This window comes from Mercenaria mercenaria, chromosome 1, assembly GCF_021730395.1.
Source record: "Mercenaria mercenaria strain notata chromosome 1, MADL_Memer_1, whole genome shotgun sequence".
NCBI lineage: Eukaryota > Metazoa > Mollusca > Bivalvia > Venerida > Veneridae > Mercenaria > Mercenaria mercenaria.
In genome coordinates, this window is record NC_069361.1 from 119,512,561 (window position 1) to 119,584,649 (window position 72,089).

General features: G+C 33.5%; 2 protein-coding genes and 1 long non-coding RNA gene across 3 annotated transcripts; 2 read left to right on the plus strand and 1 right to left on the minus strand.

Moving 5' to 3' along the window:
- Window positions 1-5,699: 5,699 nt before the first annotated feature.
- LOC123545213 (uncharacterized) lies at window positions 5,700-7,462 on the plus strand. Its single transcript, XM_045331559.1, has 2 exons — window positions 5,700-5,754; window positions 6,285-7,462. The coding sequence occupies exons 1-2, from the start codon at window positions 5,700-5,702 to the stop codon at window positions 7,460-7,462; spliced, it is 1,233 nt and encodes a 410-aa protein (XP_045187494.1).
- Window positions 7,463-7,760: 298 nt separating this feature from the next.
- LOC123545262 (alpha-(1,3)-fucosyltransferase C-like) lies at window positions 7,761-18,997 on the plus strand. Its single transcript, XM_045331604.2, has 2 exons — window positions 7,761-15,531; window positions 15,923-18,997. Exons 1-2 carry the CDS (start codon window positions 15,509-15,511, stop codon window positions 17,106-17,108), a joined length of 1,209 nt encoding a protein of 402 aa, XP_045187539.1. The 5' UTR covers window positions 7,761-15,508; the 3' UTR covers window positions 17,109-18,997.
- An 8,912-nt stretch (window positions 18,998-27,909) lies between these two features.
- LOC123545261 (uncharacterized) lies at window positions 27,910-32,487 on the minus strand. Its single transcript, XR_006685296.2, has 3 exons — window positions 30,864-32,487; window positions 30,289-30,429; window positions 27,910-28,003 (listed from the first exon to the last, which is right to left on the minus strand). It is a non-coding gene; the product is annotated as an uncharacterized LOC123545261 (long non-coding RNA).
- Window positions 32,488-72,089: the final 39,602 nt, after the last annotated feature.

The window sequence follows — 72,089 nt, forward strand, 5'->3', positions numbered from 1 at the left end:
CACCGACCTTCCGTAGGTTAGCTGGATGAGTCCTCACATTATATACAGTTCATCGCGACAAGTGAGGCTCGAATCAACATCGGTGAGAGGCAAGTGATTTAAAGTCAATGATCCTAACAACTCGGACATTGAGGCCTTTTCAATGTTTGGTTCTTATCTTACTTCTCTATCTATTCAATGTGAGTGTTTCATATTTATTACCGGCACTAAATTAGCAGTTATGCTGCTGTGACCGCTCTACTGTTAACTTCACGCCCTATGTTAATTTCAAACTGTCAATATATTCAACTAAGTGCAAAAAATAGAGCTGTTGCTCTTTTCATTGTATTTTTGCACGTTGGAGAGCATCTCGCGAAATCCAGGAAACTTCCTTAATTATTTGCACAAATTCTTCTATACGCCCCCAATTTTGAGTTTACAATTTTGAAGTATAAACAAGTAAGCGTAAATTAATAAACTCCCACATCATATATGTCTTGTTGATAAGCAACACGTTGGGAATACCGGAGCCTCATCATTCTATAATGATTCTTATATTTGCAAATGCGTCCAGATCCCGTTGAATGAAAGGCAGAAAATAATATATCAGACATTTAATGTGAACAGGACCGTCATCATGTAGCATTCCAGAATCGGAACGATTTTGCCAAAATATGGTTCAGTTCGTAGATCTACCACTAAAAAAGCTATTCATACCAGATGTTTTATCAGTGTTCTCATGTCTTAGCACTAATTAAAACATTTTCTGTTCTATAATCTCGCCGAACTAATCTTGGAACGTGTCTGTTTCAAATAGTTCATGTTATAATTTGCAACAATTTGGGGGTCATTATTTGTGTACGAAGCCTTTACCAATGAAACTTTTCTCGAGAATCCATAAATGTTACCATAAATTGCTATTCCAAATGGCCGCAACTTGTCATAACCATCTATGTGTATCACAAAGTTTGGTCGTTTATTGGAATATGTTTGGCATCGTAAGCGATGTCTAGACCTGAGTGCTACACATTCGGCATCAATGGCTTTGAGAATACATCATATCATTTGCTGTGTTGCTCGAACATTTGTTATAATCACTTACAAAATAGCTCTGTATCCAGAATTTGAATACTCCTTTGATACGTGTCGATAGAGCATGTCTGGAAAGGGGTGGGGGTGAAACATTGTATTTTCTCAAGTTTAAATGTTTAAACGTTTGGTAATTATTTTAATGTGGCTTAACGTAATATCTTTATTGTTAGCATGTCAGCATACAGCAAGAAGCGACATATTTCTTTCCATGAATCTCGTTGCTGATTAGCTCTGACACTCGGTAGCATAGACAGACCTGATGTAGAAACCGACCACAGTAAACACATGGAGATCTGAAAAGACAGAACTTTTTTTTATTACCGCATTTTATCACTTGATGAAAAACGTGCTCTGTTCTAAGCATTCCGTCATTGCAATATTTCTGTTTATAGCGATATACAGGACTCATAACTGTATGTTTTCTTTCAGCCAAACACTAACCATTATCGATGCGTATCTTTGCTGTTGTGTTCGTGCTTCGTTTCATATTCTATTGTTGACGTTTTAGAAGCCCAAGGCGAAGAACACATTAAATGTCAAAAGCTTGGTTGTTATATATACGACAAATATGCCTAAATGTCTTGAGATTAGCCATGAAATTACGCTCCGAAATATAATGTACAAGTGAATGAAGTATTGCCATGCAATACATAGTCCCATACTGGAAAGCACTTAATTTTTTCAACTGCAGTATAACATAATGAAATGATATCTGTCAATAATGTATTAATAATATTGTCATTTTATCATGGGAAACATTTGTGCCAAGTAATATTTAAATCCCTTCACGGATGACAGAGTTATGGACCGGACAGGGACAGGGAAAAGAAGTCCTGTTGATATTTGACCTCTACTTGTAACCTTGACCTTTGAGCCAGGGGTTTGGGTTTGACACGTCGTCTTATCATGAGAAACAATTGTGCCATTTAAGCCCTGTTGACAATGGACCTCAAATTGTGACCTGGACATTTAAGCTAGGGGCCCGGGTTTTACGTTTGACAGGTTTTCTTGCCATTAGGAACATTTGTACCAAGTAATACGGAAGTAATAAAGCCACGATCTGAAATAAATATTAATTTTTGCCACAAACGTACAAGCCTAGTTAAAACAAGAGGCACGGTGTTTGACAAAATGACGACCGTTTGAAAAGATAAATTCTTATAAACATATTTTCTGAGGGGACCTAATTATTTGAATTCATTTTTGACAATAATCAGAAATAATATACTTACTAGCATTCCGAAAGTCCACCTGGTGCTAAGAGCAGTAAGTCCATGTATGGCTATATTTGTGTCCGAACAGTAAATAACAGCATAGCGTCTTCCCGCATGTCGCAATACCTTACTTAACATGATATATTGTAGTTATCTAAATTGAAAATATTCCTTCATCTTCGAAAACTTTCTTGTTACGTCGTTTTTAATACATCGTTGAAACATTATTTCAATAAATCGTCATAAATTAAGTAATTATAGACAAATAAATGTGACTATTAGTTTTAAAATCATGATGTCATAATCTCATAATTTCACATAATGTTTCTTTCTTTTTTATCGCTTTATGGGGCTATCATTAAGTCGTCAATTAAAATGGTGTTAAGAGCAGAACATGTGATTATGTCAACACATTTATGTCGTCATATGTGTTGTTATTCATGTTAAGTCGCATATATATGTGGTGCCAAATAGAAGCTTCCATAATATACTTATCAACAGTTTGCAATAAAAACACCTACTGCGGAAAAATTTTCATAAAATTTCGACATTTTTTTTTCTCACACTGTAGAGATAATTACACTATTGTCGAACAGAAATTGCGACATAATTTAATTGACATGCGAATCGTAATATGAGTTTATTTTATTACTTGCGGTAGAAAAAAAAGGAAAGAAAAAAACGAAAAAAACAAAACAAAAAAAAAAAACGCGTGCTTCTAGAACATTAATCAAACATTTTGCCAATTTTTCACGCAACGTAGAGATAATTTCACAAATGTCGAGAAAAATAGAACGTTTTGCAAAATTGGCCACTTTATTTAGAATAAATAAGGAATAATGTATTGTATCAAGTACACTTGTTCCCGTTTTAGTCGTTTCGCCATCCAAATTTGGTCATTTCTAAGCAAAGAAATGTATAGTTTTTTTTTCAAACAAATTTTGTGTAGACATAAAATTCATGTAGTTAATAAAAGCATATTCGTAATATTTATATTAATCATATTCTAGCAAGTTTAAAAAAAGGAAATGAAGGGGGCGCATTCTAACTTTTAACATAAAATCATGTATTTATAAAACACAATAATGCAGTTTTATGAACATTTTTTTCAATACATTTTTAGGGGGGTTGGGGAGACCGGGACTCTGGGAGAGGTGGGGGGTGGGGGGTCTCCGTGGCCGAGTGGTTAATGTAGCTTACTTCAAATCACTTTCCCTTCACCGATGTTTGTTCGAGACTCTCACGGGTTGTTGAATTATTCATGTGACAAAACCATCCTGCTGACTTACGGAAGGTTGTTGGTTCTACCCAGGTGCCCATCCGTGATGAAATAATGCACGGAGAGGTACCTGTGGTCTTCCTCCATCGTAAAAATCTTGAAAGTCGCAATATGACCTATAATTGGGGCGGTGTTACATTCTTTACATGTTTAGGATTTAGATACATATATTGTACAAAGTCGTAATTATATTTATGATATTCTTGCAAAGTGTCGTAAACGATATATATTTGTTAACCTTATAGCCGACGGCACCTTGATATCATGGTTTGCCAATATTACATAATGTACCGCCAACATATCTTTATATTCATATTCCGCCTGTTCCTAATAATTGGCTCGTTTTCCACGTGTTTTTCCTGAGCTGTTTTAAACTTGCTATAGTATATAAGGACTTGATTCTGTAAAATAAAAAGGCTACTTGATGGTTAGAAAATTGCTGTTTGTGACTAAAATGGAAATATTAAATGTTGTTAGAAATGTTGACGTGTTGCTGATTTATTTTGTAGTTATTAAAACATACGAATTCTGGTTAATATGGATTGTTTGCTACATTTTTGGCGCCGGAACCGGGAACATAAAAACAGTGAAACTCAAATTCAAAAGTGTCAAAGGATAAAGGATTAAAAGGATTTGAAAAAAAATGGCAAACATACCATATTTGAAAGGTGTTCGTACAAGATATGTCAACCTATTTAAAACGGAAGTTGAAATTGCAGAGGGAATACTACAAAAAGATTTAGAGTATTGTGATAAGGCTGAATATGTGGAATGTGTAATGGAATGTGTTGAAAAAATGCAGGTATATCGTGAAAAGCTCGAGAATCAAACGGATAAACTTGCAAGTGCATTAAGCAAAGAGGAGGAAACATATATTCAAACAATTCTTGAGGAGGATTGTTCACTTTTTGAAAAGGCAATGGACATGCGTATGGATCTAAAGAATAGCAAGGAGAACTTATTGTTTCTTAAAAATAAGGAAGAAGAGCTTGAAGAGAAAAAACAAATAGTGAGTGCCTCTGATATCTTTAAATTACAATATGAAATGAAAAATATTGTGGCTACACACATGGAACAGCAAAGCAAAATGTTAGCCATGAATATGAAACAAGACAAATTCAAATCATCCGTGAAGCTCATAAAATTAGACCTATTTACCTTACAGCGGTGACAAGCTCAAATGGTTAGAATTTTGGGATTCCTTTGAGTGTACTATACATATTAACAAAAAATTGTGAAAAATTTACTTCTCTTAGAAACAAGTTGTATGGGGAAGCCAAACGCTCTATAGCGGGTCTTGCACAATCAGACGAAAATTACACGGTAGCAACTGAAATCCTGAAAGACCGATTCGGGAATATTCAAGAGGTTTACATTACAATCAAATGATCAATCTGTTTCCCACGAGCAATAAAACAGAAAGTTTAAGAGGATTATTGAATAAAGTGGACCGACATATACGAAGTCTAGAAGTACCTCATCAAAACACGGAACAAGACGTGTTTGTATCAATGATACGAGCAAAACTTCCAGAAGAAGTATTGCTTCAATTGGAAATTCAGAAAGGAAAGACAGATAAATGGACTGTTTCCAAGCTGCGTGAAAAACTTGATATCTATGTGACAGCACGTGAAAAGGCAGAGCAAAAGGCTGTGTCTCAGTCAAAATCGCGGAAAGAAAAACGCGATATGATTTATTCAAGTAACACGGGACAACAACGACAGAAATACCTAAGTGATCAACATATGTCCGATTACTCTAAGCGACCAATCAAAAAAGGCTCTGCTGAAGCTCTTGTTACACATGAACAACAGAAAACTGCAACATGTGAAACACCAAATACAGCGAACAAGTTTAGCAAGTCTCGGTACTGCGATAATAAACACTGGAGCGATGAGTGTCCAATATTTCGTACTATTGATGAAAGGAAGAAAAAATTAAAAGGGAGTTGCTTCAAGTGTTTGAAGCCCGGTCATTCTTCATTCATCTGAGTGCAAAGTAAATAAACATCGTGTGTATTGCAGAGGATTCAATGTGCATCATAGAAGTTTATGTTCGCAGAGATTCAGACCATCGGAGTGTCATCTGACGTCAATGAAGTTTTAAATGAAAATGTGCTTATTTCTTCTAGCGAAATGGTGTTAATGCAGATAGTTAGAACAGAAGTGAAAGGTCCAATGCAAAATCAATGTAAAAATATGCGAGTTCTGCTTAATTCGGGTTCACAAAGAACTTATATTACACAGGCATTGGCAGAGAAACTTGGGATTAAGCAAGGAAAAGAAGAGCAGATAAAGTTAGTAACTTTTGGAAGCGTCAAACCCAAAACGATAAAAACGTTTTCTACACAAGTGAGCTTGAAGTTGAAGAATAGCGAATACATAGAAATCAGTGCAAATATAGTGCCTGTAATAAGCGGAAGCATACAGAAAAGGCAGTTAAACATATTTTCGAATGAAAATCTGAAACATCTTGTAACAAGTCTAGATATGGCTGACACACAAATTTCTACTGAAGGATCTTCAATTATTGACATGTTAGTGGGAAACGATTACTATCTTGACGTAGTCATGTTGCAAAAGATTGAAGTGCAACCTGGACTTTACTTATTGGCATCAAAGCTTGGCTAGATCCTTACGGGTGGGAAGAATGAAACAAATGAAGGTGATAGTGAATCCAATATGCTTATTCTTACACATGGAACATGTCAAACACCTAAGTGTTCTCAAAAGTTGATTCAGTCGTACAGACAAAACCTGATTTGGAAGAATTTTGGAAAATAGAATCACTTGGCATTTCCGAAGAACAAGATGGAATAAGTGACAAAATTACACTGACAAAATTCAAAGAAACTGTGAGATATGACAATCGAATGTATCACGTTACATTGCCGTGGAAAGAGACTGCACCAGAGTTACCAGACACCAGAGATCTTGCATTGGCTAGATTAAGATCAAATGTTGCTAGAATGAGAAATAAACCAGATATACTAGACAAAAACAACAATGTGATTAAAGAACAACTCAGCAAAGGAATGAGTGAACCAGTAGAAACTAATTCGACGGGTGATTTGGTGCATTACATTCCCAATCATGCCGTTATCACAACACAGAAATCTACAACTAAGTTGCGTGTGGTATATGATGCTTCGGCAAAAACGAAAGCTGAAAATAGAACTTTAAATGATAGTCTCTATAGAGGTCCTGTAATGCTGCATGATTTATGTGGATTACTCATGCGTTTCAGACTCAATAGGATCGCTCTTGTTTCCGATATAGAGAAGGCGTTTCTACAGATAGGATTACAACCTAGCCAACGAGATGTCACGAGATTTCTTTGGATTAAAAATATTAAACAGCCCGTTGTGTTTACTGAAAATATTCAAGAGTACAGATTTTGCCGTGTACCAGTTGGCGTAATATCTAGTCCTTTTCTTTTAGGTGCAACAATTGAGAGTCATCTAGAAAGATATGATAACAGCACTGCCGAAAAGATCAAAGATAATATTTACGTAGATAACGTTATTATGGGCACAAATACTTGGCCAGAAGCGTTTGAACTGTACACTGACAGCAAAAAGATGTTTAATGACGCATCAATGAATTTAAGAGAATGGGCATCCAACAGTAAGGAACTTATGGAAATGATACTATCAAAGGTCAAGACAGATGATCAAGTAATAAAGGTATTAGGACACACTTGGATTACATCGAATGATACTCTTGCATTGTGTGTGACAGATATCACCTGTGAAACCAGAAGATTGACCAAAAGGATTATGTTAAAACAGATTTCATCTGTGTTTGATCCGTTAGGATTATTGTGTCCAGTTGTGTTAAAGGGAAAAATACTTTTGCAATCAATATGGAAGAAGCAAATAGGCTGGGATGATAGATGATTGCGATAGTGAAATTGTAAATTCATGGGGAAATGTGAAAGAAGACTTGAAAAATATTTCAAGCTTTACATTTCCAAGGTGTATTGCAATTAACAAGAATGTGGATAAAACGAATATTCACTTGTATGCTTTTGTGATGCATCGGCAATGGCTTACGCAACTGCAATATACCTTCATCAAAGAAGTGAAAAAGAAACAACAGTGAATTTAGTATTCGCTAAAAGTAGGCTCACGCCTGTGAAAGGGATGACTATTCCACGATTAGAATTGATGGCGGTGCTGATAGGTGTTCGTTGTTTGAAATTTGTTACAGACCAATTAAAGTTGGATTTGAAACAACTGTATCTATGGACAGATTCACAGTGCGCTTTACACTGGATAAAGTCTACAAAGGTATTGCCTGTTTTCATTCAAAACAGAGTGAAAGAGATAATCAAACCACAACATCAACTTTAAACATGTTTCGGGAGGTGAATATCCTGCAGATACTGCCTCAAGGAATTCTTACTTAAAGGAAGTCAGTAATTGTGAATTGTGGTGGCATGGCCCACAATGGTTACTACAGGCTCCGAACACATGAGCAGATCACGATCATAATACAAGTGGAAACTGCCCACAAGACGAACAGGAAGCACATGATACAGAAAATATGGTGCTACAAGTTTCTGATGGAGACATGAATGATACAAATCGTGTGCCATTTGAAATAAACATTGAGAAGTATTCCTCATTAACAAAGTTACTTCGAGTTTCAGCCCTTATACTCAGATTCGTTAAGAAAATACGACAACAATCCTGTGAGAATGGGTACTTAAAATCCTCCGAATTTAAGGATGTAGAGCGAAAAAAAATGGTTTTTACATGTTCAGAACAAATACTTTGAAAGTGAATTAGACGCAGTTTCAAATGGCAAAAGAAACAACCTGCAAGAACAGTTAGGCCTTTACATAGATGAAAATGGATTATTGAGATGCCAAGGGAGATTAGAAAATGTCGGATTGTGTGAAAACGCTAGACATCCTATCTTGTTACACAAAAGGGATACGTTTACACATCTTGTAATAGAGAAAATGCACAAGGAAACACAGAGTGGTGTTTCACAGACCTTAGCTAGAGTAATACAAAGATTTTGGATTCTACATGGCCGAGCTGCTGTGAAGTATGTCATAAACAAGTGTACAATTTGTCGCCGGTTTGAAGGTGCACCTTACGAGATGCCACCGATGCCTCCTCTACCAGAATCACGAGTTACGTAAGCAAAACCCTTCAGACGCACAGGATTAGATTACTTAGGCCCACTCTTTGTGAAGAACAAAACACCTAAAAAAGTTTGGATTTGTTTATTTACCTTCCTAGTAATTCGAGCAGTACATTTAGCAGTTGTCCTAGATATGACCACTGAAGAGTTTTTATTGTGTTTTAGACGGTTTGTGTCACAAAAAGGCACATGAACACAGATTATTAGTGACAATGGCTCCCAATTTAAAGCTGCGAGCTCAACCGTAGATAGGATATGGAGAAAACCGATTGGCAGTGAAGAAGTACAAACATATTCTGTCAAACGCAAGAATAACGAGGATTTTCATAGTTGAATTATCTCCCTGGATGGGTGGTTTCTATGAACGTCTCGTTGGTCTTGTGAAAAGAGTATTTCGAAAAGCATTAGGAAGACCTCTTCTGACACTTATTCAGTTACAAACACTAGTTAAAGAAGCCGAAGCTGTTATAAATTCAAGACCACTGGTGTATGTAGGCGATGACGTCAACTCAAGCATTACGATAACGCCCAATCACTTTTTAATGTTAAACCCAACTATTGGTATACCAGAGTCAGAAAAAAATGACAAAGATACTGATTTCAGGACAAAGGAAAGTACAAAAGATCGGCTGCTTGAAATATGGAAAAAAGGTCAAAAACTACTTAATATGTTTTGGACCATTTAGCGCAATGACTACCTCTTAAGCCTCCGAGAGCGAACGCAAACGCGCTTAAAAACTGACGGACCACAAGAAGGTGATATAGTATTAGTGAAAGATGATCTCCCCAGAGGAAGTTGGAAATGTGGCAAAATAGTAAAATTGGTGCAGAGCAGTACAATCAGATACGTTCGGCAAAAATCAAGATGCCATCTGGAAAATTGCTTGGACGTCCATTATGCTTGCTTTAACCGATTGAAACGTCAGCCTGTGTTAGTGATACAGTTTCGCAACATGTTGATACGTCTAGTGTTAAAGTTAGTGAACCAATGAAAGTTGTCCGTGTAACGCGGCGCGGCTGCGCAGGATGCTAAGCGCGAAATCCGTGAGCAACTATCTCAATAATACAGCAGGTATGTGTTACAGGATTTGTTTAGTACAAATTGGTACTGTACGGACTATAAGAAATTCTTGTTTTAGTGTAAATGGAATGTTTGATATATATTGTAACTAATTGTGTTGAATGAAAATTTATGTATGCCTTTTCCTATACACTTATACACCGCCATGTACTTTAAGAGAGGTGCATAGTCAAGTAAAATACTTAAACTCCTCGAGGTGCACGTGAATGTTGTGTATTGGCTGTGCAAAGTGATCTAGTAATGTTTAACCATGAAATGCACGTGAGTTTCGTGTAGCGGTGTATACCTATACGGTAGTGTAAACTTTTATAAGTGAATTGATTTTGTAAATTTGTCACACAGGAGTAATCATAATGACAGTGTATTGTGATGCGTGTAACAAGAGTTACAGAAGTATGAGAAGTTTAAAGCGCCACATAAAAGAAAAACATTCCGGAATAGAATATTTTGCGTGTACAGAATATAATTGTTCATCACGTTTTATAAGAAGTAGTTATCTTAGTAAGAATCTAATTTTAAAACATATATTCCAGTCAAGTAAAGCCACAGAAACAGCAATTAATGTTCCAAGAGGAGATAAAGAGAAACAGCATAGTGGTGCTTACTATGAGGACATAAGTGAGGACGAAAGCATATTTAGCCTTATACAGGAAATGGAAGGAAATGAAGACAATGCTATGTCAGCCTAGAATATGTAGGTGCTATATCAAATTTCGACATTTCGTTACTTCAAGAGCCGGTCAACAAGGACGACGACACAATCACGTACGAGAGTACGACGAGTAAAGAAATAAATGAGAATGTCGTGGATAGTGTAGGAAATTAATGTGAAAATAAAAGTGTGAATGATGCAAGTGATAGAAATGAAGTAAAGTGTGGTGAAAAGGGAAATTGTGTCGAAAATGAAAAAGGTGTGCTTTCTAGCATGTTACAAAATGATTTAGAATTGGAGCTGGATTATAATGATGTTAGTGATTGTGCTAATGATGACGTCATGGGATATGTTGATGACGTCACGAGTGCATCTATTTTGAAATCAGCTGATAATAATCAGGATAAAAATGATGGCGTCAGTGAAAAAGATAATGACGTCATGAAAAATTATGGTGACGTCACGAATGATGTTTATTCAAAATATGACGAAAACAATAACCAGACCAATACGATTTTCATATATGAGGATATAAGCGATACCCAAGTTGATCGTTGGGATGAAATTAGTAAAGAACAATCTATTGTGCCTTCCAACCTGATAACAAGAGTGCAAACATTAACCCTAACTTTCAGCAAAATATCTACCTTTAGCAATGAAATAGAAATAGATTCATATATTTCTGCTAGCCATGATTACTCAGAAGACTGGTGTTAAATTTCTATACCATTAGAACGTTGTTAAAAGAATAGCGATAAACTGAATTGATAGTGATACATTATAAACAGAAATTTATTTCATGATGATGTTGATATTACGATGATTATTTGACGTTTGCTGATTTATTTTGTAGTTATTAAAACATACAAATTCTGGTAAATATGGATTGTTTGCTACACAAAGTTGACGAAAAAAAAAGGAAAAATAGAGGGACTGAATAGGGGAACAAAATGACCAATTCGAAATCGTCAAGGTGGCGAAATGACCAAACACTGGGAGAAAAGTTGACTAGGGGACGAGCTGATTGTAATTCTAATATTTTAGTCCGTACAACCTAATTGGCAGTCTGTCCGACTTTTGTCAAAAACCCCTAATAATTTTTTCACGAATATTTGTTGGTTGTATCAGTGTGCAAGAACACTTACTCTACTTGCCTACTTTTGAATTCTCTTTCAACTATAACGCAAAAAGTACGGAAAACAGTGGATCCCGGTCTCATTGTTACTTACGAAACTATATCACCGAAAACATATTCGGAAGCTGTCACAGACTGACATGCGGGACTCAATGTATCTGTAGTTTAAAGACCCTGATTCTGGTATGGAAGGTATGTGGCCTATGGTCTGCGTATTGGCGGTAAGAGCCAATATACAAGACTGGACGATTGATATATTTGCTTCTGTTTATCATATTAAGCTACAGTATAGCTACTGTGTAGTACATAGATTGCATGTGATATTTTTCACCTTTATAGCAAACCAATTCTCACTTTTATAACGAGTTTAAAATCCAGCAATATTCAATATTTCTGTTTTTGTTACATAGATAAATAATTAGTAAATAATTGAAAAATGCTTGTCATTTCTCTTATTGAGCTTTAAATAATTTTTTCATTATTCATTAATTAAAGGTGTGTGTTTTTTTTAAAAAAAATGGTGAGAATTGTCTTGATGCAAGAATTATAATTTAATTGGTCAGGACATTACTCAACAAGAATGGGCAATAAAAATTAGTATATTATCAATTCAAAAAATGTTATTCTATTAAATATATTGGAGGGTTTATACTATTTTTTTATTTTCAAATAAATATAAGAAGTATGAAAACAGATAAAATGAGGTAACTCATCATCCTTAAATAAATTGAAATGTGGGTAGAAGTGCGTGTCCGCAATGCCCCCGTCTAACTCCCTCAACAGAAGGAAAATAACAGTTATCTTAAATTCATATTGTTTACAATTCTACGCATATATAGATCTAAGGCTATCCAAAATTTTGAAGTCAAATGATTAATTCGAAAAAAACAACAACAAATATTGAGGCAAAATAAGTTATTATATACTGTAATTTCATTTTAAGAATTGAACTGCACATAACATATATATGAATACTTTCTTATCGACATCGATATCGGTACAGAATTCACCGTCCTGTTATGCTTTTAATACTGTTCAATGCATTTTTTAAAACTTTGAGTCAATAGGGTGGTAACTTTTCAGTGACACTGAATATGCATTCAATTGCCCATCTAATGCATCAGCTACTTTCGCAGATACCATAGATTTAATTATACATTTATGTCTGACACACAGGCTAGGCATCCGGTAACCGGACGGCTTCAAACTTCATTTTTTAGGCGTTTGCATTTTAGGCGACATCATGTAGAACGATGAGTTTTAATTCTTGTATTGTGATATATGTTTCTACGTTACTAGAAAATAATAAATTTAAAGCATATGTAATAGGACGCCATTTTAACAGTACACCCATTTAACTGATATTTTCAGCGATCTATATCAACGTATAACCATCAATGATAAACCAATATTAACACAGATTATATGGAATTATTTGCTTGATTACATTTATTGATCGCGGCCGCGATCATATTGAATAGGTCAAGTATTTGCACGCTGGGGAAAATATTTCATGATGGACCTGTCAATTCTTTACTTTATGGGTGAAACGGGTCTCATAAGCGTAAATACGACTAGCTTCTACTGATTATAAAAACATACCGTACGATTTGTTGTGAATTAACTGTTGTTGTACTTTTAGTAGTTCAACCGCCACCCTTGTTTAAGAGCAACATTTAAAAACACGTTTTTTTCATCCTTAAGTAATAAGTAAGTAGACTTGCCCAGTTTAATCAATCTAGACGCATAATTTAACTATACGAGCGTCTATTTCACCCGATTTACATTCGGAACATTTTCACGCGTTTCGGGCTTTATCGTATGTTTAACATGGGATTTTTGAACCGTTCAAAGATGTTGGAAATGTTTGTCTCATTGTTTATTTTTTTTAATAAAACTGTTACTGCTTTCATTGTTTACCACTTTTTTCCACCCTTGCCCGAAAAAACAGTAATGAGTTTGTACACTGTTCAGACAACTGTGCTCTGTTGAAATTTAACCAAACACAAGTTTACCTGCATAAATAGAAAGCATGATATGTCACCATGCTCGGATCCAGAGTGGGGGAACCGGGGGTCCGGACACCCTCTGGAAAATCTTTTAAAAAGGAAAGAAGACAAGAAGGAAAGAAAATGTTTTTCGAAAAAGGCAACATTAGGACTGCATGTAAAGTATATGCGGCTGCTGCTACATATGACCCCGACATAATTCATATTATTTATCTAAAAGAAACTAAGAATTTTACCTTCAAGAAAGCTTGATTTTATCATTTTCCCAAATTTAACAGGTTAGTCCATAAAACTGCCCCAGAATGCAAAAAATGAACTGCTAAATTTCAAAATGTCCAGGGGCGGGGTGGGGGGGGGGGGGGGGAAGGGGATCGGCCCCCCTCTGAGAAAATTGGCTGTGTCCGTGCATGGTCACTATACCTGTCCAGTACTGGACATTACGGTAAACGCTTCTTTCCTGCACAAATGACAATTTCGCAACTTCTGTCAGGTTTGTACAAATTTCTGGCCGCGATAAACCATTTGACTTGTATCAATATTATGAAAATGATTAAAAATGCATTATTGTCGGATATGCAGCGCACTCATGCAAAAAATATCGTATGTACTGACAGTATAGGTCGTGCATATTTTACCTTTAAAAGTGATGGTGTTTTATTGGAGGAGTAGTCGTAGGAAGTGCTCGAATCGAATACATTGCGGACAGCCAAAGTAAACTATTTCGTCCAGTAATGATGCAGCCGACTCCAAGTCACATAAAATTCCAGAAAATCTTAACGTAGATCTATCTCCTTCAAGTTTAAATGTGACTTGCTAAAAATGTTGTTATACTTTTTGTGCTCCATCCCGAATTTCACGTAGTAAGACCAGAGTTATGGCCCTTGGCAATCAAAATGTACATAAGGGTCTAAACATTTGAGGCGCGTGTACCTCAAAAGTATTTGCGCCAAGAGTCATGAAACTATACAAGAATTAAACTCAGCAGGCGAAGTTGTGCACCAGTGCTTTTATTTGAGGTTTCACTCGGTAAAAACAGATTTATGTCCCTTGACGTGGTCAAATATATACGTAAATGGCATTGGAAAGCTTGTATAGTACGTATCTCAAAAAGTATTTGACCTAGAGGCATGTAACCTTAAAGGAGCATTATTCCGCATGTGAGTAAGAAAACTGGTTATGAAACTGATTATAACATTGTGCAATTTGTTGTGTAAGAAAAAAATGTTCATAAATTTTAGGTGGGTGGGGTAATGAAAAAATACTTTTGTGGGTGGAGTGAATATTTTTTAATTTTTCTTGAAAATAAGCACGGGTTGATATTATTTTTTTGGTTTAGAATTTTATGTCTTAGTTCTAGCTTACATAATATAAAAGTTGGTAAAATTCTGTCCGCTAGATTTTTCATATCATTAAGAAATACTTCTTGTTTTTCTCAGTTTCAGATACTTTCGACATCTGTCAAGAGTAATTTTTCTGAGTTAATATATCTATATGTTGACATTTTATGCATCTTATAGTGGGTTCATTAATTGTGACGCATAAACAGTAACATCTGAGTGAAATTTTAAGTAAATAGTTGTTTGCAGTAGTTTTATTATGACATGTATGTATTGTTTCTTCAGACAAAAATACCGATTTGGTGTTCTTGATAAACTTTGAATATTAAAAAAAAAAAGCACGGGTACCTATCATTTTTATTTTTTATTTTAACTTGTCATACATCATTCTATAAATATGCAAAGTTATAGACAATTCTGTCCGCTAGAAATAATTGTGAAAAACATCTTTAATTCAATCAGAATCTTATATATATATTTCAGAATCAAAATGCAAAAAAAAAATATATATATATATATATAATCCCGTACTTATTTGTTTCAGGATTGACAGGATATACCCACTCGTTACTTAATGGTGCAAATGTTTGTCAAACGGTAAGTATCCTATATACTTGGTGTTCGATATGGTTATGTTTAGATATTTCTCATGAATATACTGCTATTATTAAGGAATCCGAGAGTTGAAAAATTCGTTGTTGAGATGTTGCAGTTAACTTATCTGTAACATTACAAGTCAGATTTTATTAGCCTGACGTTTAGTTTACACTTCAATATTTTCTTGTGCTATATTAACAGAATGTTTACATTCTCTTTAATGATATCAAGCGTTTACTTAAATACGTTACCAATGCAATATATAAAAGACATCAACAATATTTCAAAACAGTATATGAATTCAGACATTGTATTAAATGGGCATCAGTTTCATCAAATGTAATCATAAATTCAAAATATACTACTATCTGCCTGTTTGATATAATTGCAGAACCCGATTGCTATTGCTTCTTATTGCCAGTACTATATTTGGAATGTCCGTCATGTATTCTTCAAAGCGATTGCCAATTTCGTTAAATAAACACAAATATGCAGTCGACAGAACTACGTTACCCTTCAACTATAACAACAATCTAGAATGGAATAGACTAGTGGATATGATTGAAATTAAAGGAAAATCTCAGAACAGTTTCCAAAGCAAACGTTTTCTGCAGATACTATTCATAAACAAACCATTTTGGATCGACATTGCAAGAGGAAATGAGTACATAAGAAACAATTGTCATTTAAAAAACTGTGTTTTGACAAACAAAATCACAAATATATCTCAGATGTCAGCAGTCGTCTTCAGTACGACAAACAAAGTCAGATATGATAGCTCATATTTGAAAGGCAAACGTCCTTATTCACAAGTCTGGGTCTTTATTACTATGGAGCCTCCGGAAGCTGTACCATCGTCACGTCGGTGGTACAGAGACCCAATTTGGAAAAAAACCATGAACTGGTCGTGGGGATATAGACTAGACTCGGACATATTTCGGCCTATTCAGGTATTAACTACAAGACATGTTTTACCTATCCGTGGTTACGATGCTATTTTTAAACGAAAAAATAAATTTGCAGCTTGGGTTGTGAGTCACTGTCATGCTATGAGCCTTCGAGATGAATATGTGAATGCACTTATTCGGGAAGGTGTACAGGTTGATATATTTGGTAAATGTTCAAAGAACAAAACGATTGTTAGTCGGAAAGTGGCCCATCAACAAATAAATGATGACTATAAATTTTATTTGTCCTTCGAAAACAATTTTTGTAAAGATTACGTTACAGAAAAATTTTATACTTATTTAGGTTTGGACACCATTTTAGTAGTTAGAGGTGGACTTAATTATTCGGAGCATTTTGATCAGGACGCGTTTATTGATACTTCGTCATTTTCAACAGTTAAAGCATTAGCAAGCTACATGTTAAGGGTCAGTCAGGACATAAAACTATACACCAGGTATTTACAAAAAAAAGACATGTATAAAATTGCAGACTCATATTACAGCATGTATGAATCTGAATGTAGACTGTGTGACATGATATATAACCAAGAACGGTATCAAAAGACATATGAAGACATTACAACATACATACATAACGGAACATGTTTTAATCCAGATAAAATAGTCTAATTCATGCAGTATTGTTCACTTATGAAACTCCCTTCAGAAACAACGAAAACATGTACAGTTTATACATATATGTATTTTTTATCTGCAGATGACTTTAAACCTCGCTCTTAGTTACTTTATTTACATTTACCCTAAAAACTACTCTTTTCGTTACTTTTATATATACTCTGTTGCAAAAGAAAGTGTGCACTTAGGTTTCGTCAATTTATGTATATTGTTTTGTCCAAAAGCATTTTATTTTTGGTACCAAAATTTAGGGCAGTTTATGACCAATTTGATATGCATTGGTTGTTCTCAAAATTTCTTCATTTAAGAGGAATCTTAGCTATTCAAAGACAACAAGGGTTAAAAACAAAAGTTGCAAATCTCTCTCTTATCAGATTTTCTAAAAATTACTGCCGAATTTGTTTTCACTTCTCAGAGACATTTTTGTTTCAATATCGTGTGTGACCACCTCTACTATTGAAGTATTAATGCAGTCGCGCATGGACCTAACGTAACGTCGAATGACGTCATGGGGAAGGTTATTCCATTCTTGGGTAAAAGCGATTTGAAGATTATTCAGGTTGTCTATACCGCCTCTCGACCTGTCCCTTCGACCAATCTCGTCCCGAATATGCTCAATAGGATTCATATCTGATGAGAGGGCAGGCCGGGACAACATGTTGACGTAAGTGACGGTGTCACCACGAGGAAGCATTGTCAATGCTTCGATTAGCCGATCTTCACTTTGTCGTGACATTTTATTACAGCACAGAACTGAAATCTAATGTGTTTTTCCTTTGAACCAAAGGCATAAGGAAAGTGACAAAACACGTTTTTATACACATGTACACTTTCCATGGACAGCACACGCAAATTTTGCAAAAGGACGCTATCGCTGGTAACCTTAAATATACCATGTTTTTATCGTATTATTTTCAAAAAATTGCTTCTAGCTTTGAGAATAGTATGTTAAAACTGGAGATATTCAAATTTAAAAAATGCACACTTTTTTTTTGCAACAGAGAATATTTTCCTAATATTTTCGAAACGTTCCACACACTTGCCTTTGAAATTTCCTTATTTCTGGCACACAGTTATGAATATTATCGCATTCCTACACCTAACGTGGTTCATTTCTAAATGAACATCGTTAGAAAGTAAGAAGCTCCTACATATGCCTCTTGAATGGTTAGTGTTTAAACATAACACTTGCTTTCGTACAATGTTGTTTCGTTTCCTTTTGCATCGTGCCATGTTTGAGGCTGGACATACTAACTTTATTTTTTCCTGATATGCATGTCGCATATTGTGTTTGCGCAACTAATGTACCAAAATATATTGATCTTCTATAATATTGATATTACAGATGATGTTACAAGTTATAAGTGGCATAATGTATACTCAAGAATAACAAGAAACTAAAAACAAACTGACTTCTGTGAACAGAGAACATATTTTACCAAGTGCAATATTTTTGGCATAAACTGCTGTCTCTCAGGAAGCGAGAACGTGCCGTCTTTTAATCCTGAAAAAAAAAATGAATTGAATAACAGCCTATTAAATCATACATTAAAATGACTTCAAATTCAGTATCCTTCCATTAAAGGATTCGCTTTTCTTAACATCCTAGTATGATGCCTGTAAGGATTTACACAACATAAAACAACAAGAATCAGCAGATATATACCCATAAAAACTTTTCTGAACACCGTTTCTTTAATAGTTTATATATACTAATTCTCGACAACTCAACAGATAAAAAAAAACATGTGTTTGGGTTTAATTTTCAACCCTCTTAAATGTTTAACATGTCATTATATTAATTAATATGAAACAACAAAGAAATTTAAATAGAAAGCGTTAACAAGCATAACTAATTATGATGCCTTGTTCTCATTATTTGATAGTTGAATAATATCTGCTTACTTTTCATAACTCATTCATGACAAAAATATGAAAAAAATGTGAAGAAAACAATGTCTAATCTTTTAAATGACATCAAACTCTTTAAGAAACTACAAAATCTTCCTGTGATGTTTGACAAATATGGTGACGTTTGTCATGTTCGGTATTATAGTGATTTTAATTACATATAAAAGATAAGAAATAAATAAAATACTGGAATTTCTTTATTCCGAATATTGTGGCGAGACATCTTTCGCCAACAGAGTAATTTCTCTCACAATCAGGCAGCTTTTAGCTGGCGGATGCAACCGGAAACAACCCTTCTTCATACTGTACTAATGCTGCTCCAATCCCAGTACTTGAATCGTCACACTATAAAATGAACTGTTTAGAAAAATCTGGTAGTCGAAGAATTGGCGATTTGTACAGAAGCGTTGGGCTGTAATATCGTGTTTTAATTTGAAAAGGCAAATAACTTGTTTTTTTTCTTTTTTTTTCCAAAAAACTTGCCTAACTTTATTATTAATAGTTTAAGCCTCAAGGAACTAAAATAATAGCACTTTATTATGCCATTTAGGCGACCTTTTTGTGTTTATTTTCAATATAATTAGATAATGATTATCATTATGAAACAAGGAATAAATTTAATTAACCCTTTCCCTGCTAAATTTCTAAAATGTACTTTGCAATCTTTCAGTTTTGGACAGTGCCATTAACTGTTTAAAGGGTTGCTTATCAAAACGATACTGACTTGATTAGACTTCAGGGATGTGCATGCTGATCATGATCTACCCTGGCACAAAACGCAGAATCTATCTTGTCCAGCAAGATAAGGGCTAATTCTCTTTAATCTGTAACATATATTTAACAATAGCATTTTTAAAAGGTATATACTAATCGTATATATTTTTTTTTCTTTATTAATATTTTTCAAACATTACACAACACTTTTCTTATAGATGCACTCATTATATCTTTAAGGAATTTATATTCCTAAATTATTCATGACGGAGGTGTATGGGTTATGGTGTATGCCGCTCTCTCCCGGGGTTGCAGGTTCGAACCTCAGTTGGATCACAGATGTATCTTCCTATGTGACAATGCTACTGTTTTATTCAGGACGCGGTCTCCAAAGTGATAAGCTTCAACCTTCCGTCACTAACGAACCAAAATAAATTGTTTCTTTGTTAGTTTTTCAGTTAGGCGCTGTTTTCAGCAGTATATAATTTATGTAACGGTTGACAATTGTTTAGCAGTGCTCCTAGCTCTTGTATCGGTAAAAACCTGCTGCTTTATTTCCCACATGAATCAGATGCAGATGACGAGTGATTTTAGATCAAATCGCCACGGAAAACTGTAGATCCGCGCTCTCCCTTGATAAATAATTTATGCTTTAGATGGACTAAGGTTATAGCTTATTGTAACAGTAATCCATTTTTTTCCTGTATTTGGCTGTATTTGGCTGTGAAAATACATCTTTCTCGATAATGATATTTATATCTAGAAAGAGACATAAAGATACGTCTCTGTCTTTAATTTGTTATCCTGGTAAATTTTCAGTTTAAATTCTGGTAACCTATCTATTATACAAATATGAAAATATAATAAGTGATTATGCACATTACATCGAACACAAAACCTGAAAAATAAGTGACCTTTTAGGAATTTAAAAGGCGTTATCTATTACAACGTTCTCTTCCCATTCTTTAGATTCACAGTTGGTCTATGATAAATGTGATATTTTTATTAAGGTGAAGATTTTCATGTTCAGTATTTTAATAACATATAAAACAAAAATGAATAATTGGCGTTATATCTAACAATTCAACTAACCGCAGATCCTCTTTCTAAATTCTAGTTTGTTTATTTTTGCCCATTGTTTTCTCGTTAGGGCGAACCCATTATTTTATCTGGGGACCATACGCTACTTTTCATGAAATACAAGCCAGAACATCATTGACTGTGCACCGCCGTATGGTAACATCTGCAGATGTCTGTTAATTGTTTTTGTACTTTTAGCATGTATAATTGTTGAGTTCTGATCAACCCGGGGCTAGAGGGTGTGGACGGAATCATGCATATCCACTACCGTCCATGAACAGGCTCAGTCAAACCGAGCCTGCAACATTTTCGTTATTGTCGTGTTGAGCGACTTGTGGCGTTTCCACGTTTTCTATTTTAGAATATTAATTACTCAGCTTATGCTCTGTCGCCGGTGCTATTATCTCTAAACGTTTGTTGTCCAAAGTTTGTTTTTGAATACCGTGCATATTTTTACAATATAAATGGTTTATATAACTTACTACCGCAATTGATTGATTGATTTTTTTCAGTATATGAAGCACATTGTATGGTACAACACAAATTAAAATAAATTTTAAATACGACATATACAATACGTAGGAATTAAAACATATTGAAAGACAATAAAGAATCATTACTAACATAAAATACCCATAACTACAGAAAAAAAGTACCAGGACATGTATTCATATACCCAGGATGACATAAAAATGGGGAATGTGAAACCCCTTATTTCCATTGTGGTCCTGGATGAATGATAATATGTCCTAGCAAGGCACAACAAGTTTGTAATAAATGGTGGTAACTTGAGCAAGTTTTCAGCAGTTGAAATGTATCACAGTAAAGGAATAATGGTATAAATAGAAAAGACAAATTGTAACTACAAGCTATGTAGAAGATGATTTTTTACTGAAACCTTGAACTGATGCATGATTGCACACTTTTTTATATTATATGGCAAATTATTTCAAATGAACAACCATGACCCTTTACTAAACCTGGTATTGAGACTATGTACAGAACTGACTTGAGTGAAATACTCATACATGTAAGAGGGGGCAGAACCTAAATATATGTTAAAAACGTGCTATAGAGTTATTTTTTCCACTATTCTTGTGACATGTAACCAGCCCAATTGTAAGAAGTGTTTTGTATCTGTCTGACTTCTTTGGTCAAGTCTTAGGACAAACCTAATGATCTTGTTTTGAGTATCCTGAAGCCTATTCTTCAGACTCTGAGAAATATCAAAGTACCATACAGAGCAGGCATAGTCAAAGTGACATTAGATCAATGACATGACTAACATTTTCTTAGTGATAAAAGCTTTTGCTTTCTGTGCATAAACCTAACTCTTGCATTCGCTTTTTTAATGATTGATTGTAACCATGGTCTCATAACTCAAACATTGATTCAATATAGCGCCCATTTATTTAACAGAGTTGGTGTGCTTAATCACCGTACCATTACATAGTATATGAATGTTAGCACTCTTTTTTAACCTTGGCTTTGAGCCAAATAAAATTAATTTTGTTTTCCGTAGGTGCAATGACAATTTTCTTGTCAACTAACTAGTTACTAACTCGTTCCAGATCCTGGGTTAACAAACGCTCAATTCTATTTTACATTTGCCAGACACATAAATGGCAGAATCATCTGCATACAATAAAATTATGTTATTTACAACACCTGCCATGTCATTTAAGTAAATTTAAAACAGCAGAGGCCCAAGTATGGAACCTTGGGGCACACCACATGCGATATTTGCAGATGACGATAGAATGCCAGATATGTCTATACATTGTTGTCGACCAGATAGATATGATTCAAACCATCTGATAACATCCGGACTAAAACATAACATTTTCAGTTTGTCTAAAAGAATAGCATGGTCAACTGTATCAAAAGCTTTTTGCAAATCAAGCTCAATTATGCCAACATAATTTCCTTTATTCAAATTAATCCTTATATAGTCAGACAGATGTATGAAATATGTATCCGTTGAATAAATTCTGTTTACTCAAAAAATGTTCAAGTAGGTCATACACAATTCTTTCAAATATTTTAGAAATTATACATAAAAGTGATACAGGTCTGTAGTTTCCTACTTCAGTTTTAACATTCTTTTTATATAAAAGAACAACCCATTCAACCTTTTGGGAGGAGGCGTCTGATGTTAAGGTTCATTCTATCGGAAAAATAGTGGGTCTAAATAATTAAGATTGGGCGGGTTTGTTACTGAACAAAAGTTATAAAAAGTATACACCAATGGATTCGTCTTGGAACGAAGTATACGACCAGATAATCAAGCTACGACTACGACTCTTTCATAACTCGTACGATGACGAATTTAATGACAAAATTGGTCACGTTTTTTGGCGGTGCGCCCCCATCCGCTATAAATCCGCTAGTGGTAATCCTTCAGTCTGTACGTAGAATTGATTACTTTACAAAATTCGACCATTTGAACCATTCAAACCTGATGGAACTCTATTGTATAAAATAATTGTTAATATGCCCCAAAACGGCAGTCGTTTTGGAGTTTAAGTATGCCTGCATCTTAAGCCTGACAACAGGACAACTTCATGATCTCAGCATGAACTCTGCTGGCGTCGTTGATAAGCTTAAGTGTTGTAAAACTTTGCTAGATCCTTCGTCCGACATCGACCGTAAAGGCCTTAATCATATTTAATGGCAGGTCTTCACCTAGCCTTGGAATCCAGGCTGACAATTTGTTTTTCTTCCTGCAAATTGACAATATCAGAAACTCGATGAATGCCAATTAACACTTATTTGTGCAAATTAAGTGGAATCTTAAATGAAGGTAAGATTTCTTCTGACAAAGCACAATTATTATCAATGGTTTCCCAGGCAAGTTCGGATCTAGAAATACCTTTATTTGATGCAGCGAGGCAACACTTTAGAAAGTCACCAGCGAGACGCATAGCTCCCAGCGTGAGTATGAGTCAGGGTGTTCTTGCCTACCTAGCGGGGAAAGTATACATTTGTCCGATTACGCGCCAGGGATAGATATTCCTGTATTTCCCTAGGGAAAAACCTTGTCTAAAATATCGTGCACTCCGGTGACGTCATATAGTACTGGCACTATAATGACATCATAAACTATATAAATAATGCCAGGAAATACCCAAATCTATTCGTCATCACAATCTATTTTGAACGTTATAGGCAAGAAAAATGATCCAACATTTCTGCCTGTGTAAGATAGCTATTTTCCCGACCCTCGGGACAGCTTTGGATAAAAAACCTCGCTGACGCTCGGTTTTTCATTCCACACTGTCCCTCGGGTCGGGAAAAATCCTGCCTTACACAGGCAGGCATGTAAGATCCTTATATTCTTCCCTTGCAAAAGTTTGAAATAGAGGTAGATCTATTAAATGGTGGATTATAAATTGATTTTTTGGTCTGAATTTTGACAAAATTATTGCCAAATTAGTTGGACGCAACCTTGATGGAAAATAAGACACTCGGTGGCTTAAACTTATGCATTACTTTGGACGAGTTTTCAAAGCCTTCGGATTTATCTGAGTTTTTTTGAAAAACATATCAGGATAAGTCTGTGGAACCAATATCATTTATCGTTCAGCTCTTCCTCTACATAATGTACATGTTTATCGAGTGCTTTAATAAACAAGTACTGTCAAGAATTCACGAAATCGTAACAGTTACAAAAATACTAACAACTGAAACTAATGTATATTTTGTGTGAATGCCTAGCTGTGTTCCTCTTTGTGAACTTGTAATACTTTGCATTTTTGTATAAGACTGATGATAGACAAAGGAATGAATGATTTCTTTTCACACAAGTTCCAAGATAAACTTTTTTTATATTAAATAATTAAGTAGAACATATTCACAACAAAATGTGTCAGTAAACTGCATCTTCTGTAAATGACTGAGCAATTAACGGTAAAAAGGATGAAATGGACATCAAGTAAAGTAGTTAATAATGACTGTTTTATTTTGCAGTATAACAAAGTTATGCATGGTCACACAAATAAACGTATAAATATTCAATACACAATTATGCTTAGAAAGTTGTGCTACAAAAGGAAGCAAACTCTTCCCTTTATCGGTACAGTTTGACAAATTAGTTCGAGGTCAAACAGGGTAACGACTCCAGAAAAAAAAAAAAGAATTTGTAACAGATTTAGCAACATCCCGCTTCTAAGGACATTTTCATTATACATACTGTATGCCAATACAGATCTTAGCATAAACAAAATATAACAAGAGTGCCAGGATGTTAGATATATGCCCCTCATGTAGATGTTACAATAAAACATTTTCTGTACAAAACTGTAAGTTTAGTAGACAGTAAGCCAAAACAATGACATATCCAATTCTAACAAGAAGGATAAAAAATTTCAAGAATAACTGTTTTATAGTAGCTACAAAGGGAAGTAAGTTTTGTTTTTTTAACTCCACAGAAATCTCCTTACCAGGAAGAGGTACCTTAAAATACACCTAGGATTTAAAAGTGACACAGCAGAAATGGTCTTGATTTTTCCCTACGGTCAATTGTAAAAAGTTACCATATATATGTTATTAATAGTGACAACAAAGAGAAGTTAATCTAAAAAAATATCTAATTCCACATGAAAGTTCTTACCAGGTAGCCATAGGTCGGAATACATATAAAATTGGATGTAACATGCGTCTTCTACTTCAGAAAAGTGGTCCCAATTTTTCCCTATGGCTAATTCTAAATTTGTAACAATAATAGCTATTTATATTAACAGAAAAGGAAAATAATTCTAAATTAGAGGCCAGGTTCTTGTGCATGACACTCCTTCTCATGATGATGAACATTTTTGCCATTTTACATCAAATGCATGAAGAAATGCTCCGGACAAAGTCATTTTTGTACCCGACTTTTGGCCTTTGTGACCTTGACCTTAGGGGTCTTGGTCTTGCGCATGTCAAGTTGTTTCATTATGGTGAAGGTGAACATGTATGCCAAGTTATCTAAAAATCCCTTATTGGGTCGCAGACTTATGAACCGGACACGAAAAAAGACTCTATTAACTTTTGACCTCTAAGTGACCTTGACCTTAGAGCAAGGTATCTAGGTCTTGCGCATGACACGTTGACTCTTTATGGTGAACATTTATGCCATGTTATTTCAAAATCCCTATATGGATGGCAGAGTTATGGACTAGACACGAAACAGACCCTTTTAACCTTTGACTTCTAAGTGTAACCTTGACCTTGGAGCTAGGGGTCTGTGTCTAGCAAATTTACATTGAAACATCACAAGTATGAAAGACTTACACTTTTTCTACAAGACAATATAATACAGTTACAACTTTTATGTAGAACTATGCTCAGAGAATTGAAAACAATATTGTCTGTTGTGACTGTAGATGATTTATCAAATTGCACGCTTCTAAACTTCCATATTCATAATGTCATTAACAATTGAGAGGCTTTAAAGTATTTTCTAAATTAAAATAAAGCAAAATTTGCATGCATGACAAATATTTCTTTTTCCCTTATTCTTGATATTTCTTTTCTGATTCCTCCAATTTGTGTCTTGAAGTAAGATTACACATCTTGTATTATTCGTGTAGCCATGTCACAATTTTTATGTAGAATAATGTAGAATTATGCTCTCAAAATAAAAAAAAAAACAATATCGTTGCACTGGACACATATTTTCCAGAAGAGTACACCTTTCTTAACTTCCATATGCATTATGCAATTAGCAATTGTGAGATTTCAATGTATTTTGCACACTACTTGATATTTTTATTCTCTGATTCTGGCAATATGATAGTACATTCTGTACGATCCATCAAACAGTTCAGTTTTTGTTGACCAATGCTTTGAACACTTGGGGCCCAACAGATGATCATCTGAAATGAGAAAATTTAGTATAAATCTTACATGTTTTATAGGTTAATAAAACCCCCAAATTTTAGAATGTAAACTCTTAGAATTATAACATATATTATATGACAGACATTATAATGAAAATGTCATTAAGAAGTGGAAAACAGTACCCTACACCAGTAATAAAGAATAAGTGACCTAGCTATGAATTCTAACTGATGATATATATGTGTCTGTTGTCTTCATGTATCTTCATTTTCAACTAATACTATGCACATGATCAATTCATGTCCATAATGTATACTAAATTTCTTTTGAATTGTTTGAATCTGTGAGTAGGCCAACACAATGTACAAGTGTATAAATATGATATTTTAAAGGCAATAACTCAAAAAGTAACCTGAAATATAATCATGCCTAATTCATGTTGATAATTTCAAATCAATTTATTTTTTTATTGTGGCACAGTATGCAAACTGTAGGAAAAAGAAATATAATAGTTTAAAAGGGGGCATAACACCCCTTATTTAGATTTTAGGCTAAAATAGATAAAGGCCATTACATTTATGGTAATAGTGTATTACAAGTTTCAAGGGTATTGGATACAAAGTGTGGGAGGTGCTGAGTACAATGAAGGACAAAAGAAACTGTAATATTTAATTAAAAATTCTAAAAGGGCCATAATTTGAGGAAAGGGTCATCAGATGTAAAATTTACTATAGTATGTGTATTTCTGCTGCTTGATCATGAAGTATACAATGATCCGTTTGGATATGATGGAATCTGCAGACAAAGTTTTAATGCACATGGTATGAAGGAAGCTGTGAAAGGATAATTTGAAAAAAATGACATAATCACTGAAGAAACAAATAATTAAATTTGATAGTCCTGACAATATGTGCATGTCCACTTCATGCTAATGTTGTATAACAAGTTTCATTTGAACTGATAAATAGCAATTACAGGAAAGAATTTAATAAATGCAGCTCTAAACTATCCTGTACCTTTTTGATGTCTTCTGTTCATGGTCCAACCAAAGCTCCATAAGGCTTCATTGATGGTTTTTTATTAACCATATCATACTGTAACTTAAATAAAGGACAAACTGTATTTATATATACATAACTTTTTTAATTGCTGACACATAATATTAAGAACAATTTAGAAGTACATAATTCTTAAATCAATTTTTACAGTTTGTAAAACAAGTGCTGAATGCCACATCTATTTTTCAAAATACTTTATAAACACCTACCTGTATACAATGGTGTGTAAATATGGCAGTCTTCTTCTTGCCAATTATAGCATTCATTGTCCCATTATTTCTTTGGTTTATCTTATATCTTCATCTGAAATATGTACAGTGTCAAAAAACTATGCGGAAACATATGGGTGGTTTTCAAAATAATGAAGTAAAAGTGTGACATTTGGGGTTGAAAATTCAAACCTATTTTTTATGGTGGTCACCTATTTTTTATGATACCAAATACTTCAAATTTCAAGGAAATAACTTTGGGAAAGAGCTGAGAAATACCAATCCTGAAGATAATATGTCAGCCTCTAGTGAATTTCCAGTAAGATGGGTGAGAAATGTTGCAGTGTTAATATGACAAGGAAATATGTATAACAGTTTTTCTTTTCAATATATATGATAAGTAATAGGTGTATGTGTATGGTTTGAAACTTATTTAATCAAATGTTTGTGGACATTGGATTTTAAATCGCCCTTTCTGCACAAATCTGACATGAAAATAAAATTTTACCAAGAAAAGATGTTGCTGAATGAAATATAATTAACATATTATTATAAAACCTGTTTTGTTTTCTCACATTTTGCAGGTTTAAGAAACACATGCCAAATTTCAAGAATGTCAAGTGATTTTAATTTCTAAAATTGTCAACTCAAAATTGTGTTGTTTTGTTTACAGATGCACATTGGACACATACTGACATCAAAGAAATACATGTATTCATTAATTATTAGTTTTCTGTTCAGATATTCAGAAAAAGACTAATGGTGATCATAAAAGCCTATGAACATTTTGTTTACTCCACAAAAAAACTACAAAACTGAAATTTTCACAACAAAAACATGAAAATTCAAAAGGATGTAATGCTTTAAATAAAAATAAGTGACTTTAAACATAACTTATACATTGAAATCATTTGGTTTACATGCACTGCTTATTCAGAGTAGAAAAATGACAAAATGCCATGCAGGGTAAAATGAAATAGTGAAGTTCATACATACTTTTTGTTACCAAGAAGATGATTGCAGAAAAAAAAATATAGAATATGTTCATAGTAAGTAAATTCTTTCAACTACATAATATTTACTAGTGAACATTTAATACATATTTAGGTAAACGTAGAAGCTTTAGAAGCAATAAAATTGATGTTTCTACTAGTCTTTTAAAACTAAAAACTAGTAACTTGGGAGAAAATGCAATGACATTTTAATTGTCCCTGGTTTCTTATATAATGCTTAATTATCAAGTAATGCCTAAATTTATCTTAAACACTGCAAAGAATTATAGAACTGCCTCCACATATAACAGTGTTGCTATGATAATTGATGAATATCAAAAAAGGGTGTACAAGGGACATCAGTTTTGGCTAAAAGTTTGTGGAAGTTTAGAAGTATTTAACATGTGAATTTGAAAGCTGCTTTTGTATCCAATAAAACTCCCTTTCAAGGGAAATTAAGTAAAAAAATAAAATATATTTAAAGAATAAAAGAAATCTGATTCTTAAAAACTGAAAAGGTGCACAGGTGAAATTGTTGGGTGTATAGACATAATTATATAAAGATTCTGAGAAAGCTGATCTATAAAACAAACAAAAAAGTCATAGGTGTTTTCACAGCTGTAAAGATAAAGATCATCTTAGAAAAACATTAGGACTTAAAAAAGTTATTGGGTTATGAAATTGTAGTGTTTGATATTTAAATTTAGTATTTTTTCACTATTTCTTTGTGAAGAGGGTTCTATCACAAGACATGAAATAATGGTAAGAATAAGATGTAGTGAATAAAAAAAAAGAATTTACTTTAAATGTGCAGAGTTTAGTTTACATAAAACGTCAAAGCTGTTACAATAAAGCTCAGTTTGACAAAGGTAAAACACAGTTGAAAACTATCCTTCATGCAAAATGTCACACTTTTTTTGGGTGCACATGGGACAAAATTAGCTATATAATTTAATTACTGCTTGAGCCATTCAGCTGAAATTGCACACATTTCTTGATTACATTGATACTGATATAAGGAACTTTAGCATTATATGGAATCTTGACAAGTGTGGATTTATGTACATGTAACTTCACTTCTCTAAGCTTATTCTGTAGGTCTGTAGCACAGTTGAAATACAAATGTAGTTGAACAATTCATGCATGCCATGAAAGAATCATTAATATATATATACATCTATTAATTAAATCTTGGTGTAATATAGATACTGTATGTTATTTCATTCAACTTGTATAAGTTTGTTGATATTTTAGTGCATGACAATGTTTCATTCAGACCCTTGACCTTGTCATCTATGCAGAGGTGTCCTTTCTTTGGCTTACTAACAGACATTGTTCATTTGTTTACAAAGTTATGGTAGATTTTACATAGAATATTGACATTTACCTGTCAGTGTCAGTACTGTTGTTGGTCACCATCATGTAGGCTATTCCTGTTGAAAAAGAAATGTTGACCAATGTGCACGCCTTGCGCAGGTTCAGACAGTTAACAAATGACATTATTTCCATGGTGCAGGTATTCTTTCTTCTGAAACAAACGCAAGTCGAATAAAATGCACGGTCGGCCTTATTAATGTTACTTTAGAAATCTTGATGGTTTTTACCAGATGTTCAGCACTTACAATCAAGCATGTTTTAAGGCATACTGAGGGTTTCTGGCCGTCTGAAGTTAAACTAAAGTCAATTCGACAATGCTCTATTCTGATCGATTCACTGTCTATGAAACAATGCGTTAATTCTGCATCTACCAGTAGATCTAATGATAAACTCTGGTGACAGTGATACATGCATATGCTACTGTGCACAGTTTGTTTTCCGCCACATGTCTACAGGATACATTTAAATGGTTATGACTAGGCAAATCTTCCCAGATCTTGAGACAGAGTTGACTGATTATCAACCTTGTCTTGAACTCGTTGCAAAAATAATTTATTTATATAAATCTATATAATTTTCACTTACCATGATATCGTTCCTGCCAGATCAACTCGACCTGTCAAATTATGTAAACACACGGGACGCCGTTTGACAGCACAGTCATGTAAACTTCCGAAGGAAATAGTCCAAATTTATTCCAGTTACTTCCATAAGCGATATTATCGTGAATTATAATCATATGCATAATGTATCGAATATAGGTTTAAGCATAAATTTAATGTGTGTGAATCATGTTCTTCAACTGTTTTCACGTTAAGCGCCTAAAATCATGTAATCCATAAGGCCATGTGCTCAGCCTGATCACATTTCTACGCACTATCACATTTTTGTGTGAAAAAATATGCTGAAATTTACATTTATTTTTCTGTCAATTACTTTGTGACTGCAACCGCTTCTAAAAATAAAATTGACACATCCGAGTTTTGTGTGTATTGCCCTTGTAATGATATTATGGATTTTTGTCATAAATACGTAGATTTATGTCAAATTAGTAGTGAAACGATGATGTCAGCATGAAAAAAAAAAAGAGAAAATAAAAACTATCTGAAATGATCGGCTCTGACAGGCGTTTTCATTGAATTTGTTTAAAAATTTATTGCTCGCAGGAAGTAGATAAATTATCTAGGTAGGTTTTGGTCACAATTTTAGACAGAATAATGCTTGTGTGTAGCAGTTCTCGATTTTGAAAAAAACATGACCTCCTAAAAATATTTTTTCTTTCTTCTGTCCAGAATTTCGGGTACAAGTTGACATTTATTTTTCAAGATATATACTTCAAAAGAGAGCTTAGTCATTTTCAACAGGTGTTTCATTCATCAAATTGTGTAACTTTTCAGTAATAATTCGCAAAATGGTTGTAAAGACGAACACTAAAATGTCGATATTTTGGCTATAGAATGTAGCTTAAGATGAAAAAATGAAGTCCCCGCTTTTCAGAAAAACGGAATTTATTTGTAGATTCTTCTGGGTCACTAGCCATGGAACCACGGCACGGATGTATATCACCATATAACAACAAATAAACAGAAAGAAACGCTGTTGCTACTTTTAGAATTATAAACATATGTATTTTTCTGTTTCTTCTGAATATGTTTAAAGCTTTTAACAAAATTATCATAGACTGTAAGTTGACTGTATGTAATCACATTCCTGGTCTTTTCAACACAGTAAGACAAACCTATCAAGTCACAATTGTTTATACAGTTTGCAATTATGCTAGCAGTTAAGAATAATATCTGAAGTCCAAAAACATCCATTTTAGCTTCACAGATTGTTCCAGAGAACATTTGATAAATTTAGTGGTATATTACCTTCCAATATCTGGCCCTAGTTATTGCTGAAAACACTTTGAATAATATATTGAACTTGCACAATATGCAGCGTAAACACCATATAAGCTGAAACTATTTATTGACTGAGTAAACCTCATCTTAGTGGACGATAATCTGATATTGTCTAATAGCGTCTCCCCATCGTGTACCGAAGTGGATGGGGTGCTGGTTACCAGGTATCATATACATCTGTAATCGGTTAAATGTCTGTACACATTTTAACCGTTTCTTTGATTATAAAAAAAGATATAAGTCTGTTTAAAATACTGTGTAAAATACTTGTAAAACAACAAAGTAGGATTTTTCAGAACAGGAAGTAAACAACGTTGTGCCTCGCTGGGCTATACTTCAAACTTGACTCTCCCTCGATCACTTTGAAGTTGTACTAGAAGCTGAAAATTACCGATATAGAAATAACGAGGCAATAACATTTAATTTTTGCTACAATGTTGCATTGTTGTAAATGTATCGTAGACTTAAAACTGAATGGCATTAATCAAATACGGGTAGTTAAAACTGTCTTAATAGCTATATATACATTTGTTTATAAACCTTACATGGTAATTAAGTGATATTAGATTGATTTACTGTCCTAGTTATTATTTATAAGAAATAATGTGTAGAAAATCTTGTTTTAACGTTTACACAGAAAGAGGTTAAACGTCCACATGTAGCCCAAGTAAATTATTCTCGCGACGTTAAATTGATTTTGAGTAAAATGCGATTTTCTATATGTTCTTTCGATTTTTATTGCCCTTAATCTAAAACAGTAAATGAAACGTAATAACGTTTTTTCTTTTCCTTGTAACAAACATATTGACGTCATCACACTTACGCATGACGAAATTTAGCGAAAGCGTGTTTTAACAGCAACAAGCATATTGAAATCAACTTTTCAATATAATATTAATTAAGCGTGTCCTTTCTTATTACAGCATATTTGATTCCTTCTTATTTGGTAAGTATTCATTACTGGTATCCATGCTGTATTTAGACATTCATGTTTCTGACTATTAAAGATATCATAACAAAATTAACATCGCAGAAATAAGCAAATTTAGCAACGATCGATATATTGGTACACGAATCATTTGTAAATAAGAATTTTCATTTTTCAAAATTTTCCCTTTCCCGACCTAATCTGAAGCAGGAATTATAGCATTCAAACTTCTACGCCAAATAGTATAAATGCAAGTCAATTATATAGTTATACTTTACATTTTATACGAAAATAAAAAACAGAACCAAACCGCCAAAAATAAACGACATTACTGCAAACTGCGTTTGACTACTTATTCAAAATTCTAAAACAGATGTAATCTTTGTAAAATCTTGATTAATTTAAAGGCAACAGTTTCAGAGCGATGTTTAAAATAGCCAAGATAATGAGCTGACAAATATTATGAATAAGGTACTGTCATTTTTCGTAGTAACTGAAGGGCCATTACTCAAGTGACTGGAAATATCCAGCTAGTTATAGAACTGTTCTGAGATATGATATCTATTAGCATAGTCGTCAAGTTTGGTGAACAATTGATAAGATCTGCTCAATTTAAGGACCGGTCACTATTAATTTTCGAAATTATAGTAATTCAAGCCACTGAAACAGCACAGAAGGATTATCAAACTCAGCGGACATACTATTCACATAAAAATAGTGAAAAAAGTTTGGTGAGCATTCAAAAAGAACTGCTGAAGATTGAGTCTGGACACTTGTCAACTTAAGCATATTTGAGAAATGCAATGGCAATAACTTCAGAGAAACTTCGCCTAGGCATTGTGCTTATCAACACCGTGATAATATATAAGGGTGGAAATAATTAGAGCTGTCTGAAAAACAGCGCGCTCCACTATTGGCGATTTGACAGTAAAATGAATAAGTTTTATGTCTCAGTTCCAAAGGTATGTCTATAAAATACGCTTTCGAAAAAAGGAGAAAAAAAAAACATAAAAATAATTCCAAGTATAACAACTTGGTGACCTTGACCTTGGGCAGAGGGCCGAGTCAATGCACATACAACGTATTTTGTTTGTACGTAGGACAATGTTTATGTAATGTTACAGTAAGATATAAGCAAAAGTAACAAATATATGACAGAAAGACATAGTCTGCCGAACAACTTTAACCTTAAAAATAGCCCAAGTATAACACCTTAGAGATCTTGCTTTTTAGTATAATGGGCCCAGCCCCTGCACATTATTTGTTTGTATGCTGGACAATGTGTATGTGAAGTTACAGTAAAATATAAGAAATAGTAACAAAAATATGACAGAAAAACAAAGGTAGCAGAAAAACTTACCCTTAAAAATAACTTAAATAATACACCTTGGTAACCTTAACCTTAGCTGTGATGGGCCCAACCCCTACACATATTTTGTTTGTATGCTGGACAATGTTTACGTGAAGTTGCAATAGGATATAAGCATTAGTAGCAAAGGTATTACAGAAAATATTTAACCGTAATAGTAACGCAAATACAACACTTTGGTGAACTTTATCTTAGGCATAATGGGCCAAGCACCTGCAATACTTAACTGTAAAGAGTAGGATATAAGCAAAAGTAACAAAGAAAATCAAAAGTTTCCGAAAAACTTTGACCGAGAAAGCTCATGCGAACGCCGGGGCGAGTAGAATAGCTCCCTTTCTCCGAATAGTAGAGCTAAAAATGAAGCATGAGCGTGATTAAAGAGTAAATTTCAAACGATGTGCTAACAATAAGTTATAAATTGAATTAGATAGCAAGAAGGCTGTAGTTAGATTTATCGAAAGGGCATTTTTAAGGTGCATTGGAAAACAAGAAAAAATTGCAAATTAATATTTGAAAAATTATTGATTTTTTATTGTAAAATTGGAATAATATTTTGTTACACGAGCAATTAAAATATAGCTGGTATAAAGCTGTTTTAACTCAATATAATTATAAATACAATATAGAAACAACATTTAAACAGTCAACAATCAAAGTTATACAAAAAATGTGTCAAAATCAAACGTTTTTAATTTTTAAGTGTCATGGTTCAGGTCTTTACATTTGATTAGCTAAGTTACAGTGTCATTCTAGTGGTAAATTACTAAATTTCTATATCTACCAACTCTCGGGATGCATGCATGAACTGTGCAAAGTTTCATTACAACGTTATAACATTTGTCAAATATATGGAAGTTGTCATAAGAACATATTTGAAACCTTCCTTCCATCACAATTTTCCACAAAAACAACAGTTTGCTAAAGGTAAAACTTGGCAATGTGGGTTTTCCACGGCGATAGTTTAGGTAGTGACTTATTAAGGAACCGTACACTTCTGAGGTGAAGTTAATGTGTGTGAGCTACCAACTACAGAGAAAAAAAAGCATGAACCATTTGTTTTGTGAAAATGTCATTTTATTTTAAATGACGAAAAAAAAAAACTATATCTTTTTGATATAGCGAAAGAATCAAAAGCAAAAGTTTAATACTGTTACAAAAATCGATAAACCAATAAGAGCTCCATCCATAGGTGGGTAATACTAAATCACCACAAGCAACTTAAGCAATATGTCTAAGTTGCGTACCTACCCTAACCTCAGAAGTGAAAGATGAACTGGACAGTTTAATACAAAGTATGTCAAATGTAAATTGGGTTAATGACTAGATTCTTAATGTCCTAATTTATTGCAATACCAATAACACCTTCAAAAAATAAAAAATGCTGTGAACACTGGCAGTTACGAATAAAACGTGCGCACTTGAATGTGTTCACCAAGTTACTGTATGTGTATCTACATGTCCTATTACTATAAAAATGCTTGCGCTTACATTTAGTCTTATCCGAACAAACTTATTGATAAATACTCAATTAACTTACTGAAATGCTACACCCATCACAATCAGTCTTATACTGGCATTGTGAGAATGCACACTGGTGTTATTATAGTGCCTATGCAATCAGTCTTATACTGACACTGCATGGTTTTCTTATTACATAGTATCATTATTATTATCCTTGCAAAAATGTCTTTTACTTAAACTAAAATCAGAGCATGATTATAATACATTTTCAATCAGTCTTGTACTGGCATTGCAGATTCTGCTACATTTCTATGATCTTAACAATTCGAATCAGTCTTTTTGTGACATTGTAGCGTATAAAAAGTGATTTTTACTGCTGTACAAGTTTACGGATTTTGGGTAAAAACACAATGAATTTAATTTATACAATTTCAAAAATTTACGAAATCACAAGGTCTGCCGGTTTATTTGACCTTACACAGCAAATTGATACGAGACAAATGTTTACGAATCTGATTTGTTCGTCAAGAATAGTAAAATTTAGCAGCAGCAAAATATACCCGTTCAAATGTGTATGATCAACACAGTTCTTGGCATAACATATAACATTTTGCAATGATTTGACATTAAGTACAATCATCCTTTCACTGACATTGTATATGATCAACACAATTCTTAGCATAAGCATACTATGTTACTATTTGCAATGATTTTACATTGATTACAATAAGCATTTTACTGACATTGTAATTTGTGTATGATTAACACAATTCTTAGCATAATATGTTGCTTCTTGCAATAATTTGACAGTAATTACAAACAGCCTTTGAATATGATCAATACAATTCTTAGCATAATTGTTACTTTTTGCAATGATTTAACATTAATTACAATCAGCCTTTTACTGATATTGCAATTTGTATATGATTAACACACTTCTTAGCATAATATGTTTGTTTTGTTTTTTTTGCAATAAATTGACAATAATTACAAAAGGCCTTTTACTGATATTGTTTATGATTACCACAATTCCTAGCATATTATGTTGCTTTTTGGAATGTTTTGACATGAATTACAATCAGACGTTTACTGACATTGTTTATGATTAACACAATACTTACCATAATATGTTGCCTTTTGCAATGATTTCACAATTATTACAATCAGTCTTATACTAATATTGTATTTGATTCACATAATTTTAGCATAATATGCTACTTTTTTGCAATGATTTGACAATAATTACAATCAGTCTTTTACTGACATTGCATTATTCTCACAGATTTTAGCAATAGCATATTATGCTAGCTTTATATCACATTACAAAAACTATAATTCAATCTTTGACAGAAAGGCTTGAATAATACAAATTTTGCATTATTATGCTACTTTTTCAATCAGTCTTATACTGGCATTGCATGTTATACTGGGTTTTATTATAATTACAATCAGCCTTATACTGACATTGCATAATTTTCATATTTGACACGGATACGTTTGAGATACGTTTCAGTCTATAATATTACATCTTTAGAATGTTGTAACATATATTTGAAAATTTATTCAGTATTATAAGCAAATTTATTATGAAACTGTGAGAAAACCCTTGCTATAAAAAAGCGGTGAAGGTCAAACTTGTCGTCACTGTCGAATCGATTGTTGTTATGTCCTCAAGCTATATTTTGCATTGAATGAAATAATAATATAGAATCTACATATCAAAGTTTTAGAAACAGCATTTGTTATCGTAAAGTATTTGTCAAGATATTGCAATTTTCGATTCAACTGTATGTGAATGTTTCTGGCAATTTTTGTAGATTTATTTTGTCCATTTATTGATTTAAGTCAAGAAGCTTGTACTGTTGGCTATATCTCATTTCTTTTTGTTCATAAATATACATGTAAAAAAACCATCTCCGCCGATGACATCAACTTACAATGTATATATAAAATCCTTACTTTTACATCTGTATATTTAAAGGTCATTTAAAGCAAATATGTGTACTGATCGTGAACTCAATAGGTTTTATTCATTGTGTAAAATCTTAATATAAAGTCACTTAAGGCGCATGTGTGTTGACTGTAAATTTAGTAGACATGTGCAGTTGTGCAGAAATAGTGCACGAATCACATTAATAGTATGTTTTATTCACAGTGGCTATATATTTAAATGTCGTTTAAAGCACATGTGTACTGACCGTGAACTTAATAGGCACAGTTATGTACATGGCAGCCTATCACGGATTAGGAATAGATAGTGTACAACTTGCGTTAGTTCACAGACCATATTTATATAAGGTATTGACGGTTGTGTATAAAGCAACCTATTCTATCACGCTTTTACTTGCACATTTTTTATTTATTCACAGTGTATTGTTCAGACCTTTTTATAAGTTAATCACACAATTTTAATGAAAATAAGGATTACCTTTGCAACGCCGTTATTTTTTATTTGCTTTACAGTTGTTTTTGTGTGTGTGTGTAAAGGCAATAGCATTTAACACATTATGTATATTATATTCTATGGTTTGAATATGCAACTATGTACAAGTTCTTAATAGTTACTTATATTTCGAAGTGTCATGTTACTTTTGTGATATGTTCTATTAAGAGATGTCATGTAGTTGAAAATGTACATCTTGAGTTGAAATCAATAAGTAAATAACCTTTATATGACTGCCTCTAATGAAATCTTGCATAAAATTTCACTTAATGTGCAAGGCCTAAAAGACAAGTTAACGCGTGCTAGACTTCGCCAATGGTTAATCCAACAAAGAGCTAATATTGTATTATTGCAAGAAACGCATTTTACGAATGACTTAATGCTAAATTTAAATAAAGAATTCAGTAACTGGGAAATGCTTCATTCCTTTGGAGAAACTAATAGTAAAGGGTGTTATATCTTAATACGTAAACAGATAAACTTTAAGGTAGTTGATACTTCAAGTGACGTAAATGGAAGATATGTTTTTATTGATATAGAAGCAAATGATAATCTTTATTCTTTGTTAAACATTTACGCACCAAAAGATAAACAGATAAGAAATCTTTTTTATTTTATTATTTTGAAACTGTCTTAACAATTTTAAAAGATCATTCTTCTGGTATAAAGGTAATTGGGGGAGACTTTAACGAACACAAATAACTAGAGCATAGTTTCTAGTAGTAACCTTGATAAACTAATTAATACTTATCTTGAAAATGAAGAATATTGTAAACTTATTCATGACATTATTGACAGGTGTATAAACTTACCACTATTTAACAAAGAGTTAAATGGGAAATTTGTAAGTATGTAATAAAGGAATGCTCCATTAAAAATTCAAAAAAGAAATCAAGAGAAATGCACAATAGATTGTATCATTTAGAAAAGGAATTAAACTTATTGTATACTGAACAAAGCGATAATAATCTAAATTTTGTGACGTAAATACACCAATGACGGCCTTAATGTCGCGCAAACGCCGAGTTCATTATGTCTTTCATTGGTATAAACAGGACCTTCAGAGTTCATAACAATCCTAAGAATCGTTTTTATTTGAATATATTCACATGATGTACATTTTTGCGTATTTGACAGTCAAAGTATATATATATATATATATATATCAAAGTCAGGTAAAGCTGCTTGCCCACAGTTTGGTTGAAATTTTTCAACATGTTCATGTCCGCCAAGTTTAACACAAAATTTGTATGTGTCGCGCTAAAACATGTACTATAACTATTGAATATGTTATCTGGCTCCGTATTCAAGGGTAAGTATAGCGGTGGGGGAAGTGGGTAGAAAATAAATCAGTTTATCCACTATGAATTAAAACGGAGCGGTCAAATGTCTTTATTTTCAGATATAGGTTTCTTAATTATTCCCAAACAGGAAAATAGAATATATTACCGGACGGCTAGAAAATCCCCTGAGGATTTGCTAGGCATCCGGTAACCGGATAGCTAGAACGTAGGCTAGGCGTCCGGTTACTGGACCCTTCCAATAGAAAAAGTGGAAACACAGGTCACTCAACACGACAAAAATGAAAATATTGCAGGCTCGGTTCATGGACTGTAGTGGAAATGCACGCTACCGCCCACACCCTCTAGCATCGGGATAAGCAGAACTCAAAATTTACACATGCTACACGTACACAAATAATTTTGAGACATCCTCAGATTTGTTAGGGTTAAACGAGGTCACCGTTCATTCCCAAGTAAGGTCAAATGAATTATGCCAATTGTTTAATAAAATTAGTAACTGATCCAAAACAATTCCCATAGTATTTCGCGATTTTAAAATTTAGTGCCTATGCTGAAGCGAATGTAGGCAATATAGTGAGAGGGGTATAGTTTAGTCAAAATAATTCAACGTTCAGATTGTCTTATATTTGTGATTGGCAGTCTAAACAAGTTTAATTCTTACATGCATTACAAAGATCTATGTGCAAACTTTCTCCCAAGACCCAATAACTAGAGTTTTGATCGCAACCGCAGCCCGCCATTCCAAAAAGAAAAAAAATCTATGCCTACCTCGGCCATTGTTGTTGTTGTTCATTCTGTTGTGTTCTTTTTCCTCCGTATCCTGTATGTAGTCGCAAATCCACAGTCGATTAGAAATCAATTCGGTTGATAATGAATCTTTCCAGTAGCGAAATAATTACGAAAATTAATCTACTTAAATACTGGAAAGACTAGTTAGCGGAAATCATGTTACTATGTAGATATGTTTACACACCGGCTTAAAGAGGTACATGACACTGCGCAACCAATGTACGCAGGATATGTAGAGGTAAGCCGAATGAGGTCATGAATATGCAAATGAAGTATAAAGCGAATATGGACTACCGTCGTGTGCGTAAACACACTGCACATACAGAGGCGCTTTATCGATGAAACGAGGTACTAAGATTTTTTAGTCCATTGTGTGTGTATTTCATCGTATACGCATGTCACAGGTTGAGAAAAATGCGCAGTCAGTCCGGGGCCTGAACCCGGTGCCCTTCGGTTACAGGACGAGTGCTCTACCGACTGAGCTAACCGGGTGCCTGACACATATCACCCTTATGTGACCAACTCCGTACCGTGACGTACACCCCTACAAATTTGAAATTCGTCCTCGAATTCCAGAGGCACATCATATTGCAAGCGTCGTAAGACTGATCAAGCAAGCATGTCACGGTCCCTTTTTTGGCCCCAAATGTCACAGGGTGAGAAACATGTGCAGTCAATCCGGGGCTCGAACCCGGGACCCGTCGCTTACAGGGCGAGTGAGCCTACCGGCTGTCTAACACATCTTCTCCCCTAATGTGACCAAGTCCGTACCGTGACATACACAAGAAAAAGCAGTCTTTGGCCTATCTGATTCTTTCATGGCGACTTGCCAAGGACCTGAACGAAGGTCCAATTTACTAGAATACTTGGAAAAAACGAGGCAATCTATCGTCTCCTCAATGCGAGGAAGTGAATAAGCATCCTGCATCGTGCGTCCATAAAAGCGGCGAAAATCGATACAGAAGCGAAGAGAATTGTTTTTCTTGCAAACCAGAACGATGTTTTAAAGAGAATGGACTATGGGACTTCCGTATCACACAAGTATAAAGCATCTCTTTCAGGTGTTCACGCACCTCTTTATTCATCCCAGGTGGTATCCTCCTATAAGGATCCTTGAAAGGAGTGGGATCAGTCAACTTGATCCCGTGCTCGACAAGAGTTGTGCAACCAATGTCAGTAGTTCCACTTGAAAAAAAATGAATTTCCACTGATCTAAGAAATTCCTTGCACTAGTCTGTCCGGATTCAGTCAAATGTTCCGACGATATCGAAATACCAAGATCCTGTAAAGACTTGTCGTGATTATTGGTTTTGTCAGCAGTTCCTTCAAAAGGATCAACGCTGCGAACAACATTAACATTATGGAGCTGAAAAAATGTCTGACGATAAGAAATAATCATGGTTCTGGCAGAAATGCTGCATACTCTAACTGGTATACGTGAGAAAGAACCCACAGACTTGACTTTAACAACCCTTTGGCATATGTTTAAGACGGAACTTTCATTTACTTCTAACTTCTGTGTGATATAAAAGATGTGAGCGTATCTAATCCTTTTGATTTTATAAATGTTTAAAACTTGTAACATTGAGTGTTGACACTTCAGACGCTAATGAAAAAAAAAATCAATCTCCTACATATATACACGTACTCGTACATTTCCTAATTTCTCGTAAATGCGAAGACACGAGTTGCATGTTTGAGATGGCGATACCCCGTTCAAATTTCAATGTGGTGATGTAGACTAGCCACTAGGTTGATGGAAAAGAATTTGTCACAAAATTTGGTTTTTATACTTTTTCTTTAATTTATGAAGTAGTGACAAATGCCAGTCTATGTTAGAGATTTTGTCAGAAAACGGATTGCATTATTAAATGTTATATAATATTGGACACAGGATATAAACATGCTACACTGACACTTTTAAGAATAAAACTTAAAACAAACGTATTATTATCTAGGAGCTAGTCTAGTCGTGATGCTGACAGTTTCCTGTGGAAAACACAGAATCAAGGAAAACTGTAAAGGTTAGTCTGGCTACCGACAAGACCATCTTTCTTATTTTTTTTTCAATCATTACTCATATTCTGCTCAGTCTTATTTACCTTTTTTACCTTTGTATGAAACAGATGAAATAATATATAATAATGAGCCAGATTTTACTCAGTCAAAAATTATGGTTATTAAGCAAACTCATAAAAGGTACAAACGATATTCGAAATTATCCATTAAACCCTTTGTAGCACAACATGTTTTCACCAAAGTGTTCCATGTAGTTTATAACACAACGATACTGCGATGTCCAAAAGTCGAGATAACGAGACAACGATGTTGAAAAGTCAAAGTCACGATGATTAAAACACTAAACTACGGTGGTGGAAAGTCGAAACCACGAAACTACATGTTTCGTTACTTCGACTTTTCAACATCGTAGTAACATTGTTTCGAGCTCACATTATGCGGCTGTGGCTCTAACGGGACACCGTAAAAAGCAAACGAATAATATTCTTTTTTTTTACGTTTTACGGAACATTTAACATTTTAAGCATCTCCCCTGTACTCATATTTGTAATGTTTGACAGGTTTCTTATGTTAACAAAAAACACTCTCTATGGAATATATTTTATTTTGTGTTTTACAAAGGATGTTGTTTTAAACTTGAAAAAAAAATGCTAAATGAATTAACCTTGTCACAGCAACAGCCTCTGTACAACACATAAATACAGTTTTCCCGTGGTGCTTGTCAGATTATGCGCTATATTCGAAATCAGGGTTTGTAATAAAGTTAGATAAATTAGATAAATTAATATATGGTTATATAGTTACACAAGGAATTTTTCTTCGGCGATTAAAATTCCACGTTTTGTGCTAATATTAAAATAAATATTCTTCATTTTAACTATGTTTAACCTTTCATCAATTCCGAGAACGGTATACCTCGGAATTATTTTCTAAAGCCTGATCGGTTAAAACTCGAATATTACCTAAGAAACTATTCAAGGCATATATGTCGGCCTAAAATGTGCTTACCTAAATGCTATCAAATGCATAAAATATTGAGTTCTTTCTTAACGCATAGATAATAACGACTTTTGATGGAATATTATACAGGTACATGTACTTGTTAAAAATAAAAAATAATTTGTAAATGTTTACTATGTCATGAACATCGGTAGTGATTCTTCATGTATTATGATTTACTTGCGAGATAAATAATTTCAGTTCTGATCAACGTGATTTTAATGTTGAATAAAATCATTACACAGTAACAAAGGACTATTCGGTTAAATTCTACGTAAAACGAATTAAAATGAGCTTGTCATATGAGCCGCGCCATGTGAAAACCAACATAGTGCGTTTGCGACCAACATGGATCCAGACCAGCATGCGCATCTGCGCAGTCTGACCAGGATTCATGTTGTTCGCTAACGGTTTCTCTAATTGCAATAGGCTTTGAAAGTGAACAGCATGGATCCTGACCAGAATGCGCGGATGCGCAGGCTTGTCTGGATCCATGCTGGTCGCAAAGCCACTATGTTGGTTTTCTCATTTCGAGGCTCATATATTAATTACAAAAAAGAGGAGATACAGAAAAAGATACTTAATTGTTCTGTCGTTTAATTTGGGGGTAGGGGTAGCGTAATGTAATTGTACGAGAAAATAAATTCGACGACAAATAATTTTGTTCCTTTAATTAACAGAGAAAAAAAAATCATCAAGTTAGTTTTCTGTAAATATCTTACGTTTGGGTTTTTCATGAAACAAGACAAAGAAGGACACTTTTATTTAAAACTCAATGTCATATTTGTCGCTCCAGCCTCACTTTAAAGTTACCCGACTGGACAGTTTTTGTGAAATTTGTCAAGATATACATTTCCACAACTTTTGGCATAAACTGTAATAATATGACACATGAAAATGATAAGGCGAGATAAAAGTTAGATATTGGTAAAAGTGCAAGTAAAATGTACATTTTCTGCATTATTTCAAAAATGTTGCAACTGTTTACTACCTTCTGCACAATATCTTTGGTTAGTTATGAGCATTTTCTGCAAAAACGTTTATGTCAACAAACCCTTTGTACCAATAATTTTAAACACTTAAGTGCTGTCATTTTTTTTTATAGATTTTAAATAGAAATTATTCTTCGCCTAAAATTTGTAGTAAAGTCCCTTTAACGTTAATTAAATATTGGCTTTTAATTAAAACGATCTCCATAAGTTTGATACAACTTCCAAAAGAGTGTTATGTGAAAATATGATATCGATACTTGTTGACTGAAAAGAACAATTTATAAAAACAGTCTGACGGATGTGAAATCACGATTTATGAAATCTGTTATAGAAATGTCATCGGTATTAAATACGCAATAAATGAGGAAAATGCTGAACATTATATTAAAGAAAATGTCGAAACGGAACACAATAACTTCAACTTGAGCGCATACCGTCTTAAGGCGCACTGTTTCCGTTCTCATTTGTTAATGTCTGCGCTCACATGCTGGTTTAATGTTTAATATAATAATAATAAATCCTTTTCAAACAAAAACAGATGATGTCCACATTAAAGAAGCCCTCTGATTGTCAAGAAAAGAATGAAAATTCAATGTTCTCTGAAAGACAGATTCTTATGTTACTTCTGCAATATTTTCATTTTTAACTTAAAATAATAACAAACAAATAACATACATTGGCTTCTATTTGTAAAATATGCACGCAAAAGTATTACTTTCCACTTAGTTTCATCTCTTGTTTACTTTTATCAATGATAGCCTAAATGTACATAATACTAGTAATATGGTATTTCATTTTGGTCATATTTTCTGAAATACTATATATGATAATTTATTTCATAGATCACAAAATATTTATAGCACAACTGAAACACGTATAAAAACATCTAAAGGCAGTTAGTTGCATGTTTATTGTGAATCCCTAGTTACTTATATACACATTGGTTCATTTACATAAATTATGCTACTAAGTTCTTGTCTATAACACTAAGCATATAAATTGACCATTTCTCTGAGGGCAAATACTAAAGGTAAGAACGGGAGATAATCAATTACTTTTTATTTATATTTAAAATAGTTACGGCACATTTACTTCCCTTTATTATAGATAATGTGTTGCTATAATACATGTACCAAATTATCGTAATCGTTTAATCAACAAAAATTTGATAGAAAAGAATAAATGTTAACAGATGAAAGGCATGACGCGGAATAAAAGGATATTTCTTTCTTACTATTTCATAAAAAATGTTTTTTAGCTAGAATATACGAACTACTACTCTCCAAGGCGTCGATGTCTGCCTACGTAATTTGAATAATGTTTTGGTGCATTTTCACTTAATATCCGTTTTTACTTGATTAATTTGTCATTCCTCATCATCACCAACATCTTATAGGACATGGAGCATACGTCTCGCACAGATATTTCAAGGATAATTCCCCCTTTTACTTAGATTTTCAGCATAACATATTGATGTATTGTCTCTGTAAGACGGGTTTTATATGAACTTAAATTACGTGTCATACATCATCATTCACATGGCTTAAGATACATAAACTAAAAGGTCATGTCCCCTTTTTACTTTGAATTTCGGGATAAAGGTTTGATGCACGTTAATAGTAAAAGGATTTGTCCTAAACCTAAACTTTTTCAAAGTTTGTTGTATTAATCACATTCCAATTATTGCTCTAGCTTCCTCAAATATGTCTCATATTATAAATGAAAATAGATATAGCCGAGCGAACCGTCTCCTTTGACATCTCTTGTTGGTATTTCGAATATTGAAAAGTTTCAATTTACTGTTATTTGAATAAAGTAAAGTACAACTATTAATTGCATGATTAAATGTTTTCCATTATTACTTCACAATATATCGAACTACCTGTATTTACGTTTCTAATACCGGTATCAATTTTTGACTTTACAAAAACAACACTAAGAAATGGATAATTCAGGTTTTATTCGTATTTAGAATAGTAACGTCACATTTTTATTATATTATTATAGATGTGTCGGAATTTCAGATTTCCGATATCCCGGTATCATGATTAAAATCCCAGCTTGGTATGTATTGTATGATTATCCCAGAACTGTACCTGGAATTCCGCTACATACATCGGGATCCCGCATGAATTTTCTATAGGGAAGAACTTCAGACAGAACAAAAATGGAAAGACAAGTTTAAAAATACAAGCAATTTGATAAACTGGAAAAATCCTTGGTCAAATTTTACCGCTGAAATTTTAACATAATTGTTTTGTCACAGAAAAAAACTAAGTTTGATGCGTCTCTCAAACGGGATTTGTAATCTTACATGGAGACATTAATACACTTATTCTGGGAGTGTGAAAAAGTGAAACCAATGTAAAGATATATTCAAATAATACTCAATGAACCATTTAAAATACTGATTTTTTGCAAACATATATTTCTTGTGAAGACATTGTGTTTTGGCTTACTTCAAATAATGCTAATTTAAACAACACGTTTATATTCAAAACCAAATGACACATTTTGATATTTCGGAATTTACTTCAATTTAGAGCCGTATTAGAAAGCCCTTCACTTAAGAATTTGTAAATATCATTGACCAATACAGTAAAACATAATAGGTAAGGGTATATTTCCTGGAGGCACAGACCACCAAAAAAAAAAAAAAAAAAAAAAAATGACAAAGAGGAATATACAAAGCGAATGCTACGTTCCTTAATTACAGTTACACTACAACGTAAACCACAATAGCGCAGACAAAGATAAGCACACAACCACATCCAACTATCTAGCATAGAAAAACAGACAAGTAAAATACAGGAACGCAGTAGGGCACCGCTTTAGACTCACTAGCAGGTAGGACAAGAAATACAGTATCAAAACACGACTAACGGAAGTCAACAAGTGCTCTATCAAAAATGGTCAGTTGAAAGTTAAAATATGTATACAAAAAAAAAATAGTAACAAAAGCATTGCCTCATACACTGGCGCCAGATCAGAAAGAGAATGCCTCTGTACATGTTATACCCTACCCCTAGGTATTCTATAAGAACCATGGTCATGAAGGGGAAAATATACTAACACGTTTCAATCGTAAATTTCTCAACTTAAACGCACAGTTCGGTGTATGGGTACCTAGTATATTGAACAAGCGATAATTTATCTTCCATCTTGCACCAGTCACCTTGTCTCAATATTCCATATTGCTGAGATTATCTAATGAACATCCGGTCTAGAGGTCACGGCAGTGTGCACATGTTTGACGAAATGTAAACAAACAAAAACAGAATTAAAAAAAAATACAATTTTACACTAAAGCTGGAAATGATGAATGAAATTCATCTTGTATATAATCTTTAATTTGAAATCGTACATTGGTCTGCATCTGTTCTGTTTATTTTATTCATTTTGCACATTTATGCTGAGTTTTCACATTTTAGCGAACACGTGTAGAAAAATGACGATTGTCATACATTTTCACAACAGCCAATCAGAATGGTTCTGTAATCTAGAACGGAACTTCACCAGGGAAGGTCAAGCAAATTTTTTGTGTAACGTAGAAATAACTATAAACTAAGCGTTGTTTTTCTAAGATAAGATGTATTGAAGAAATGTGACTGGGACACAATGGAAGATAAATTATCGCTTGTTTGATATCCATAGTACACATTTACCGAACTGCGTGTTTTAAGTACGAAATGCACGATTGAAACGGGTTAGTAAATTTTCCCCTTCATGACCATGTTTCTTATAGAATACCTAGGGGTAACGTATAACATGTACAGAGGCAGAGGCATTTTCTTTCTGTTCTGGTGCCAGTGGCCTCGTATAGCTTGCTGATTTTCTAACATTTCGATTTTGAACAAGTTATCAAGCAAAGTGCATTTTTAATATTCTCGTCGTTTGCTATCCTGCTTATTGGTTTCGTTTTCTTTTTGGAGATTAGTAAGAGATCTTAAAAATATAAAATATGTATAGGTATCTGTAGGATAATGCAAACACAGTAATCAATTTATTGAAAAATATAAACATTATTTTTGAAATTGAAGCATAAGTTTAGATGGAATGGGACGTAATTACGTAAAGTTTACGTTTGATTCTATTTATTTCATAATAATATTTAATTTCATAAAAAAAATGTCAGGCTGACAGTCAAATGCTCCCCGACACCTATTATGTCCATGACGGGGAAAATAAATGGGGTTACTCATATGGGGTCTGAACAAACGTAAACTAGAGCGCTAGTTATATTCATAAATATCGCAATATAAAGTGTGTTTTGACATCTTGAGAATAGCATGGTTCGTTCTATCAAGCAAAATCACTGTTCATTAAAGAAATCTTTTTTTTTTCAAGCCGAAAGTCAATCGTCCAGTTGTATTGGAAACTAGTGTTTAGTTTATAGGGATAATTTCTTATCCTATTGAACTTTTATAATATAAGCTCCCTTTTCTTTTCAAAGCGTATCCTAAGCAAAGAAAGATCAGGTCAAAATTAAAAAGAATGTTTTAAGACAAAAAAAAAGAACAGTTATCTGGTCTGGTGGAAGAATACCTATCGTACATAATTATTCTCTGCAGTTGACTACTCTTAAATTAAGTGCGTTTTCTTACACAGTATTACATTTCTAATTAAGAAGCTTCTAAGATTATCACATATTGGAAATTGTTACTTATAATTGTGTCAATTGATTTAATAACCACATTTATGCATTTACATCGGTTTTGTAATAATAGTAATAATAATGATAATAATAATAATAATAATGATGATGATGAAGATAATAATGATAATAATGATAAAAGTGAGGATGTTATATTGCTTTAGGTAGAAGCTAATATTCAATGCCAAAGGCAAAGCAATTCAGCTATATATAAAAAGCAATATTGCAACTTTGCCTTTTTTAATTAACTTTTTAGTCTACCTTTAGATCGATGATGAAGATGATATTGACTTTTTTTTTGCTAAATGCAAGGGAGGAAAAAAGGCTCAGTATGAAAACTTTGCACTCAGTTACGTTTTAGAATTTGGATTAAACATCTTTTAACTACCAAGTACTCTTAAAATATTTTGTTGTACGGATATTGATAGTTATATAACTTTTAAATGTTCCAATATTCAAAAGTTACTCTCATTCCGAGCGCTTACGAATGTCTTTTGTTGAAATAAGGATAAATACAAAAGCTTTTTATACCAATAAGTACAGCACTTAGCGATCTCTTTTCTGTATATCACCTTCATTATCTAACCTTATTACTTTCCTAACAGTTTTCGTTTGCATTGTTATCTTATGTGTCTGTCTTTTGTATGTTGTGCAATATAAAATGTTGCGCTTTAGCTTATATCAGTGATTTTATTAAATTTGAAGAGATATGGCTGGATGTGGAGTGCCGGAATATAAATGTGTTTTCATGGTTCGTATATTAAGCTTTTTATGCAAACAAAAATGACAGGAAATAATGACATATAGAAAAATGGTTTCATGTGTATCTTATTGTCAAGAAAATGTGATTCTTTTCTGCTAAAATAGATCGGAAAATACCGTCTGCGGATGTGAAACTTTTAAGTTGAATGTGTTTTACTATATTATATTGAGCAATTAATACTATAAATTTTATTTCTATGCATACATGTTATTAGTTGCATGCTAATATATTTTGCACAAACGTTCATGTATATTATTTCCATATCGATGCAATGTTGTCAACAAGTTTACCATCAATCATTATGCGTAAAATAAGTATAGATAAAAATGTTACAAACTACCAAAAGGCCAGCAGTTTATTATAAGAGGAGATTTTAAAAATTAATATCATGAAGGGGGAGGGATGCAAAAAAAAAATGAAAATACAAACAGCAGTTTTGAGCAGTTGACCAGATATATATAAATAAATCACGCAAAAGGATAAAAAAAGTGTACAAAGTAGAAAACAAAAAAATACGCTTCAAAGCTTAAACTGTACTCACACTCAAAAATTAACCATCAAGAACTGATTTATATGCAAACACCTCAGTATTAGCTTTTATGCGTTTTTGTTTTGTTAGATAAAAAGAAAAACTTAACATGTACTGCAGTACTAGCTAACACTAGAATTTCTCTTAGACATACTTCGATTCTTTTTTAAAATTTATTGTACGAATATATCGGAACAGGACTATATTTTCACATCATAAAGACAACCTTCGTTGTTAATTATGTTGAAATTGAAGGAAAATCATGCGGTATAGGTTGCTATTGATTGAATTTGGGACCTTTTCAATTTTCTAGTGTGCTTGTGCTCTATGCAATACTTAGCCTAAATCTTATGTTATTCACCGAGGGTACGTATCATTGTCCTCTTTTAGTAGAAACAAAAATGGACTTACAGAAGCATTTCTCATAGTAAAGTATGCATTTACCACAGATGGTGTAACACTAGAACATCACATCATGCATATTATATAAACATGAGTAAAACTGCCAACATAATAAAATTGTGGATATGTAAGAATTTGCGTCTTGTACGTATACAGTATGCATGAAACGCAGTGATAAAAGACGAGCAGCTCCAATGACACAGCGTCAAACTTACAAACAAACTCATAAATATGTTTATTTCTCATCAGATTCTGATTCGCCAAATGCAGCAATTTTACCAAATAAATCGCTTTTGTCAAGATTCGATCAGTTTCTTTAATACTTTTTTTCTATTTTGCTGACTGCCAGTTCTATTTAAAATGTTAGAAAATATGACAATAAAAATCAACTGAAGCTTAGTATTGTTCATGTAAGTATTATGCCAAAGTAACCACCTTGTTTTATCTTATGTTCACACAGTCGATTGTGAGAGAACGAATTTGTACAGCATCAAATTGAAAATTTCAAAAAGATCGGAATTTGTAAATTCTTCATCGTTTTGGAATATAGATTAATAAGTTACGAGTCCCAAACATTTATTACAAAATGTGCCATTGTCTGTATTTTTAATATCACTTCTCCAAAGAAACAGGTAGGCAGAAAATATTTGTATATACGTCCCAATTGACTTACACAGAATTGTTTAATAGATTGCACCTATATTCATGTGGACAAGAACATTTGGCCCGGAATTTCATGTCTGGTCATCGTGGTTTTTTTTTGTCATAGGGTGTCTGGTTTAAACTTTGTATCGTCATTCTCAGACTGTCAAGCATATACAGGGTAAATGTGTCAGTCAATAATCTTCACTACGCTTCGTCAGTTTTTACTTTTGTACTCTCAGTACTACATAATAAAACAGTGTGAACAAATCATACTCTGATCTATATGTAATAGTTATATCTTTCACCTTGCCTTTCCGTCGGATTTTTTTGTGAATTTAATTGCAGTATTTGTCTGACACTCCCGCATGAATCTGATCGTAATCCAGTTAGAAATACATACAAAAAGTCAATTCTTTCTTCGCAGTGTAGATACTTATAATTAAGGTAGTGTACCTCGATTAAAGTGTTACAAACGCGTTTGGGTGCTAAGTGTTAAATTTTGAAGAAAAAAAATCACTTGTGTTTCGAAAATATCTGGTCTCTCAGTAATAAAATTTCAAAGCTTTCTTGAGAAATATAGCATACATTTCCTGATACCTATTTTTTTAATTTTGAAGGACCTGGAGGCCTTAAGGGTAAATGCATGTGAATATATCCTTACTGTCTTTGTTGTAGCACTATGATATTGTGTCTGGCACCTATGTACAGAAAAAGATGAACTAATCCATTCCTGATTCATATAGTGAGAAATATGTAAGACATTAAGTAAAATATCACACCAACGACATGTATGGATAATTTGCTTTAGAAATCGATTCTTATAAAGGTAGTCTATTTTACAGACGTAAATTATTAATATAAAATGTCTAACTCCAAATTTTCAAACAAACTCCCTTCATTCAATTTAATACAATATAGTCTGTTACCGTACGGGTAGGATGGGTTTAACGTCACACCGACACAATTATAGGTCATTAAGATACTTTCCTGCTTTGTCGGTGGAAAAAGCAGGCTTCTGGGTAGAACCACCGACTTTCCGTAAGCCAGCTTGAAGGCTTCTTCACACGAAGAATTCAACATCCCGAGTGAGGCTCGAACCCACATCGGGGAGAGGCAAGTGATATGAAGTCAGTGACCTAAACAACACGACAATGGAGGCTCCATCCTGTTAGGTTGGACCTTTAAACCAAAATACCTATTGACGTGAGGATAACATAGCGTTTTGATTATTAAGGTATTAGGCTCATAATAGAGTACCTCCTTTTTGAAGAGTATTCAGTTCCTACCATAAACCTACTTTGACTGCAATTTTCAGGGGGGCGTAGGTTCAAGCCCCACTGGGGCCAATGCTTTTTTCCTTATTTTCCTTTTTTTCTAGTAAGTTTTTACTTCTTTCAAGACTTTAATTGATTCATTGTATCAAAGTAGAAGGAAAATCATTTGATAAGCAATTTCATGCTGTTCAAGGTGAATTTACCTCTGAAACAGAAGGGGTAGAGTTAAAAATACTGAGTTACATGCGGTAAAAGTTCTCTATTTTGCCTTTATTCTTTAGATTACATAATGTGGAAGAAATGTAGGTAGGTTTTACTTCTGCCCCTAGGTTATTTTTAAATAAAGTGAGCAAAATTCAAAACAGACCCGCAGGATTCGACCTTTTTTTTTTATTGGAGTTAAAATCTGTCTCATTAAATCCGTTTACTCGAGGCACCTTATAAAAATTGATATTGACAGTTTTTATTTTAAGTTAATAATTGTTTACCAATAGTTTGGTGTTTCTTTCATAAAACAATAATGGAATAATGAATTCTCTGCAAACGTATCGGATAAAGGCCACCACTTGAAAATTTGTCTCTACTTGAGCTTGAGGAAATATCATAAATAGCACAAAATTTATAAAAAAAAACGGCACGGTAAAAGTTTTTAAAAATTTGCAGCTAAGTGCGAAGCACAGTCAACTGTAAGAATATACCAAGCAAATGCCATTTCATAAACATTACTATTAGGGGCCTAATACATTAAGCACATAATCATATTGAACCTTAATCATTCAGTTTAATTCCATTCTAGCTGTTACTTAGAATTATTATATGAAATATGAGTTCAGTTGACTTTTGTTTCAAAGTCATAACGTAGATGTTTTACGTATACATTGATTATTTTGTTTTTCGTGGTTGTATTGTCCATAAATATTGACCTGGCACTCATGAATATTCTGAATATTTCCGTTACATAATGTTTGGTGTCCGAGCACGAATAGCGATATAAATATTACATATAGATGACTTAATTGATATACTATCGCATGTGCAGGTAGCTGTGCGGAAAAAAAACACTTTTATCTACCAATATCAGGGTTGTGGGTTCGAGCTCTACGTCTGACCATTTTTTTCCCACAAATTTTATATGCAAACTGAACACTTATTTGATCAAACTATCGTGATATTTATGGTTCATTTATTAAAAGTTGTAAAAATGTGGAATGGAATTGTTTTAAAAGTATCTTAGATAAAAAGACAAACTACCTGTCACTAGCGTTCCAGAAAATAAATACTACAAGAGAAAATAATTAAAATTCATGAAATATGATACATAAAATAATGAGAAAAAAACAGGTGTCGATATTATTACATTAGATTTATGAAATTCTGATTTCGAACCCGTGAAAACGTGCGTGGAAGTCAGACACCTTACAACTACGATACCATGCGATTATTTAACTGTATATGGTACTTTAGTGTAATAGATATTTTCAAAATACAAATTCTGCGCAATTCAGCGAAAATGCCCGAAAACATTAGCAAAGATTATTGAGTCTCAGGTCAATACATACAGACAATATACGATAATTATGAAAGTATTTTCAAACATAGCATGTTTCTATATCTATGAAGTTGTTCATATTAATTTATAGACTTTTCATCAAATGCATTTCACTGATTGATCCATCTCCTCGTAAATAATCTGTACATACATTTTCTGCGGAGAAGTCTCGCTGCAACATTAATTGACAATAATTGTATGCATTTAACTAAAAATTAGGAGATAATAGGCATGGTCCAAGTAAAATAGAAAAAGTGGAAACTCCACAGATCGTTCAACACGACAAACACGAAAACGTTGCAGGCTCGGTTTGATTGAGCCTGTTCATGGACGGTAGTGGAAATGCATGCTACCGTCCACGCCCTCTAGCCCCGGGTTGAGCAGAACTCAACATTTACACATGCTAAAAGTACAAAAAGCAATTTAGAGACATCCGCAGATGTATTCATACGGCGGTGTACATAGAACTTTCAATGATACACGTGTTGTGGCGTGTAATTCCATGAAAAGCGGCGTATGGTCCCCAGATAAAATAATGGGTTTGCCCCAAATGAGAAAACAATGGGCAGAACTAAACAAACTGGAATTAAGAAGGGGGATCTGAGGTTATGGAGCCTGCATATCACAGGAACTGTCAAAAGACAAAAAGCAGGCACCATATCTTGTGCCGTGAATGGAATATTCAAATCAGCGGGGAACACGCATCGCGCTTTTATATAGCCCGTGGCGATAATATCCCGTTGAAGTGACCGCATTCGATAACCTATGTATTGCAAATGTCTTGACGTAGTCGTAAATACTACAAAGGAAGGCTCAAACAATCAGGACAGGTACTTATTTGATTTATAGCGTTTTAATTTTAAATAAACTGAATTTGACATACTTTTTCTTAATATGATTTTTTTTTGCTTACAAAGCAGATCATGAATTATATTTCAATTCATCGGAAACGAGAAGTACTTCCTATTTACTATAATGTCGTTTGAAATGAAAATATAGAGTGTAGATCAAATGATACAATTCAGAAGAAAGAATTTTTTAATTGCTTTAACGAATTCAGAAGCGTAAGAAGGTCAATTTACTAAAGTTAGTAACCCCAATATGAAAAAAAAAAATCCAGAATACCCGGAAAATAGTTTCGTTCGTTCGTTCGTTCATTCATTCAATTAATCAATGAATCAATCGATCAATTCATATAACTATTATTTAAGTTCTTCATTCATCCAATAGTCGAAATAAATGCCAGTTACCAAAAGTTGAAACTTTTCCATGAATACCGCTGGGGTTAAACGAGAATAAAAAAAAACAGCTACTGATAAGAAGAAGCAAAATACCAAAATAGTAATTTCTTCACGAATAAATTAGGCGGCACATACATTCATTAATTCGATCAAAACTGAAATCTCAGGAAGACATTCATAAAGTTAGAATTTACGATATTTTATCTTTAAAAAAATGGGTAATCTAACTGACAAACTGACTGTATTTCTAGACTAAAATGTAAACATTTGTGATGCGTATTATTGTTTCATAGTATCGTATCAGAAAAGGTTGGATATAGTTAAATTTTACTTTATGCATAATTTAATATTTAATATTCACCTGGAATATCAGAATTTAATATTAACATTAGTGAGTTTAAACTGAAAGAAAAAAATAAGTTTGATTTTCTGTCACTACGAAAAGAAACAAAAAACACACTTACTCTAGATTGTTTGTTTGCCTAGGCTATATATATTTCGAAAAGAAAACCTGTAAGAGCAATAAACATATCGCGGGAAGGTCAATTTTTGTACGTAAAGATGTTTTCTGTTTCTCTAGACAATCTGTTCGTGTGAACTGATAGACCTGCGCATGTGCACAACCAATTATTCTGAAAACAAGGTCTTTTTTTTTTTTTAGAAAAGAAATAGAGTAAGTCCGTAATTCGATCTTGAATAAACAAAACAATACATTCAATCAAAGTAGTACCATTTTTTCATTTTAAATACCAGTGATTAGACATGTATCCACTGTTATATAATTGATTCGAGCTCATTATATCGAATGTAGGCAACTCTAGTACGAAATGATATAAATTGCATTGGTACTCTGATTTTTTTTTATTTCAGTTAGATTAACCAATGAGATTTCGATAATTTTTGATACCAATTTACAGCTTTATCGATTAACGAATCCTCCTTCCAACAGAGTTGCGTACTGATGAATTAATCTTTTTCTTTACTGTAAAGAGTACTTTTACGTGATGATTCAAGTGCGCTCCTCTTATGCACAGTCAATGAAATTGTACATGATATACAGGTGCGAATCCAGGATTTTTATTTATAGGAGCGCGCAGATTTTAGTTGATCCGAGAATATACCCCCCTCGGACAAGTTTTGGAATGTATAACTCAAATGGCGCAATCTGCCGTATATTTAACATAGCTGAAGCATGACTTTGACATTAATTCCATTCCAGAAGGTTATGATATTAAAATTGCACGCATTTTAAGCTTTTGGGATATCCCCACATACTTTTCGGACTATCTCGGATAATCTTCGGAATAGAATGGCTGTTTTCATTGAAAAAATCGCCCTTCTATGTAGGAATGACCTGTTGTCGAGCTTCTTTAAGCTCTGTGCTCATGGTATCACACGCACCTTGTTGAACAAAAGTACCTCGTACTCGGCTGATAACCTATCCTTTAACATGTTTTTGGAATAATCAAACATAAACATGTGTTTTTATAATGACTTTGAAATAGATCTTTAGACTTTGAATAGAGTTTTAGCTGAAGGCCACATAACTGAACAAGATCTTGTGTGTACGGGCCCTCTGTAAGGATTTTAATTTACCAAACATACAAAACTTTTTCAACTATTTAGAAATACAATGCGGCTACATATTGAGGTTTTAAATGAGGTGTTAGAAATTTAGCGGTGTGCCGTAACCATGGAAACGGCAACTTATACAGGTAATCGCGGAAACCAATAAACTTTATTTTTTCATACTTTAATTAAGTTATGAATACATATAGTTTGCAATGATTAGACTCTAAACATCTTATTATATTTCTTAATTGTCGTCAGCTAGTGCATTTTAGTAATTAGCACGTGCATTCAATTGCGAAGCAAAAAGGTGCCTTGTTTTAACCAGAAAATAGTTCTTATATTAATTACAACTATGGCTGAGTAGTGGATTGAAAATATTTTATAATACGCAAGCAATTAAAGTTCTAAAATTTTGGATGCGTTAGTTTAACATCTTTTATACATTAATGCAGCGGATTACATACTATATAGCTTTGTAATTCGCTTCCTTTTTCAATACATATGGACAATGAAGTTTAGGAATAACTCGTTAAATCTCGGCTTGAAATATCTAATGTGTAGTATTATATATGAATACAAAATGTTTATTAAAAAATTGTTGGAACACATAAAGCTTAATTATGCTGTTGTTTATTTTCGGCGACACTGTCTTGTCTTTTGTCAGTATTGTTTAGATACGCTAAACATACAACGTATGCATGTTTTCTTTTTCTATTTTTTGTTGATTTTCTGTTTACTATTACTGTTACGAAAGCAAGAATTTTAGATTTGATACTTATACCACTTTAATAATTAATCATATAGCCGGAATTCTCACCATAAATTAGCAGTACCATAATGGGAGTAAAGACTTTCGGTGTATGTAGTGCGAAAGTGATGCTAATGTCCATGTACATGTTTCTATGGAAACCCAGTGCGCTATGTTAATTTCCGATCGCTAAATTTCAAATATAAATGCTATATTCCAAATGCTTATGCAAAATGTTTTCAAAACTAATTGACATATCGAGGGCTGACCGGGAAACTATTGTATCTGCATTTTTGTAAATTTTACAGGAGAAAGAAAAAACTGAATATTTTCTTAAAAAACACAGCTTAGTATTACCATTCTTAGTAAATCATTATCAATTGAAATAAGAAATAATATGTTGGCTTTTAAAATGTACTCAAATAATCTATTTTTAAGATTTAGCAAAAAGTGTCAGATACAACAGTTTCACGTTCAAAATGACGTTATTGAACTTAAAAAATTACCGTGAAACTATTGTATCTGCATTATTCATTAAATATTATTTATAAAATTCATATTGCTTTAAGCATAGAATTACTGTTGTACTTATAAATAACATAAATTACAAATATACAATGAAAATAGTGTTAGATACAGTATTTTCTTTCTGATGACCGGGAAACTATTGTATCTGCACTTGAATTAGTTTTTCATTTTTTATTATTATCTCATTGAATTATCGCTTATCTGTATTTATATTTTTGTATTTCCATTGATAAACTGGTAAATGAATTAAACTGAACAATACCTTAAGCCAGTAATAATGGTCAAATAAAATAAAAATATGTTTATCATTACCTAAAATTATTATCTTTTTTTTTCGCAAGCGTATGCATTAATACTTGACTGTACACATTTCATTACATCCGGATATAAATTTCATACAAGAAATCATGAAATTAATTTATGCTAATATGAAGTTATACAAGGGGGAAATGAGCTGCAGCATGAGAAAACCAACATAGAGCATTTATGACCAGTGTGGATCCAGACCAGCCTGCGCATCTGTGCAGTCTGGTCAGGATCTTTACTGCTTGCTAACTGTTGTAAGTTTCTCTAATTGCAATAGGGTTTGAAAGTAAACAGTATGGATCCTGACCAGACTGCGCAGATGTACAGCTATGTTGGTTTAATTTGGACCGGTTTCACCCCTCCCAAATATTCAACAAGAATTTAATTTTTCAGGACAGTCTGTGAATTCCACTGTTATTATTTCAGTAATGGTACAGCACTTTTGTGTTTTAACTTATAGCCAATATTGATGTGCAGTGGCATGGTTACAGAGTTCTGTTGCTTTTGAAGTGACTGTGTAAGGCATAAGAAAATTGTTTGTTTCCACCTTTTGTTTACAGTATTCCGACCTACCCAAAATGGTTGGTCCGACCCTAAAATTTTAATGTTTTTATGGCCTTAGCGATCTTTTTTTCAAATTTTTAATAAAAAAATGCAGAACTCCAAATTTATGCTTTAAACATTGTCATTGATGTTAGAAAGGAACTTATTGGTGCTCTAAAGACATAACCTCCTTATTTGTATTCATTTCTTGACATAAAAATAATTTCCGAAAAGTCTCAATAATTTTAAACAAAAAAAACATTTTCCAACCTACCTACCCTAATTTATTTTGTGCATGCTACCGAAAACAAAAAAAAAAAAAAATAAGGCCTAATTTACCTTTATGTGAACAATTTAATATGTGATTTTGTTCTCTGTATCACCTGTGTTCCAGCTACAGTAGTATAGTGAAACTTTGGTAAAGACAGAATATTATCAAGAATCATTTTAAAAAATTGCTGAAAACAGAGATTTCTACACGACACTGTCTCTTTTTCTTTTTTGGACAAAGGTATTCATATACACTCAAAAATTTAAATCGTTATAGTACAAATAAAAAAGGACAAAATCGACAAGATGTTTTTAACAGAACTTCAGTTTATTACAATAACTTAATCACCTTTATCAATATCTGAGGCTAAAATTTCAAAAATGACAGACAGAAAAAGCAAGCACATGACCACACGCAGGTGCGATAAATGAATAAAAACTTAGGCATTTTGTCATGTCCTTACCCTCTCCGAAGCATACAACCCTCCCATGTGACAGAACAGCATAATCCGAGAGGAGTCACAAAGGAAACTAAGGTAATGCATCATTGACCTAATTTGGTCATGCTGCCATTTTCAAAAGTAAAGGACAAGAAAAAGCAACAAGATAAGCCATTATGTCACATAACAGAATGACACATGGCTAACTCCGTCTTCTATATTTTCATAAAAGAATGTACAAAATTAAGTCCATAGCCATTAAAGTGTAAGCCATGACTGTATGAATTAACATGGTTATAATAGAGCCACGTCACACTAACAACTGCCTTTGGTAATCTTCAGGACTTTGCAAACAGTGGGCCCAGATCAGTCTGATCAGGGCCCACAGTGTTTGCTAAGTAACAAAAGACCTATTAAACTTTTTCAAGAAGCAATTTTCTGATCCTATTTCAACAACCTAAAAGCACAGAAAAGCCTGGATCTACAGTAAGTCTTGACAGAAATTTACTCAGTCATGAAGACACTTTTTTGCATGACATGGCTCAATTATGTAATAGTATTCAGCATTAATTTTTTTGGGAAATTGGCTTTGAAGCTTACAAGCTGAGTTCTTTCTGAAAAAAATGGTAACAATTTTCCAACAATAAAAATAACACGAGGATCCACAGAGTCATGAAACGCTCACCTCAGTGATACCAATTTACCAAATGTATATTAAAGCTCTTGGCTTCTTGGTTTTAGACTAGATAACATTTTCAAATCTTTTCCTACATAAGTGTATGTAAAAGAAGTGATTTTAAGAACAGCTTGAAATATCTTGGTAGAAACATCTTGGTAGAGGGTCACCTCACAAACATTTCTGGACAGGTTTTGTTTAAACAATTCATGCCTAGCAATCTGCGAATGAGGACTTTGGCAAACGCTGAAGACCAACCTCAGATGCAACAGAATGTGATGTATGATTAGGGACTTCACTGTTTGCATGAAGGATTCACTTGTTCTAAGTAAATCAAGACCTGACACCCCCATACAAGTTTGCACATACAACATTTTATTTCATAACCAGTGTGTTTGCAGTTACCGTGAAACTATTGTATCTGTATCACATTATGTGAAAATGTTAATGTAAACTATTATTTATTTTAGTTCTTTAATATTTACATAAAACCTGAACAACAGTAACAAGTTTTCTCCTTGTTTGGTGTTTAAATTACAGACCATAATGTCACAAATAATGTTTTTTCAAATTGAGACTGTAACAGGAAAAGTTACCGTGAAACTATTATATGTGCTTAGGAGGCAGATACAATAGTTTCCCGGTCAAAGAACTTTTAAGAAGTTGATGGTTGCAGATACAATATTTTCACATTATTAAAAAAAGAACAAGAAATTATTGAAAAGTTTTTATAATATTTTTGCAGTAGATGTATGACAATAAAAGGCTTAAGAAAATGCAATAAAACCATTTTTGGTCAAAATGTCAGATACAATAGTTTCCCGGTCAGCCCTCGATATGTTACAATGGAGTTATATGGAAATCCGGTGCGCCATGCAAATTGCCAAATGCTTAATGACAAAAAGTTATCACAAGATGCTATATGCTATTCCTTAATATCAACTTTTGCCTGTTAATTGTCAAACGATAAATGATAATTGTTAAATGCAAATACGAAACAATAAATACCGAATGCTTATTGCTAAGTACGTATTCAGAAAAAGAGCTAAATATATCAGTGTATGAATGCAACCTTTAAAAAGTCATCTGCCTTTGTTGAACCTGTTTATCATGAAAAGGGCGCTATGTAAGTCTGGTATAATAATAATAATGATGATAATAAATGATAATAATAATAATAATAATAACAATAGTTTGTCAATAAGCTTAGACTCTTCGACATTTAGCATAAATGATATGGCATATGACATTTTATATGTATTGAAGACCGTTGCTTCATAATTATTGCCAAATGCTAATGTTAAATGCAAATTAAGTAATGCAAAATGCCAAAACCCTGATATAGAAAGCAACATAAAAAGTGAAGTTTCCACTTTTCTCTATTTTATATGCATATGGAAGGCCAATGAGCCATGCTTACTGCAAAATTGTTAATGCAAAATGCTTTTTGCGAACTGATTCATGGTTTCAAATATTGGCTTCCAAACGATAATTGTAAAGGATAAATGCTAATTGTTAAAACAATAAATGCCAATATGCTCAATGCTACGTTTTCATTTAAATAAATAACTGAATATAGTGGACGAATGTATCCGTTGTATAATCATTGGCATTCGTTACATAACTTTGTCTCTGCTAAATATTTTAGTCTAAACACTTTACAGCAAAATGTTTCCGTTCAATTTCCCCGTACCAGGTGCAATGTTATTGCTTCAAATTAGACTGACAGAACAATTCATTTCATTATTCAAATGAGTAAAAGTTATATACATAATTTAGTTGAAGAGATAAAGATCATAATGTTTGATAATTTCAGAGTTACCATTTGGCAATGCGATTTTGTTTTTTATGACATTTAGAATTCGATATCTGTTATTTAGTATATTGCATATAGTATCTTGTATGTAACATTTAGCATAAAGTATGTGACATTTAATATTCAGTTATTCGTATTATCATTTACTATTTCTTACTGAACATTTAGCATTTAGCATAGCGGTCTTCACTAATTGCACAGGGACAATGAGCCCCCGATGTTATGAAAAGAGAAACCCGTCAAGCATTTTAGATGATGTTAGATGATAGAAATATTTTGGCCGCCATCTGTTTTCGCAGTTCAATAATCAGACATTGTCACAGAACAGGAAACTAGAAATTACTAAACTTGCGTAACTTTTAGGTCTGGCTACCGACTACATAATCTTTTTCATAAATTGAAAAAACAACAATTATATCATATGTTCTAACTCTATAAGACTTGACTTTGATTATCTCCAGTGTTTTGAGAAAAAAAGGGACATACTTTTACAAAATTTAAATAGCCTCAAGAGTTATCTCCTGTGAACAAAACAAAGGGTCTGAAGACAGACTACGCGCAGGACTGCTTACACCAAATAGGAAGTGACTAATCATTGTCACATGTGAAGTAGCCAAAAATGTAGTTCCGTGTTGTTGATAAGATCTGGCATATGAGTCAAATAAGGATCCTTATAATTTTGGTTTAGTTGTATCTTTTGTTGTATAGAAAAGAGTTCTAGTATACTTTCATTGTAAATTTTGTATGTCAACATATGCGTAATGACGACACATGTCAAGGAAGTATTTTTAGAGGGTGATGTTTTTTCAGAACAGATTATTTTTCTTATATATAACATAGCATCTCTATATATTTCCTTTTCATTTTTGGTAAAAAGACATTGGTTATATATGTTTTTATATCATTGAAATGTTGTAAAGTGCTGAAAATGTGGTCTCACGATTCAATGTTTATAAAGAAATAAATAAATTCGTATAATGTAACCTTGTACCATTTCGGTATTTTACTTTGAAGCAAATTAATTTAAAGTGTGCATATTGATAAATGCCGTAGCAGTCGTACTAGGTTGCAATAAAATTAATTCTAGCACTGAGAAGTCTAGGTTGGGCCACCATAAGTTATTCATTAACGCTCGGAATTCGTCTTTACACGTAGTCCTTAACAAACTTTCTGTTCGCTTCTTCAAACGAAATTATCATCTATATATGTTTTTCTATGTTTAGAGTTTAAGTATTCATGGTAAAAAATTATTTGGATTTCATTTATGTTTTATTTTGTCAATATAAAGTGATTTTATATATAAAATAGCTAAAAATGCGATTTTTTTGAAGTTACGGAGCCGGAATGAAAGATAACATTTACGGACCGTCCTTTTGCAAAATTACACTCTAACAGTAGATAATGTCTTTGTTACCGCATGCAGCGGATGTATACTGCTTCTACATGAAATATCAGAAAATCTGTAAATACAGACATACTCTCAAAAACATGCTTCCATCCAGGCTATATACAACACATGGAGTGTACTTTGTACCATACAAATGGTGATGATATCTCCAGAAAGTTGATTGCTTAATACGAGATATCATCGAAATAAAAAATAAGTGATCCACTCTCAAAATAAAAATAAGGCAAATATTGAACGTATATTCTTGACAGTCGTTTGCAACATGTGCATGTCTATCTATCCCACCAAATTTGATTAAAGTAAACATTTGTTTTGACCAAACTGATTAGAATAAAACGATCAAACACCTGGTTAAGTGCATTACCCTATTCAAATTTATATCATCCGATAGTTATTTTTATCTAGTTATTTAGACCTAAGAATACAACTTTCACTGCACTTGTGGATAGGATTCCAGTCCATAATTTTGATTTCAATGTGGTCAAAATTTAAACCTTCGTTACTGTCGCCGTCGCAGATCTTAAATCTTTAAGTATGGTATTATATAGTGCAATAGCTTATTCAGCTGGAGTTGCGTATCAAAAGAATGGCACATGCTTTAGGGTTTTATAAAAATGTCAAAATTTGCCGCTATTTCTTTTATCAATCTTGAGAGGCATCTCTAGATGTTTGTCTCCGGGTTTCGTCAATATAGAAAAACCATCGTGATCTGTTTTCAAAATACAACTTTCTGTTTGTATATTTATTTTCACTGCAATGTTGTGTTTAAGAAGCTTTACAATATATCAAAACCTGAATGCCTAAAGACAAACTAGAAATACGCGATTATCTTATGACGAAGGTTCTAGATTAAACCTAACAGTCCTAAAATTAAATTGCAAAACCATCCTTACTACTCAATTTAAGGCAACACACCAATGGAATCATTTCTTTTCTCATTTGTTATAATCTATGGCTCATTCTCAAAAAGTTAATTAAATAAAACAAAACCGTAGCGAAAAACCTTGCTTAAACTAGCACAAAACGTGAGGTACATAAACATTCGTTACTTAAACTTTCGATTAAAAAATGTGGAACTAACCTACTTCTTCCACATTAACTCTTTAAAAGTAACATCAACGATCTCAACATATAGTGTTGATAGCGGTCCCATTATAAACCGTTTTTTGGGTCTTCTACAATCAGTCTATGTATGCTGAACCAGTGTCAACTAACTTCAGAGTAAGTATGTATTTTATTTTCCGTTATTGAGTACCAAAAGTAAATATATTTTAGTCCAGTTCAGACTAATTCTGTAGAAGAAGCATTGCACTTTGAAACGGCGTTGACTTTAGTGACACATTTTCCTCTTTTTTATGTTGCATGTGTATTTGTACTGTATAAGCAATTCGCACATGTTTGACACGAGCCAGGTTATAGAATTACCTAAAAGATTTCTTATAAAATATAACCAGTCTATATCTGTTAATTAATTCGTTAACATTAATACATCATATGTATAAAAATAACTGCAAATGAAGAAACAGTGAACATTGGTCAACACTTTTTCAGGTATATTATTAAAGGTGGATTATTCATATATTTGAAGTAAAATAATTTTGTATCTAGAAAGAAATATTCATTTTTAATAGTCACCGCTGATTTTGAAAAAAGAAACATTTCAAGCGTATGCAAGGTTTTATTTTATAATAGTAACGAAGGTTTATCTTTTTTTTTATTAGGTATCTTGTCGTGGGGAAAAAAGTCGAGCCGAAATACAAAAAGCCTATAGACAAAGGCTCAAATAAAGAACACAGAAGAATACCCTAGACGTTAGAGGGAGAGTAGAGATAGAATTACACCCCTTTATCAACCCTCTCTGACAATAACAGACGAAAATCGCTAGAAACTGCCAAGTTTTATGGACGAAAACGAGCACAAAGGATTGCTTATTAGTCACTGAATGCTGACACTAAGGAATATGAAAGCAAATACGACCAGTTTGAATTATAAAACCGATGACTTATTGGGGAAGTAGGAAACCCTGGAGGGTCATTTTAGTTACTTGTTATTTGTTATTACTTATTTGTTATTTGTTATTACTTATTTCTTATTTGTTACGTACTTTAAACGCAGGAAAAACAAAAAAAAAATGGAGGAAAAGTCCAACTTGAGGCACACACTACTCAGTCACAAACTCCTTTCCCATGTGTACCTAGGGTCATTTAAACGATTTAAACATGAGTAAAGACATAGGAAATTGGACATTTGGTATTGTATGCGTTGGAATGGGACTTAAGTTGCAATACAGGAGATTATCATGAAGAGAATGAACATTTCAAAACCATTCATTGCCCGTGAACTTTGAGTACATATTAAGTTATTGTACTGCTGATGGCGTATGCCGTAGCAAGTGACCAGCTATACCTGATGTCTGAACTTATTGAAGGACTGTCTCTTCGGTAATGAAGAAAATGCCATGACTATGTCAGTGGAGTTGACCGTTTATTAAAGGTATCACAAGCCATAGCATATTTGCACTCACACAATCAAATAGTCATTCACAGGGATATAAAGCCGGAAAACATACTTGTTTTACAAAATTTCCATGTGGTAAAGTTATGTGACATGGGTTTGAGCAAGCTCAGGTGCATGAATACTGTCATGAAACTATGGCTGGTGGGTCCTCACAGCCTGGCACTCCTGCTTACCAGGCACCTGAGGTGCAAAGAAACTGCTAAAATTCAATAACAGATATGTGTTGAGCCTTGTGTGTGCTTTGGTAGAAGTGATGGTTCAAGTACCTGTCTGGAACCCCTCAGAGAAACAAATGCAGTACATATTAAACAGAAAGAAATTGAAGGCAAAACCGGGTGGTTTAGATTTACTTGCAGACATTGCTGATGTTGATGATATTATGGGGAAAATCAACACCATCTTGGATAAGTGGTTAAGTTACATTGCTAACGATATATCACAGGCGCTTGGAATAGTTGATTGTTTTCGTTGTTGCTAGACCCAAAATAAAGTTACTGTTGAAACAGGCGTATAACCCCAAGAAAACAATGCCACTTATCGGGAGTAGCACTTATTTTTGAACTTAGTATGCATTGTGTTAAATGATGTTGAGTGAAATTATGATCTTGGGATGTTCTTCTGCTACAGACAGTGCATGATGTTATCATTAGTCATTCTTAAAGTATATACTGGCTATGAACTTGTATGGACCTGTGACACTTTAAACAATTTTAACAATTGATGATATATTGGTAACACTATATACAGCCTGTCAAAATGTTTTTCTGTTGCATTAGTCAGTGTGTTAATGGCTACGTATGTACAAGAACTAAGTGTTTAATCATATTCATGTTTATATATAGACACAAAGGAGAAAGTGTTGCTCCTGTTTGGATAACTCAGAGAGAATTTCCATTGTTTCATACATAATTATTCATTGTTTTGTTTCTATTTTAACTAAAAAGTGGATTTAGGAATATTTCAGGGAAATATACAGTTAAATGCTGCTTTTTAGCAATTAGTACCGGTGGGTTGTCCGGCGTCCATTACGCATCGCCCATCATCAACATTTCATTTAGATGGCTTCTTCTCAGATATCCACCAAAATTTGTCTGTAGCATCCTTACATTGACTTCTTTCAAAAAGCAGGAAATTATTTCGTTCCACTGCACACTTGGAACAGCCTTGCTAAAAATAGATAAACATTTAAATAGCTTCTTCTTAGGAACCAATGTATGCACTGTGTGCAAACTGGGTCTGTAGCATCTTTCAAACACCAGGAGATGGTTCTTGGTATTCTTCAGTACGTGAAATGTTCTAAAGTACAGTGTATTCTACAGTAGACTGTAGACTGCAGTATACTTTAGTAACTACCGGAAGTACTGCTCAAAATAAAATAATGCGTGTTCAGATGAGCAACTAAGTTCCTCTTAGTCCTCTTGTTTAAGTTGTCATTTTTGCGTTGCAGCCAACTTTTTCTATCTTTCAGTGCCCAAAAGTGTAAAGTAAACATCTGTGTATACTTCCTGCAACTTTAAGAAATCTTTTTTATTTACACATTTTTTTCTAGTCTCTTGTATATCTTCACAGTAAAATGAAGTGTGTAGTTATATTTAAGATTAGAAGATTTTATACTGTTTCACCACTTTATTAGTCCCCTATAGCTACTGGTTGAAATGTAGTTTCAGTGACTCTATGATTGCGCTTTTCCGTCCGTCCGTCCGTTATTCTGTTATTCCGTCCGTCCGTCCGCAATTTCGTGTCCGGTCCATTAACTCTGTCATTCATCAAGGGGATTTAATATTACTTGGCACAAATGTTTCCCATGATGAGACAACGTGTCATATGCAAAACCCGGAACCCTAGCTCAAAGGCCAAGGTAACAATTGGAGGTCAAATGTCAACAGTGTTTTTTCCTGTCCGGTCTAAACTCTGCCATCCATAAAGGGATTTTAATATTACTTGGCATAAATGTACCCCATAATAAGACAATGTGGTCTTGCACAACTTTAGACGCCTAGCTCAAGGGTCAAGGTCACACTTTGCAGTCAAATGTTAACATTGCATGAACAGGGTCTGTTTCGTGTCTGGTCCATAACTCTTTATTCATCAAGGGATTACAATATTATTTGACATAAATATTCCCCATGATGATACAACATGTCGTGTGCAACAACCAGAACCCTAACTTAAAGGTCAAGGTCACAGTTGGAGATCAAAGGGATTTTTTCCTGTCCGCTCTATAACTGTGTCATGCAAAATATGATTTATTTAAATATCAGTTGGCACAAATATTCCCCGGATTAGGCAACTTGTCATGTGCAAAACCCGGACCCATAGCTAAAAGGTTTAGGTAACATTTGGAAGTCAAAGGCCAAAGGGGCTTTTTTCCTGTCCGGTCTGTAACTCAACAATCCGTAAATGTATTTTAATATTATTTGGCACAAATGGAACCCATGATAACACAATGTGTCATTTGTAAACCCAGATCCCTAACTCAAAGGTCAAGGTCAGTATTGTTTTTTCCCCTGTATGATCAATAACTCTGTCATTCAGGGATTTTAATATAACGTAGCACATATATTTTCCATAATGAGACAACTTCTTGTCTTACGCAACTCCATATCCCTAACTCAAAGACCAAGGTCGCTGTCAGAGGTCAAATGTCAATATGATTTTTTTTTCTTTCTGGTCAATTGGTCATCAATTAAGAGATTTTAGTATTACTTGACTCAAATGTTCACCATAATTAGACAATGTGTCATGTGCAATACCCACACCCCTAGTGTAAAGGTCAAGCTCACACATGGCGGTCAAGTCAACATCAATCTTTTCCTGTCTAATCTGTAAAATATATTTATATAAGCTCATGTGTCATATGGACCCAAATAAAAGGATGGTGTATTTTCTTCTGAATTTCTTACCTTTATATGATGATTTCTTACTTTTTTTCTCATATTTTCCCACCAATTTCAAAATAAAATGTTATCAAGATTGAAAAGTAACATTTATTTATATTTACAGATGTCATGAAACAATCAACAATAGTTACTATAGATTTTTGTATATGCAAATTTTAATCCAAGTGTTGTGTTATAACATATTGTATATATAATACAATATTGTTTGTACATTATTGACAGATATCACTTCATAATGTTATACTGCAGTGGAGAAAAGTAGTTGCCTTTCAGTAGGGGACTTTGTATTGTATGGCAATAATTAATTCACTTGTTTAAGCTTAAATAGTGTAGTATTAAAATTTAGGGTCTGTTATGTTTATTGCCAAATCATGTTGTGACTCGAAATTGGTCAAACTGGAAGTTGTAAAGTATAAACACTAGAAAGCATAATATATTAGCTGACATGAATATGTTAAGTAAAATTGCAGTAATTCTAAATTCCTCTTTTAGAAGCCTAGTATCATTCATATAAAATGCTATGAAGCAGGAACAAAAAACAAACTGACGTATCATAATGCTAAGTATTACATCTGATATCATATTTGATGATTCCATTTACTAATAAATTAATTTTTAGCTCGACTATTCGAAGAATAAGTAGAGCTATCCTACTCATCACGGCGTCGGCATCACACCCTGGTTAAGTTTCTCGTATCAGTCCACATTTTGACAAAACGTTTTGAGATAAAGCTTTGAAACTTCCAACACTCGTGTACCATCACCATGTCCAGTTTGAGTCATGAGTACATAACTTCGTCACGGATTTTGGCTGAATAATGGCCCCTTTTGACTTACAAATCTTGGTAAAGTTTTTCGTACCAGTTCATATTATGTGTAAACTGTTTGACATATAGCTTTGAAACTTATATCACCTGTTTATTATTACAGTCTTTATTTGTAGGTAAGAGTACATAGCTTTGTCGACTATTTTGGTTTAATAATGGCTTTTTTGGACTTTTTGTACAAGCCCTGGTTTTGTCAAATCTATTTGACATGTGGCTTTGAAACTTTGAACACTTGTTTATCATCATAATTTCCATCTGTAGACAAGAGTACACAACTCTGTAAAGTATTTAGGCTGGGTTATAACCCTTTTTGGACTTGGAAATTGGCTCAAAACTATTAGACATGTGGCATTTAAACTTTGAACACTTGTTTATCGTCATGATCTCCATACGTAGGCAATATTATATAGCTCTGTCAATTAATTTGGCTGAATTTATGGCCAGTTTTGGACTTGGAAATCAGATAAAGTTTTCACACCAGTCCAAAGTTTGCCAAACCTGTTTGCCATATGGCTTTAAAACTTTTAATACTGTTTACAAGCATAGTCTACATATGTAGGCAATACTACATAACTAGGACAAGGACTTTAACTCAGTGATGGCCCTTTTTGACATAGAAATTAGTTAAGTTTGGCATACCATTTCATATTTTGTCTAAACAGTACAGAAGTACTGATGGAAGGTGATTTTTGATTAAACCGAGATAATTAAGCTTTTGTCTGGCAGTCATTTTTGACGATTTACGAAAAACTAAAAAGTCTTAATAAACAGGGGTTAACAGTCGTAAAATCATGTGGCTTGAAGTTGCACCCAGTAATAACAGGGCAGGTGATTACGTGACTTTTGTTTATGATCACATTTTGTCCACCTTAATGGCTGCCTCCATGTACTAGAAGGTTTTTTGTATTTTTCTGCAATTTCTCATTACGTTTGAATATATTTTACCGATCATGTTCCAGCCAAGAACTTTCCGGTTCCAACGATGTTGCTATGTGAGTTTTGCCCTTTTTTCCATTTACCTTGCAGAGATTTTCGAAGCAGTGTTTTTCTCTTGAAAAAGCGTGGTCACATTGAGTCCCAAATTCTAAAAAATACATTTTATGCATTTTAACGGGATTGTTGTTGGTAGGAATCGACTGAAAATGCACCGCAATCATGTAGTTTGCTTCACATGCGACTTGAGGGGATTACTTTTTTTTACACTGTCCCGTGTCTTTGGAACATGGTGGGGGTAAGAGTGAGGTTGGGTGCGCACCATAAACCGGTTTGAGCTCCCCAGTGGGGTTTTTGCCACTGACCGTTCCAAGGCGGTGCCCCATTGTGTTCCTTTGTTTGTTCGTTTTGTCCTCATGTGTTGGCTTTGTGTGTGCGCGCGCGTGCGTGCGTGCGTGCGTGTTTGTGGTGTGCACGTTTGCGTGCTGTGGGTTTCGTTTTGGGGAGGCTGCGTTTTTGGTGCATGGCATTCCCTGTTTGATACTTGTCTTTGTTTTTTGTAAATGTTAATGCGTGTTTTCTACAATGTTCTAGGGATTCATGTCTATATATGGTATATATAGCAAGTAATTCCAATCTTCTACATAATAATTAGTCTTTTCAAGTGTTTTAGTGTTGCAATTCATTATAAAGGAATAAACGTATTTAATAGGTAATCCAGAAGCACTTTCGAGCTTGTCACATGATGGCTAAAAGAAATAAAGTCAATTTTTCCCAAGATAAAGTGTCATTTTCAATTGTCTATAGCTAGTTCCTGTTTTTACATCATTCTTGACCTAGACTTGACATGTCATACCATTTTTAAGGAGACTTTTCGCATTTATAGAAAAGTAAATGAGCCTTATTACACTGATTCCACGAAAGACTGTTAAAATTGCCTAATTTTGTGTCGCTAGACCTATTGTACGTTGTATTTAGAATCTTTTGGAATCATTCTCAAACTGTTTTCATTTATGACCTACCAAAATTCATCATCATTGGCACATAATTTTTATTGTCCGT

Bases quoted from the DNA above. Each gene is read 5' to 3' on its own strand.
- LOC123545262 (XM_045331604.2), top strand. From the start codon at position 15,509: ATGGTGCAAATGTTTGTCAAACG. The intron at 15,532-15,922 runs GTAAGTATCCTA...ATATAATTGCAG, and splicing joins GTGCAAATGTTTGTCAAACG to AACCCGATTGCTATTGCTTC.
- LOC123545213 (XM_045331559.1), top strand. From the start codon at position 5,700: ATGGTGTTAATGCAGATAGTTAGAACAGAAGTGAAAGGTCCAATGCAA. The intron at 5,755-6,284 runs GTAAAAATATGC...CAAACACCTAAG, and splicing joins AGGTCCAATGCAAAATCAAT to TGTTCTCAAAAGTTGATTCA.